At 50.5% G+C, this 69827-nt stretch overlaps 4 protein-coding genes across 4 annotated transcripts; 1 reads left to right on the top strand and 3 right to left on the bottom strand.

The window, feature by feature from the left end:
• Positions 1–16112: 16112 nt before the first annotated feature.
• Positions 16113–16463, bottom strand: LOC118851384 (prefoldin subunit 1-like). The gene has a single exon (XM_036760823.1). It carries the CDS (start codon positions 16461–16463, stop codon positions 16113–16115), a length of 351 nt encoding a protein of 116 aa, XP_036616718.1.
• Positions 16464–27833: 11370 nt separating this feature from the next.
• RPS19BP1 (ribosomal protein S19 binding protein 1) lies at positions 27834–29921 on the top strand. The gene is made up of 4 exons (XM_036758725.1): positions 27834–27910; positions 28050–28151; positions 28975–29072; positions 29435–29921. The coding sequence occupies exons 1-4, from the start codon at positions 27859–27861 to the stop codon at positions 29579–29581; spliced, it is 399 nt and encodes a 132-aa protein (XP_036614620.1). The 5' UTR covers positions 27834–27858; the 3' UTR covers positions 29582–29921.
• A 3917-nt stretch (positions 29922–33838) lies between these two features.
• Positions 33839–35989, bottom strand: ATF4 (activating transcription factor 4). The gene is made up of 3 exons (XM_036761940.1): positions 35765–35989; positions 34858–35175; positions 33839–34757 (listed from the first exon to the last, which is right to left on the bottom strand). The coding sequence occupies exons 2-3, from the start codon at positions 35081–35083 to the stop codon at positions 33943–33945; spliced, it is 1041 nt and encodes a 346-aa protein (XP_036617835.1). The 5' UTR covers positions 35084–35175; positions 35765–35989; the 3' UTR covers positions 33839–33942.
• Positions 35990–41721: 5732 nt separating this feature from the next.
• On the bottom strand, positions 41722–54726 carry MIEF1 (mitochondrial elongation factor 1). The gene is made up of 5 exons (XM_036761466.1): positions 54086–54726; positions 46109–46265; positions 45395–45572; positions 44970–45232; positions 41722–44372 (listed from the first exon to the last, which is right to left on the bottom strand). Exons 2-5 carry the CDS (start codon positions 46256–46258, stop codon positions 43566–43568), a joined length of 1398 nt encoding a protein of 465 aa, XP_036617361.1. The 5' UTR covers positions 46259–46265; positions 54086–54726; the 3' UTR covers positions 41722–43565.
• Positions 54727–69827: the final 15101 nt, after the last annotated feature.

The following is a 69827-nucleotide window of genomic DNA, read 5'->3' as shown; positions in this document are numbered from 1 at the left end:
CGGTTTCTGCTACTGGAATAATATAGAGATGATGAGGGCTTGAACTGAGGCAGGGGAGAGGGAGGGAGAGAGGGGATAGAGGGGGAGAGAAGGAGGAGAGAAGAGAGAGGAGAGAGGGGGGAGAGAGGGGATAGAGGGAAAGAGGGGGAGGGGGAGAGAAGGAGGAGAGAAGAGAGAGGAGAGAGGGGGGAGAGAGGGGAGAGAGGGGGGAGGGAGGAGAGAGAAAGAGAGAGGAGGGAAGAGAGAGGAGAAAGAGAGAGGGAGAGAGAGACAGAAAGAGAGAGTGGAAGGAGAGAGAGAAAAAGGGAGGGATGGAGAGAGGAGAAAGGGAGGAGACAGAGATAGAAGAGAGGGGGGAGAAGGAGAGGGAGGGAGAGAGAGAGAAAGAGAGAGGGGGGAAGGGAGAGGAGAAAGAGAGAGGGAGAGAGAGAGGAGAGGAGAGAGAAAGAGAGGAGAGGGAGGGGGGAGAGAGAGAGAGAGACAGAGAGAGAGAGAGAGACACAGAGAGAGAGAGAGACACACAGAGAGAGAGAGAGACACACAGAGAGAGAGAGGAGGGAGAAAGGGTGGAGAGAGAAGAGAGAGAAAGAGTGAAGGAGGGAGAGAGACAGAAAGAGAGAGTGGAAGGAGAGAGAGAAAAAAGGGAGGGATGGAGAGAGGAGGGAGGAAAAAGAGAAGAGAGAGAGAGGGAGAGGAAGAGAGAGGGAGGGAGGGAGAGGAAGAGGGAGGGAGGGAGGGAGGGAAAGAGAGAGAGAGAGAGAGAGAGAGAGAGAGAGAGAGAGAGAATGCAAATGTGTGATTTGAACCTAACTTTAGCTCCAGAGTGGGATGACTCACTCTTCTGGGGGGAGCAGCTGAAGCAGTTCCAGGTTTCTGTTTATATACCTAGATGAGCTAAATATACAGACTGAAAGGTTCGTCTGTTCTGGTCCAACAGCTCTTTAGTGCCTTTTCTCCCTCCTGTCCTCAGCACCCCCTGGGACATAGAAGCCCCAGGCACCTATCTCCCACTCCTCCCTAGGCCTCACACTTTGGGCCCCCACCCCACACTGGCACAAAGCTGATGGTGGCTACAGGTCCCCCATCCAGCAGTCCATCAGCTCTGCCAAAGGCTGAGCAGGCAGGTGGGAGGCCTCGAGGCCCATCCACAGCCCAACAGGACCTTGGAGAGCACTGAGTGAGCCTCACCCCCCTCACAGACTATGAAAGAGTGGCCTAAGCTTATGTAGCCCTTCAGTGGCTGATCCTCTGATCCTTTGGCCAAGTGTTCTTCACAAATACAATAAGGATTTAGTGAGTGTCGCCTGTGAACAGAGCTGCACACTTCACTATGCAGGGAGTGCCCAGGACCGATCACAACCACTCTTGCCTGTGCCCCTCCTGGAAGCAAAACCAGAGACTCCCAGAAGGTCAGAGCAGAGAAGGCTCTTAGAACATGGAACATAGAACAGAGAATGTCAAAGCTGGGAGGGGCTAGAACATGGAACGTAGAACATCGGAGCTGGGAATGCCAGTAAGGACTGCCCTACACAACTTCATTTACAGACGAGAAAATTGAGGTTGGGGAAATGACAGGTTCAAGGTCACAGAGGATGCCAGCGACAGGGCTAATGCTTCGTACAAAGCCAATAATTAATGCTCATTGAATTAATGAAAGCCAGCGATAGAACCCAAGTGTCCCATTTAAACCAAGAATACTCCCAGCACACGCACGCACACACACACACGCACACACGGCCAGGCAGGACGTGACAGGGGCAAGGATCCCCAGAGTGGAGGCTTGGGGGCCCCAGATTCCCCACACCGGAGGCCTTGAGGAGGGAGGCAGGGAGGCAGGGGCCAGCAGGCCCTCCCTGGGCACAGAGCATGAAGAAGCTGCTGTGGAATGGCGCTCAGCCCAGCTCAACAGCTCGCTCTGGTGATCACAACGTGGGATGTCTCAAAGAGAACTCAAGAATGCGGGAGAAGAATGCGGGCAGGGGACCACGAGCAAGACCGAGAGGATGCATGGGAGTGCGCCGCCGGGCCTCAATTCCCCAAGCCTTCCCACCGCGCCCCTCCCCCGATGCCACAGCCCCATGATCGTCTCCCTCATCTGGAGCCCCCCGCCTCTGTCTGGGCCACACATTGGGCATTCAATCACCAGCTCCCCGGGACAGATTGTTAGGCAGCTGCTCTTGTGTGGCAGCCTGGCCTCCCCCAGAAGGCTGAGTGAGAGCATCCTGAGGGGGTCAACCCCATTCCTTGGGGTGTAGAGAACTGGGCCTGTGCTTTTTGGGGAGAGAAGCCTGGCTTCAGTGCCAAGCACAAGGCTATACTGGGAGATGCCCAGGGTCTTTAGGGGGTATTTAATAAATCCCCAAATGAAACTGATTTCCTTCCTCCGCACTGGGGTCACTGGTTCCCTTTGGAGAAAGGGAGGATGACCTAACAGACTGCAGGGAATATCCAACCTCTCCTCACTTACATCATACTCCAGCCCTGATGGTCCTTAGAGGACAAGCGGGATTGGGGGCGGGACCTTTGTGTTGCTAAGCAACTACAGCCTCCTACTGGGTCTCTGAGTCTGAAGAAATTCCCTTCCACTCTCTTCTGAAACCCCATACCCCAGGAAAGCTCCAGGGGAGTCCTGGGCATTGGATCTCAGAGAGGAGAACCCATGTGGCGGGTTAAAAGAGTCCTAGCATTTCAGAACAGGGAGAGCCCTGAGTGATCTAGCTAGAACATCAGAGCTGGAAGAAACCCTAGAACATAGAACCTTGGAAGGTCAGAGCTGAGAGAAACCCTAGAATAGAGACCCTTGGAAGGTCAGAGCCAGGAGAAACCTTGGAATGTAAAATATCAGAGCTGGGAGGGATCCCAGAACATGGAATGTGAAAGGGACCATGGAGATCATCTAGTCCAGCGTTTCCAATTTACTGATGAAGAAACTGAGGTTAGAAAGGGGTGACTTCACCAGGCAGCCAAGGAGTTAAGGGGGGGCTCTCCCATGGGGGCAGCACCTTCCCTCAAGCCATCAGTTATGAGAAAAGAATAGAAGAGTCACTTGGGATGCAAAGTGAACCAGAGAACCCCCAACCTGGCTCTCTCCTTGCAGCCTCAAGAGGAAATCTAAGAAGCTCAGGAAGGGCTCGGACTCCGCCCTCTGACACTCCACCTGTAAGCAGGAAGAGCCGTTGTTCTGTGGAAACAATGAATTATTCCTAATTTAATTACATCTTTAATTCATTCCGGTCTCTGCGGAGTTGAAGACATCATCTGAGTGAGCCTCAGTGTTTCATGGGGAAGGAGAGCGGGAAGAAGAGATGTCTTTATATCCCATTTCCCAGAAGGGAGCGAAACCAATTATGTCAACCCACACAGCCTGGGGGAGTGAGCCAGGCTCTCTCCCTTTCCCCCTCCCACTACCTGCCTGATGGAGAGGAAGGGACGTAACCCCACCACGAGGTCGGTGGGGCTTGGAAGCAAAGGAGCTGGACCTCTGTGTTCCCATATAGAAAATGGGGGTGATGATGATAATACCCATCCTGCCAACTTTGCAGGTAGTTGTAGGGATCAAATTAGATCATGAATAGAAGTCACTTGGCAAAATTTAAAATGGCATATACGATCTGAAATCTGGAGCTGAATGGGATCCCACATTTTTACTGAGTGAAACTGAGGCCCAGGGAAAAGACATGCCCAAGGTCACACAGGAGTCTAGACTGTGAGCTAAAGGGAAGAAGCCCCCTAGTCCAACTTCTTCATTTTACAGAGGAGGAAACTGAGGCCCAGAGACAGGCTGTGACTTGACCAAGGTCACATAGAGTTGGAAGGGACCCCAGAGATCACCCAGTCCAGCACTCACCTTACACAAGCAACTCAACACACATTCATTAGACTCTTACTGAGTCAGGGATCGTGCCGAACTCTGGGATCACAAATACAAGCAGAAAGAAAGATGGTCTCTGCCCTCAAGAAGCTCATGTTCTAACGGGAGAACAATGCATCAGGAAAAGCCATGAGGCAGGGGAGGGGGTGAAAGTCCAAAGAATCCAGGGCAGGGCCTGGAGAGGATCGAGGAGATAGCAAGCCTGGGCATCCTCCTTAGGAACGAGCCAATTGGGAGAAGCCGAAGGGGGAGAGTAGTCCAGAGTGAGGAAAGCCTGGAAAGGATGGGGCAGCTGAGGAGCTGAGAGGGGCAGGGACCCACCCAAGGTCTGAGAGGGTTTTACTAGCAGAGCTGGGGCAGCTGAACCCTGGCCCTCTGCCTAGTGTCTCCTAAATGTCAGCTGTCATGATTAACACAAAGGCCCTAAACCTGGGAGTCGGGATCATTGCATCCAGGCCAATGCCCAGTAAAGAGCCCTCCATGTTCTGGGTGAGTAAATCAATCGACAAATACATCTTCTGCTCCTGTTGTGTCCTGGGCACAACACTAGGTGCTGGCCACACAAAGGCAGGAACAAAAGTCTCTGCCCTCAAAGAGCTTTTATTTCACTGGGGGAGGGAGAGAGGCAGCAAAGGTAGAAGGAACAACAGATGAGTAGCTGCAAAATATATACAACGTAAATGTGAGATAATTTAGTGGTGAGGGAGCTAGCATGTGGGGGACTCAGAAAAGCTCTCCCATAGGAAGCCATGCTGGAGCTGAACTAAGGATTCTAAGAGTCAAAGGGGAGGAGGGATTGCACAACAGGTGGCAGGCACAGAGGCTAATCTGTGCGAAGACTGGGAGATGGGAGATGGCGTGTTGTGTAAATGCTGAATTGAACTTCATTTGACTCAGAGCTGAAAGAAACCCCCAGTTCCCATCTGGTCCAACCTGCCCTCATTGGACAGATTGAATGAGGATGCTTATGGTGTCCTGTACACATCAAAGCACTGTAAATGTTAGCTATTATCATCGTCATATTTACTGAAGAGGAAACTGAGGCCCAAGATAACCTGGATGGGATTGGACTTCTCCCAGGAAAGGGACTGGAGACTCTTCCATGGAAGGATGGCTGTGTCAGGGCCCTGGGGATATTTAGCCTGAAGAGTTGATAATTTAGGAGGGAGGTGAGGAAGAGGGGCTGAGGCTTGTCCTGCCTGTCCTCAGGGGCAGAATGAGGAGGGGAGAGAGGGGAGGGCGCATTTCAGCTCTGTTTAAGGGAGAAAGGGAAAAAAACTTCCTTACAATGAAAGTAGCTCAAAACTGGAATGAGTCAAACTGTGAGGCAGCGGGTCTTTCATCACCAGAGGGCTTCAAACAAAAGCTGTAGCCACTTTTCAGGCATCTGTCCCAGTACAGGTTGGGCCAGGTGGCCTCTGAGATTCCTTCCAATCTGTAGGCACTGCGGTCCAGTGGAACGAGCTCCTCAGGTTGCCTCTAAAGCTTATTATCCACATGACCTGGACAAATCACCGTGTTCTTGGGCCTCAGTTTCCTCATCTGTAAAATGAGGCTAGACCAGCTGCCCACGAGGTCCCTCCTGGCTCTGGCTCTATCTGTGACATTTGAGATGCTGTGCTTTGATTTATCCATTTGAGAGGGTTGGTCCTTGGTCTATACCACCCTCCACCCCCCACCCACTCTGACATTCTAAGACCCTGGCTGGACCAGATGACCTTCTGAGGCCCTTCCCAGCTTTATAATCCTGACAAGGGAGGGAGCAGAGGATTCTGGGAATCTATATCAGCAGCTGGGGAGGGTGCACACCCTGCCAAGCCCAGAATTCTGGCCACTACCATCCATGGATGGACACCTCCGAGGCCTGCCAGGAAGCCCCTGGAGATGACAGGTTCCCTGCCCCCCTGGGGGCAGATCCACCGATTCCTGCTCCTCCCCCTTCCCCTCCTGAACCGCGCCCTTCCCCCCCCCCCAGACCTGGAGGCCCTATTTCTGTGGACCTGGACATGAGAGGGCTGGGGAAGGGGAAGGCAGCCAACCCAGCCCTGGTTCTGGCTACATCCAGGTTCCCTTTCATCCTGTTCTTTCCACAGCCTGCCTGCGGGACTCTCTCCCTGGAACAGGACCAACGAGGACTTGAATACAGATCAGGGGAGGTAGGAATCCCCAAGGCCACAAGAGGGTGAGGGGACTGGGCACCTGGTATTGGTATTCTGGTGTTATGGGGTACTATGGGGAAATTATGAGAAATCGTTCAGGCTGGGACTCCAAAATACTGCCCCCAAGCCCCAGGCCAGATATGGGACCTTGGGCAAATCTCTTCCCATTTTCAAGCCTCAGTTTCCTCATCTGTAAAACAGTAGTGATTTACTGGTCCCAATAAGGATGGTCATGAGAAAAGCTCTTTTAAAATCTTTAGGCATCATAAAAACACCAGCTCTTGGTTTTATTGCCCCCGGGCCCAGATACCTTCCTGAACAGAATGTCATGCAGAGCATTTGGAGAGTCTTACTGTAGAGTAGAAAGAGCCACGAGTTTGGAATCTGAGAACCAGGGTTGGAATCCTAGGGTTGGAATCCCAGGGTTGGAAGCCTCTCACTCCCTGTATACAACTCTCTCCTCTCTGGTCTCAATTCCTTCATCTGACAACTCCGTCCAGGAAAAGAATTCACAACCAAACAAGGGATAGAAATGATCATAAAAGATGAAACAGTGCCAGTTACATAAAATTAAAAAGCTTTGGCACAAATCGAAGTAACTGTAACTAGAATATGAGAATAAACGATTCACTAATATTTGAATTTGTTTTGTTTGACTATGATTATTTGTCACAAGGGAGGTTTTTTTTTTAATTTGGGGAAGGAGGAGAGAGTGAGTGAGAGAGATGTCCAAAAAAGGGGGCTATTGAAGCCTTTTTTAAAAAAACATAGAGAAGGGAAGATTTAGAGGGAGACACGGACAAGCAAGACAGCTTTAAAACTAACATGTTTTGTATAATTTGTACTAAACTGCTTGCTTTCTCAATGAGAAGGGGTAAGCAAGAGAGGGAAAGAGAGAATTTGGAACTCAAAAAACTTTTAAAATGAATGTTAAAAATTGTTTTTACATGTAACTGGAGAAAAAATAAAATTTTAAATTAAAAAACTAAGATGTTTAATGATGCGTTGTTATTTTTAAGAGCAAGATATTTATAATAGAGATTTAAGGTTTTATATTCAGTCCTTTTATTCCGTTTTCCTTCATCTGGAGGACTATTTATGCTACATTTGTCAGGTTCAGAATGAACTTTTTTAAAAAGAAAAACTGCTGATTGGGGAAAAAGTGTTCACATCAGTAACTTCTGATGATTACCGGCTATTCAGGATATACAGGAAATAGAGTATGTCCATCAACAGGCATTCTGTAAGCCCCTACTAGCCGCTGTCCAAGAGACAAGTGGCCAACAGAAGGGAACCAGAGATGCCCCAAAGAAGAAATGTAAAGGATCCACATTAAGGAATGAATGTTGCGCATCATTAATGATAAAAGAAATGCACGTGAAGCTGATTCTGAGCTGTCACCTCAGGACTGGAGTGGCAAAGACAGCAGACAGCCATGGTCAGCGGGGACGGCGATGGGGAAATGGGTCCAACTGTTCTCAAGAGGAGCTTAGAACCACACAAGAAAGATCACTAAATGGCTGACAACCTTTGACCCAGAGTTCAGGGCACTTGACTTAGGCAAATCACTTGATTTCTCCGGGCCATGATTTCTCCATATGTAAAATGAGAGGGTTAACTAAATGCTCCTAAGGTCCCCCCCACCTCCATCGTTCTTTAATCCGAGGTCCCTTCTATTTACTTAATGATCTAGCCACACTGATTTGGTTGCTGTTCCTCATATAGGACACTTCATTTCTCCATGTCTGGTCTCCTGGAATCCCTGGAATCCTTCAAAACTCTGCCCCCTCCTTTTATATGAAGCTTTTCCTGATCCCCCAGCTACGACTGCCCCACCCCACCAACTACCTCATGGAAGCTTCTTGAGGACGGGACCATCATTTTTGTCTCTATTCCCAGCGCCTAGCCTGACATACAGTAGGTTCCTAATAAATGCTTTTTAAAAAAAAAATTCTCTGATCAACAGGAACCCAGCTGAGTGAGGCTCCAGTTTTCAGCTGGAGCTAATAAGCTTAGAAAAGAAGGTTAGAATCTCCACACTCCTTTCCCAGAGATAAGCTGACACAAGGGATTGCTGAAGGTGAGAGGAACAGAGCTCTGCTGAAAGCCTTCCCTCCAAGAGTCACTCAACAAGCATTTATTAAGTGCTTACTGTAGAGCATCCCATTTCCCACCTCCACAGCTTTGCCTTGGCTGTCCTCCATGACTTGGTCCAGCGAAAGCAGACCTCCCTTCTCCTGGCAGAGACAAAGACTACAGAGGTGGAATGTCACAGGGAGTTACCATTGGATTTTGCTCAGATTTTTCTGTTACAAGGGAGAGTCCAATGAGGAGAGAGGGCAGATACTGGGAAATGATTCCGAGCCCAAGTCCCTCCCTTTGTGGGTGAGGCTCACTCCTGGAGCTGAAAGTCACCCTTCTGGCCTCCAGCTTCTCCCAATTCCTTACCAGTCTTTATGCTTAAAAGCTCTCCCTAGTATCATAGTTATTTGTGCCTCCCCTCCCCCAACTCCCCCAATGCTTTCAGAGCGTAAGCTCCCGGAAAGCCAAGGCTGGGTCCACCTGGGAGTGGGGCCAAGTGGCCAGAGCCCTGCAGAGTCTGGAGACCAGGGAGCTGGCAGGGTGACCTTGGGCATGAGACTGGGGAGACCTGGAGGCACCTTGGAGGAAGAAATCAACCTCTCCATTTCACAAATAAGGAAACAGTCCCTGACTGAGGGTGGATTCGATCTCGAGTCTTCCTGACTCCAAACCCAAAGTTCTGCTCACTCTGCTGCGCCGCCTTTCTGAGCCTTCGTTTCCCCCAATGTAAAAGGAAAGAACTGCACTAGGTGACCTCTAGGGTCCTCTCCAGCCCAAGAGCCTGCAGTCCTAGGGTTCTCCAGGGAGCCCAGGCTTTGTGTGGAGGAAGGGCTCCGTGACTGAAGAGAGCTGAATTACAGCAGAAAGAGCTCTCCCTGGCTCTGGAATCTGATCCCTCCTCTGCCCCCGATTTGTCCATAAGCCAACCCCTTCACCTCCCCTGGCCTCAGTTTCCCTATCTGTAAATGAGGGTGTTGGCCTAGGTGGCCTCTGCGGTCACATCAGAGCTATGATCCCATGAATTGGAACAGATTGGGAATCACCCTATTTTTCCTGCTCATGCTGGACCTCCCCTCCGGGCAAGGCCAAGGCCCTTCTTCACGACCTGCTGGTCTCTGCAGGTTTTTCAGGGGCACAAGCCCACCTCGGAAGCCTCCAGGGGCAAGCAGACGGCAGCAGGTGGGTGTGAGACGGCCAAGGATCCGGCCGGAATCAGCCAGATCCAAATCAGACGGCACAGCCCTGGGTAATTACCAGCCCCCACCTCCCCAAACCTCCTCTTCTGCAGCAGTCACCGGGCTGGGCCACTGCTCAGCCCACTGAGATCAGCCACACTGAGCCAGAGGGCCCGTCCTCTCAGCAGGAGCCAGGGGAGAGGAAGCGAGCCCTCTCTAAGCCTCGGCACACAAACATCCTCTCCTCTCATTAAGTGTTGTTACAAACATTTTCTCTTTGATCCTCACAACAACCCTGGGAGGTGGGTGCTATTATTAGCCTCATTTTACAGATAAGGAAACTGAGGCAGGCTTGCCCAGGGTCACCCAGCTGGTCAGTGTGATGAGTAAGCCAGATCTGAACTCGGGTCTTCCTGACTCCAGGCCCAGTCTTGATACACTGCACCACCCCACTGCCACCCGGAGAGAGCAGGGAGAAGGCTGACTCCAGGCATGGCTTCGGTTTCCTCATTCGTAAAGTGGAGAGGTTGGACATGAACTCTAAGGTCACACAGCCTGCCTCCAAGGCTGGGAATGCCTCACAAATGACAGTTGTTCCTGGTGTTTGGCACACAACAGCTAAGGACCAGGGTCCCAGAGAAGGTGGTGGGTTGCCCAGAGCCACATGGGAACTTTGTTACAGGGCCGGGATTCCAACCCAGTCCTGCTGACCCTGAGGAGAAAAGGGCCTGAGCTATCCAAGCCACGTGGAGAAGCCAGGTCCCTTGAGCGGAAAACCCCTCCAGATAAAGGCCATTGCTTCTACCCACTTGAGACTGATACTGCTGCTTCCCTTCCCACCCATCTCCCCAGCCCCTCTCCTTCTTCCTCGTTCCCCTCCCGTCTGCTCCCACCTGAACAAACGATTGGCTTGTTCTCAAAAGTCAAGGCAAGGACTGTTGGCCCCTCCACATCCTCCCCCCAAGACTCACCCACTGCTAGACTCCCTCGCTCTCACTAAGGGGCAGATACAGAGAACCCGGGCCACAACCCCAGCACTAGAATCAGGTGGAGAAGCCCTCAGCAATCAGCTAGACCCACCTCTTCATTTTACAGGTGAGGAAGCTGAGGTTCAGAGAAGTCAAATGGCCTGCCCAAGGTCACCCAGCTTCTCTAGCTCCACATCCAGGATGCTTTCTAGGCCACTGAACCCTGGGCTGCCCTCCAGCACCTACAAAGATGAGTCTTCCAGCCTCTACTTGGATGCCTCCCAAAGTGGGGAGCTCACTACCTCATGCCGCCCTCTATGGACACCTCTGGGCATTTTTTGAGGTTTTTTTTTCCCTAATACTGAGTTGGAATGCACCTCCTAAAACTTCTCTCCACTGCTCCCAGTTTCTTCTCTGGAGTCACACAGAATGAGTCCACGTTGGGCCTTCACATCAGTGAAGAGAACCATCCAGTGCCCTGAAGTCTACTGCAAATCCTTTATAAACAAGTCACCAGTGCCAGCCCAGACCTCAGGGGGCCCTCCCTGGTTATACATCCCTACCTGCTCCTTCAGGCTCACTGAACCTTGAGACCAAAGGAGGCTGGGGTTGGGGAGAGGGGGGCTAAAATCATCTGCATCCTTCCTCCCCAACCACCGCCAACATCTGGGACCGATGAGGAAGCTGGTGAAGCTGAAAGCCTCTGGCCCCAGCCCCAAGCTGGTGAAATTTAACCAGGCAGTCAGATGGAGGGAAGGGGGAAGGGAGAGAGAAGAGAGAGGGGTTGAGTCCAGCCAGCCACTCTGGGGGCAGCAGAATGAAACTCAATTGGACGCCTTGGCGGGAGCTGAATTAGCTGTGACAGGCCTGGGCTCTCCGCACCTGGGATGCGCCGCTGACTGTCCGGGAGAGACAATGAGTCCTGACTACCTGTCAGATCCAGCCAGGGACCTGTCAGTGCTGGAGAGGGGGCCCCAGGTGCTCCACCCAGAGCAAGCAATGGAGTCAAGGGCAGCATCGCCCAGAGCTGGACAAAATAAGGAAGGGAGGAGGGGAGAAGGGCACCAGAGATCCATGGGGGCCAGCATCAGCTGAGCCGGGAGAGAGGAGAAGGCTGACCTGGCAGAAGGACAGAGACACACACACACACACACACACACACACACACACACACACACAGCTGACGACCCTCCAAGCTAAGCCCAGCAGCCCACTCACTGAGCAAGGTTCTCCTCTCTCCAAAGACCTTAGCCTCAAGCCAGCACCCTCCTACCCCTCACTCACACTCTGACCCCCCAGCTAGGACTGCCAAGAGATACCAACACAAAGCAGCTGGTAGAGTGAACACTTTGACTTTAGAATCAGAAAATTAGAGTTCAAACTCTGGCCTTGCCACTGGGAAAGCTTGAAAAAATGACTCAGCCTCTCTGGGCTTATGTCCTCACCCATAAAAAGGGGATCACTCACTCGATGCTAGCCACCTCTCTGGATTATTATTGTGAAGGTCAAAGAGAAAAGAGCTGAAATGCTTCAGAAATGACTTCCATGAATGACTGTTCTACAATGCAAGCAGGTGAGAACTTTGTGACAAGATACTGAGCTGGCAGGCTGATTCTCCCACAGCTCTAGGAAACCCAAGAGGGAGGAAACAGACTCCTACCTGAAAGGGGGGATTTGACCTTTGAAGCTGGGATTGAAAAATAGTCAAAATGCTGCATCCTCTGATGTCTAACACTTCCTGATTTTTAATAAGTTTTCTTTTAGCTCTGAATCACTATCCTACATTCTAATTACACAGCTTGTTTCTGCTTCCCAAGGGCAGGGCCTCTGCCTCAAGTCCCATCTGACTTAGGGTTAGAAAATCCTGGTAGCCACTGCTTTGTGCCCAAATCTTTTCAACAAGATAAGAGCTGCATGGGCCAGAGCCCTCGGCCCTCTTTTTCATAATTCCAAGATTATCATTGATCCCTGATGTAAATGAATGAGAAGGGGAGCAAGGGGGGCCAGCTCCATCTCAATTACCACAATCCTTTCCTTCAAATTCCTGCCATTACTTTGTATATGTGGCTCTCTCTCTGTGCCAAGCACTGTGCTGGGAACACAGAGACCAAAATGAAGCACTCTCTGCCCTCAAGAAGTCTACACTTTATTGGTTGGATCCTATCCAAGAGAATAGAATCCTAGAGCTAGACCTTGGAGGCACCTCCGAGGCTGTCTCGTCCAACCCCTCATTTGCAGAAGTCGGCCCAGGAAAGGGGAGGTCATACAAGAAGGGAGCATCAGCTAAGGATCTGACCCCGGTTCCCTTCATTATAGAACCGCTGCCCTGTTCACTCTACCAGGCTGGACCTGGAGGGTCATTCAAAAAGGAATCCAGGAAAGTTCTGCCAAAGAACTGGCACCAAACCATACCCTAGAAGAAGGTAAAGGTCCTGAGAAACAGAGAGGAGGATCTATGTTGCCTATGAGTAATGAGACTATTTGAGGCAGTGAGGGCTAATAGATAGAGAGAAAGAGAGCTATGTAGGAAGATCTGAGTTCAAATCCTGCCTCAAATACATCCTGCTGTATGACCCTGGGAAAGTCATTTCACATCTCAATGCTCTAGGTAATCCTCCAAGAATAATAAATTGCAGAGAAGGGGCTGACCTGCATCAGTGGAGGGCATTTCCTCTCCCAAGAGTGTCCTACACCAATGAAACCACAGGTTCAGTGCTTATTGATGTCCCACAATATTTATTTATGTATGTATGTGCTGTTTCCCCAATAGAATGTAAGCTCCTTGAGGACAGGAACTGTTTCATTTTTTCATCTTTGTATCTCCACTGTCTGGAACATAGAAGGTGCTTAATAAATGCTTGGTGATGGATTGAGTCAGGACGCCAGTGTGTCCTCCGCACCTTCTCACCCCATCTGCCAAACTGAAGCTGTCCTCTCCTTTCTCAGATGTCTAGATGTCTTGCCTGGACCTCCCATTTGTCTCACTTCATTCCTTGAGTTAAATTAAATCCATCCATGTATCTGTCCTGTCTGCTCCACAGGGGCCTGCAGCTCTTGGACTGAAGGGCCTAGTGAGTTATTCAGGACGAGCCCCTCTCTCTAGCCTCCTTTCTCTTCAGGGATCGTGCCCCAAGATCCTTTTCTTTCTCATTCACCCTCCCTTTCTACTGGCCCCTTCCCTGACATCTACAAATGAACCCTCTTCTCCCCATCCTCAAAAAGATAAAAATAATTGTGTAAGCTCCTATGACCCCTGGTATCCCTTCAAGCATTCACTGCCATGTCCCTAGAAGGCATTGTCTGCTCCTCATCTCTGCTTCTGCACTGCCCACTCACTTCTCCTCTCCACCTGCCATCTGAGCCGCCCCCCCCCCCCCCAACTGAAAGTATTCTGCCCAAAGGCACCATCATTTTCTAACTGCCTGATCCAATGGAGGCACTTGCCCTGGCTTTGTCTTCCTTGACCCCTTGGCAGCTTTGGATGCTGCCAACTCCTGCCTCTTCTGGACTCTCTCCCTCTGGTCTCCCTATTCCTCCCCAGCCCCCTCTCCTTTGCTGGACCATGATCCATCTCACCCCCTAGCCAGGGGCGGGTAACCTCTAAGACTCTTCTGAACCTTTCTTCTCTCTTGTAGCACTCAGAATTTCAATTATCACCCCTCGTTGCTATCACCTCCCCACTCTCTGTACATCATCACCCTCATCTCTCTGAAACTCCAGTCCGGTTTGGACTTCCAGCTGCCTGGTGGACAGCTCCACCTGGCTGGCCCATCAGCACTTCAAACACAACCGGCCAAAAAGGACTCTCTTCTTCCTCTCGTCCTCTCTTCCTCTCTTCCTCTCTCTCTCTCTCTCTCTCTCTCTCTCTCTCTCTCTCTCTCTCTCTCTCTCTCTCTCTCTCTCTCTCCCTCCCTCCCCTCCCCTCTCTCTCCTCTCTTCCTCCCCCCTCCCTCTCCCCCAATCCATCTTCCACAGAGCTGCTAAGATGTTCCTCCAGATGAGCAGGTCTGACCATATTACACCCCTGCTCCACAGCCTGGGGCTCCCATACCTGCTGCTCAGCCTGTCCACATCCAGCCCCTGACCTGCCCTTCCAGTCTCACTGGACTTCATCCTCTTTCATGCTCTGTATGTTTCGTCAAGCTTTTGCTTGACCTTGGCATTCCATCCCCCATCTGCTTACAGTTGTATAAAGTGTCCCCAATGCTCAAAACACAATCACCCATTCATTCAGTCACTAAGCGCTTATTAAGCACCTACTGTATGCCAACACTGGAGACACAAGTGAAAAAATGAAATGTGGCTGCTTTTAAGGGAAGAGAAAGAATAAGAGAGGCCCCGGGCAGTTAATGTCTGGAATCAGAACAGGCAGAGAAAGGATAAGAATCCTAAAGGCAGGAACAAACCCAGATCCCTTGCCTCTAGTATTCTTTGCACTGTGCTAGGCTGACAGACAGAAGGGCAGGAACAGTGATGGCCAGAGGCAATCAGGAAGGCTTCACGGAGGAGGCAATGCAGCCCCAGGTGAAGGTCGAGAAGCCTGGCTTGGAATCCTGCTTTGGGCACTCATGAGGAAACCATGAGCAAGGAAGGAAGGGAGGGAGGGAGGAAGGACACAAGACCCAACAGACTTGGGCTCAAATCTAACTTCTGCATTTCTTAGTTATATGACTCTGGGCCAATTGCTGCTCCTCCCTCTCCCAGAAAATAGGGTTAATAATTCCAGTCTCTGTCTTCCTCAGAGGACTGATGTGATGAGTCAGTTGAGATCATGGACATAAAAGAAGTCTGAACCACAGAGAGAAGGGAGAGGGGAGAAGGGGGAGGGGAGAGAAGATGGCAGAGGAAGAAAACACCCCAGGAGGAAAAAGCAGGCAAGCCAAGGGGAATTTCTGCATCTCTGTGCTCCTGTGTAGTGTAATGGAATGGAAAGTGTGCTGGATCTGCCGTCAGGACAACAGAGTGAAGGGCCTCCATCCATTATTATTATAGGGAATCCTTAATTCCTTCCCCTTCCTCTGTAAAGCACACCCTAATAAAGACCCAAAATTCACTTCTCAGCGCCTTTATCTGCTAACGTCTCACCAGACAGAAGCAGCTCCATGTGCAGAGAGAACACCGCCCGACTACAATTTTCTTTAAGAAGCTGGCTCAATCTGCAAGGGGGCTACCAGCTCATTGTAATATTCTACAGGACAGAATCCGCAAACCTCCAAAGTAGATGGGTCAGCTGGTCTAGGGTTTTCTTAACCTGGCATCTATAAACTTTTGTTTTTTTTTTCATTGTTAATCATTTATATTTTATTATCTATATTATTAACATTATTATTAATAATAGTTATGATAAAACATAATATAATTATAGTTATATATATCTTCCCAAAATATGCTATGTATAACAAATTATAATAAATATGATAATTATTAATAAATCTAAGTTAACATTAATAATATAGTAACAATTTAGTTCTGTTTGTTTCCATATGCTCTTACAAACACCTGGGAATTTATCTGGTATTTGTTACTAGGCAAATTTACAACTTGAAGTTACATGATATACCAAAAATATAAGTAAGAATTTGTTTTTCAATCTTAAACATTTCATCACTAGTAACTGCACATCACAAAATAGGAGAGACATTTCAATTAGTCCTTCAAGGATTCCCATATAGTTTTATAGATATAGGTTGGCTATGTATACTTTATGAGGAAAAAAGTTCTAAAATTAAGAAAAATTAAGAATGGCAAAGGCTTCATTAAAAAATAAAAAGGCCAAATTAAAAATAAAACATAACTTTATGCTATCAATGCGAGTTCAAATGAAACCCAGGTACAATTTTATTTTGTGAAATCTTGATCAAACAACTTGACTACTTGGTTGGTACATCTGGACACAGTAACTTTGCAGAGGTGGGCGGATAGATTCCAGTTCCTTAATTTTTTCTTTTGCTATCTTCTGTTTCTCTAACAGCTGGTTATGAATTACTTCCTTGGACTGAAGAATAAATATTCTCTCTACACCTTCATACATGTGAGTCTCATCTACCAAAGTCATAATTTCTGTATCTGTAAGATGTGCATGCTTTTTTGTTCTATTTAGCTGTTCGATCTGTATATCTGCAAGCTTCACCTTCTGCTGAGTATCAATAACTTTGGCTTGTAGTTCTGTGAAAGCCTTTTTCAACTCCAGGTCCATGGGGGCAGCCATCTTGGTTCGAACCAAACTTTTGTTTTTTAATGTTTTCTGTTTAATATTTTCATATTTAAATTTCATATTTAACAAAGGTATTGTTTCCTTTGCAAACCTATGTATTTTATTTTCTGTGTTTAGAAATGTGGTTCTCAGAAAGGGTCCACAGCCTTCCCCTGATGGCTGAAGGAATCAAGGACACAACAAAGAGTAAGAGCCTCTTTCCTAATCTAACCTCTGACCTTTGGCCATGACCCCCACTTTAGCTTCCTCTCCAAATGAGTATCCAGCCAGTGCTTGAATGCCCCCACGGATGAAGAGCTCACTGCCTTGGGAAGCAGCTCTTTTGGTTGTCAAACCACTAATTATTAGGTCTTTCTCCCTGATATCACAGCAAAGTCTAGGAATATTACTGTGGGACCGACATGATAAACATAGAGAAGCCTGGGAAGACCTACATGAACTGATACAAAGGGAAGGCAGCACTAACAGGAGCACAGCGTCTGCAATGACAGCAATGATGCAAAGAGAAAGAACTACAAAATGAATCAACTGTGAATGCTGCAAAATTACCAAGAACAACACTGGCTCCCAAGAGGAGACATAGGAAGGCACTCAGACCCCAGATCATGGCAGAGATGGGAGGTTCACAGGGGTGGGATGCTACACAGACTTTCAGAACCTTCCAATGTGTCGATATATTTTGCTGGGTTTTTTCCTTTTTTTTCTTTTACTTTTGTTGTCTGTAAAATATTTGTTATATAGGATGGCTCCCTCACAGGGAAACAGGGATAGGGGAATACTAGGAGAAATTTTGGTCATATTAAAAAAAAAAACAATAAAAACTTATTTTAAAAAAGAGGGTTGGGGGCGGAGCCAAGATGGCAGCTGGAAAGCAAGGGTGAGCTTCCCCCCAGGTTCCTCCAGACACCTGTAAAAAATGGCTCTGAACAAATTCTAGAACTGCAGAACCCATGAAATAGCAAAGGGAAGCAGGGCTCTAGCCCAGGACAGCCTGGATGGTCGTGGGTAAGGTCTATCACACAGAACTGGGAGCGGAGAGAAGCAGAGCCCAGCGTGAGCCACGCCTGCACCAACCAGACCAGGAGCCAGGCGGAACAGGCCCTAGCACCCTGAATCAGTGAGCTGTGGCAGTTACCAGACTTCTCAACCCACAAACACCAAAGACAACAGAGAAGGTTAGTGGGAAAAGCTGCTGGGACAGAGTGAAAGGAGTTCCCAGTGTGGCCACTACCCTGGGGGGCAGCAGAGGTGATGCAGCTCTAAGGCTGCTTACAGAGCTACAACTGCAGTTGCTTCTAGCCCCAGGCCCACCTGGTGGGAGGAATTAAGTGGCGGATCAGAGTGGGAGTGCAGAGCCTGCTTAGATCTGAATCCGGTCCAGGTTGGTGGTTCTTGGGGGAGGAGGAGTGCTGGTGTGGTGGAGTTTGCTGTGTAGAAGTAGCTCTGAAAACAACAGCGCAGCCCCTCAAGCTTGGGACAAAATACTCTATACTCTACAAGCAGTCATACCCTGGCAAAAAAATCAAGGGTCAAGTAAGTTGGCTGGGAACAGGGCCAGGCAGTGAAAATGCACTCAGATTCAGTCTCAGACTTTGGGATCTTTCTTTGGTGACAAAGAAGACCAAAATTTACAGCCAGAAGAAGTCAACAAAGTCAAAGAGCCTACACCAAAAGCCTCCAAGAAAAACATGAACTGGTCTCAAGCCATGGAAGAGCTCAAAAAGGATTTGGAAAAGCAAGTTAGAGAAGTAGAGGAAAAATTGGGAAGGGAAATGAGAGTGATGTGAGAAAACCATGAAAAACAAGTCAATGACTTGCTAAAGGAGACCCCAAAAAATACTGAAGAAAACAACACCTTAAAAAATAGACTAACTCAAATGGCAAAAGAGCTCCAAAAAGCCAATGAGGAGAAGAATGCCTTGAAAGGCAGAATTACCCAAATGGAAAAAGAGGTCCAAAAGACCACTGAAGAAAATACTACCTTAAAAATTAGATGGGGCAAGTGGAAGATAGTGACTTTATGATAAATCAAGATATTATAAAACAGAACCAAAGGAATGAAAAAATGGAATACAATGTGAAATATCTCATTGGAAAAACCACTGACCTGGAAAATAGATCCAGGAGAGATAATTTAAAAATTATTGGACTACCTGAAAGCCATGATCAAAAAAAGAGCCTAGGTATCATCTTTGAAGAAATTATCAAGGAGAACTGCCCTGATAGTCTAGAGCCAGAGGGTAAAATAGAAATTGAAAGAATCCACTGATCACCTCCTAAAAAAGATCCCAAAAAGAAAACTCCTAGTAATATTGTCTCCAAATTCCAGAGCTCCCAGATCAAGGAGAAAATACTGTAAGCAGCCAGAAAGAAACAATTTGACTATTGTGGAAACACAATCAGGATAACACAAGATCTAGCAGCTTCTATGTTAAGGGATCGAAGGGCTTGGGCTTCTGGAGGTCAATGGAGTTAGGATTAAAACCAAGAATCACCTACCCAGCAAAACTGAGTATCATGCTCCAAGGTAAAATATGGATTTTCAATAAAATAGAGGACTTTCAAGCTTTCTCAGTGAAAAGACCAGAGCTGAATAGAAAATTTGACTTTCAAACACAAGAATCAAGAGAAGCATGAAAAGGTAAACAAGAAAGAGAAATCAAGGGACTTACTAAAGTTGAACTGTTTTGTTTACATTCCTACATGGAAAGATGATGAGTATGATTCATGAGACCTTGGTATTAGGGTAGCTGAAGGGAATATACATATACATACATACATACATACATACATATATATATATATATATATATATATGTATAAACAGAGGGCGCACAGGGTGAGTTGAATATGAAGGGATGATATCTAAAAAAAAATCAAATTAAGGGATGAAAGGATGAGAGAGGAATATATTGAGAGAGGGAGAAAGGGAGAGATAGAATGGGGTGAATTATCTCACATAAAAGTGGCGAGAAAAAGCAGTTCTGTAGGAAGGAAAGAGGGGCCAGGTGAGGGGGAATGAGTGAATCTTGCTCTCGTCAGATTTGATCTGAGGAGGGAATAACATACACACTCAATTACCCCACAGGAAAGAAGGAGGAAGGAGATAGGAGAGGGCAGACAATAGAAGGGAGGGCAGATGGGGGGGGGGGGAGGTAATCAAAAACAAACACTTTCAAAGGGGGACAGGGTCAAGGGAGAGAATTGAGTGAAAGGGGATAGGATGGGAAGGAGCAAAATATAGTTGGTCTTTCACCACAAGAGTATTGTGGAAGGGTTTTACATAATGATATACATGTGGCCTGTGTTGAATTGCTTGCCTTCTTGGGGAGGGTGGGTGGGGAGGGAGGAGGGGAGAGAGTTTGGAATTCAAAGTTTTAAAAACAGATGTTAAAATAAAAGTTTTTGCATGCAACTGGGAAATAAGATATACAGGCAATGGGGCATGGAAATTTATCTTGCCCTACAGGAAAGTGGGGGAGGGGGATGGTGGGGAAGTGGGGTGGTGGAGGGGAGGGCTGACTGGGGAATGGGGCAACCAGAATGTATGCCATCTTGGAGTGGGAGGGAGGGTGGAAATGGGGAGAAAATTTGTAATTCAAACTCTTGTAAAAATCAATGCTGAAAACTAAAAATATTAAATAAATTAAATAAATTTTAAAGAAAAGAGGGGCAGCTAGGTGGCATGGTGAGTAGAGCACCAGGCCCTGGAGTCAGGAGGACCTGAGTTCAAATCTCACCTCAGACACTTGACACACTTACTAGCTGTGTGACCCTGGGCAAGTCACTTAACCCCAATTGCCCTACCTACCCCCCTCCAAAAAAAAAAAAAAAGAACATAAATGTTGTAAAAAAAAAAAAAGTATAAGGGGCAAGCATAGCTCCAGGGAAGAAATATGAAAAGACACTTCTCCCTTCCACCTTAATGGAGATGAGGGTCTACAGGTAAGGAACATTTCATGTCCTATTGAGTTTGTTTGTTTGTATGTTTGCTGCATTGATTGGTTTTGCTGATTTTTTTTCTCTTTTTCTTTCCTTTTATATTATTTTTAATTCTTTGCTATATTTGGCTCTCTCAGATAGAAGTGGGGAGGGATGACTAGATGGGAAAGGGAATCATCATCTGCTGCTATAGAAATGCTTTGTCCTTCCCTCTCTGTGCACTGGGCACTAAGTTTCTTTTACAAATGTGATCTCATTTCACCCTGACAGTAGTCCTCCAAGGGAGGTGCAGTTATGATCCCCATTTTATAGTTGAGGAAACAGAAGCAGACAGGGATTAAGTGACTTGCCCAGGGTCACACCTCCAACAAATATATCAGGCCAAATTTCAACTCGAGTCTTCCTGACTCCAGGCCCAGCGCTCTGTCCACCGCACTGCCAGATGATAGAATATATGTACTCTTATATGATATAATCCTATAACTGTGACTGATATGAGAGTATAATTATGTGCCATATGATATATCTAGGTCACGCAAAAGCAAGACGTCATGGACATGTGCATATACATATAGACATACAAATACACATATACATACATTACATACATACACACTAATATGCATTACACACACATACACATACATGCATATTACATGTACACACAATATGCATTACATATACACATGCACATGTATACATATGCATATGCATATACATATGCATGTGTATGTACATGTTCATTTACATGTACAGATGCATAGATGCATATACATACATATACACATGTGTGCATATGCATGTACATGTACATAAAACTTCAGTGAAATCTGCTTCCCTGTAACACCCAGCTAGTTCTGCCCTCTGAAGTCACATAAAAGATGGCCACCCTGGACCCCGGGTCAGCCCATCAGACATGTGATATCTTCCTAAAGGCTTCCTCGTGTCTTGGAATGGCCCTGGGCTCCTGGAGGCTGTGCCCAGAGAGCCCAGGATGTGGCAGCTCCCACCAAAGGACAAGGCCTTTGCACAGAGCTCTGGGGTTTTGGCTTCCTGTCTGCCCCTTCACAGACCAGCGAGGTTCACTGACCACAGGATGAAGAATTGTTGACCCACAGCCATCACTAGGAGTTCCAGGACAAATGGACATGGGGAGGGGATTCAGATTTCAGGACAAGGTTTCATTGGGGGAGGGACCCCAGGACACCACCCCATGGGAAGGAGACAAGAGATCCCAAAGGCCACAAGGCCATTCTTTGGGGGAAGTAAGAGGAGTGGGAGAGACCTCGGACATCAACTCTTCCAACCAGTTTTTGTCCAGATAAAGTCCAGCTGTGTATCCGTCGGCCATCGGGCATCATGGGAAGAGCCCCACCACATCCATGAGTCCATCCAATCATTTAATTAATGCCTCCTGTAGCAGAAATAATAATAAGGAACCTTCCACTGGGTATTTTTTTAACCTAGGTCGATGCATTCTCTCCTGTAAGCAGATCAGCGGCGGCTCCCCGGTGCCTGATGGCCTTCGGAGGCCTCCTGGGGCACAGAGCAGTTTAATGATTGCCCAAGGTCACACAGCCAGTATTTGTCAAAATTAGGATTATCATCACAATACCAACAGCAGCTAGTGTGTGTGCTGAGAGCTTTACCAATATTATCTCAAGTGATCCTCACAATAACCCTGGGAGGGAGGGAGGAGCTGTCATTGAAACCGAGGCAGGCAGCTGTTAAGTGACTTGCCCAGGGTCACACAGCTAGTCTGGGTCTGAGGCTGGATTTGAACTCGGGTCTTTCTGATTTCAGGTGCCTCACTCCACAGCACAACCCAGCTGCTTTGAACCCAGGGCCTCCAGGCCAGCACCCTTTCCACTGTCTCTGTCTCTGTCTCTTCTCTACTTCCCTCCTTCCTAATCCCTACATCAGACGGCCTAGGTTCAATGCCAGGCCCTGTCCTTGGTGCTGAAAGATGAAAACAACCACGCTTCTGACCCCTGAGGGGCTTACCATCTAACAGGAATGCATAAACAGTCTGGGTCAATTAACCAACAGCTAGTGATTAATCACCGACTGCGTGTCAGATACCGTTCAATGCGAGCAGCTCCACATCCCCCCCCCACCCCTCTTAAGAGCGGTGACTTCCGTGCCGAGGCCATCCCTCCCCCAAGTCAGGCGGCAATCCCTCTGCCTATAAGTACAGCGTTGATCGGGGCATACATAGATCTCTGCCTGAAATCTCGGCCTTGGAGAGAACGGAGTACAACTCCCTGCCTTTACAGATGGGGAAACTGAGGCCCGGAGAGGAGAACTCCAAGGTCACACAATGAGCCAGTGGGAAAGCTGGGCTAAGAACCCGAATCTCCTGGCCTTTATCCCTGTCCTCACCATGTCCCTCAATCTATAGAGCCCTGCTTTTCTGGCCAGCCCTGAGTCACAGTGGGGCCGTGTGACCGGGGCAGGAGTGGGGAGGGGGACAGGGTGACAGTGCCCGCTGCACTGGCCAGAGACCCAGCTCTGAGGCCAGGAGGGAAAGGGGGGAAGTGACGTTGAACCCAGAGGGCTCTGCGAGGGAGTCCAAGAAGAGGCAGGTCTCCCAGCCCCACCCCCACCCCCTACTCCCGTTGCTATGACGATTCGGGCGGGCTGGCAATTCCAGAGTCTAAGCAGAAATTTGCATTTTAATGGAGACACAATTAGAACAGAGATAAAACGGAGCAGCTTTCGCTAAGGGGACCCAGGCTCCATCACGTGTCGGCTCGGATTCTGATGCTCCTCCCACGCTGGTGAGCACCTCCCCAGGGCTGGCAGCAGCATCTCGGGCCACCCCCACCCCTCACCCCTCATCCTGCTCCCCGAGACTCCACAGAGCCTCTACCCCTACACATACACACAAATGCAAGCTGCCCCCCACAGACTCCCCCTCCCATTCACAAACCCCACAGGAGCCCCCTCCTCCCCCACATACCCATATCTCAGCCCACATCCCCACAGAGCCCTTAACCTTTCCCATACCCCCAAAGCACAGCCACATCCCGTAGAGCTGAGGGTGAGCGATAAACAAAACGAACTTGGAATCTTAGCCCAAGGAGGGAAATGCGACCTCCCAGAGATCACTAAGCCTTGGTAGACAGTGACTATCCACGGACAGGCCCACAAGTTCCATGTGGCTGCATGGGAACTTCCCCTTGACCCACAGATGGAAATTCCTCCAGGTTTGGGAAGGGGAGTCTTCGAAAGCTGTCTGGCTGCAAACCTCCCTTTTCTGTTCTAAGGCTCCTTCCAGCTCTCGATCATGGCATCTAGCACTGGGAGAGGCTTAGAGGCCATCGAGCCCAGGGGTTCTTAACCTGGGGTCTACAGATCCCCCCAAAGCCCCAAGGGTAGATTGCAGGGGGTCCATGATCTTGGATGGGGAAAAACAACTCTTCATCTCCACTAACCTGAAAGTGACTTTTAACATTTCCTTCTGTGACGAACGTTTCAAGCAGGGGTCTGCAGGCTTTACCAGGCAGGCAGCAGGAAGGGTGCGGGACACAAGCAAAGCCCCCAGCCAGGCCAATCCCCTCATTAGCCAGTGGGGTAACTGGGGCCCGCACAAGAGCCCAGGCTTCCTTGAGGACACATGTGGTGGTAAAGAGCCAAGCTGGGAATCAGAGCAAGGTTCTCTGACTCCAGACCCCTGTCCTTTCCTGTTTTCCGGTTGTGTGTTCTAAGATCCCTTTCATGCTGGGATTCTCCTGGACAATTCTGAGGGTCAGCAAGACCTAGCGAGAGCTAGAAAGGGCCCCACAGGTCAGCCAGTCCAACTCCCTTATCTGACAGATGAGGACACTGAGGCCCAGGAAAGTTCAGAGGTTTGACACATGGGCAATAACGCCAGAGACAAGGTTTGGACCCAGGTTCTCTGGTTTCAGAGCCAGGGCCCTTTGCACTGCATCAGGACACTTCTTTGAAGGAGCCAGGTAGGAGCCACAGTCTCTGCTCATAGTCCCAGGGGTCAGGAGTCCCTGGGCTCAAAGGTGCCCACAGGCCTGACATTGCCCCCACCAACTCCAGCTCCAAATCTGCGTCTCTCATCCCTCCTGTGTCTCCCCTTCCCCGTTTACTTGTAATGAAAGAAACTTCTTGGCTGATGATTTCCCTGCCTGTGGGGACAGGTGGGATGGTTTAAAGAGGGCTGGAGGAGGTGAGATGAAAAATATTTCCCAATCCATCTCTGTTTATTTGAGAGAGAGAGAGAGAGAGAGAGAGAGAGAGAGAGGAGAGAGACAGATAGAGACAGGGACAGAGAGAGAGACAGAGACAGAGAGACAGAGAAGTGGGAGGGGGGAAGAGAGAGTGGAGGGCAGACAGATACACTGAGACTGGAAATAGTGGAAGAGCCAGTGAGAGCGCCTGTGGAAAGTCTTTTGCAAATGACAAAGTGCTCTACAAATCTATCTGTTATCATTATCAGAATCAGGAAGGATGTCGAGCTCAGGAAGCCCCTTGACAACATCTCCACATCTTCCTTCCTTTTTAAGATCTTAAAAATATATATTTAATGAAAAAAAAAAGTCCTTCAGAGACAAAGAATTCACTACTTCCTAAAGTAGGAGGGGGGAAAGGAGTGAAACGGAGAGAGGGGGAGGGAAGGAAGAAGACAGAGAGAAGATGACCGATGGAGTTTTCTCTCTCGACCCTTCTGAAAACACTTTTAGAATAAAAAGTAATAAATTACTGAAGAAAAGAAAACACACTTCAAAGACCTCAGCTGGCAGGAATGACAAGGAGAGAGAAGGAAAGAGGGCACAGAGTTAAGATTAATAATACTAGAAAAGGGCCCAGAAATAAGCCAGCAGCCACCTGGCAGGGAGGGAGAGGCCACTTCGAGGTTCCTCTTAGGCTTCCTCCACAGAGGCCTGGAAGGAGACAGTGGGAGACAGGGTTGGGCGTTGGCTTCTAGCTGCCTCCAGCACCAGCTGCTCAGCCTCTCCCTTCCTGACACTCCGATCCCCGAGGTGGGAGCTGGAGGGCCTCAGCCTCCCAGAGGAGGACTTGATAAGAAGTGCCCAGACAGGGAGGGGAGAGGGACAGCCGGCTTCTGCCCCCAAAGGGCCCAGGCTGTCAAGCGGACCCCACACCCATCACCGGATCCTCCAGGCCTTCTCTGGATGCCTCCATGGTGCGGGCAGCCTCTCTGGGCCTCAGCTTCCTCCACAATCAATCAGAAAACATTGACTCCTGTTTCCCCAGCTCTTGCCAGGGTACAGGGCGCCCAGGTGAAGGCTTCCCACTCATTTACTCATTTCTGATCACCTCCTCCCCCACCAGGTCCTCTCTCCTTGCTCCTCTCCCATCCCTCTGAACCGTTAGCTGTCAGCAGCCCCCAGGAAGATGATGAGGGAGGGCTAGCCAGACTCCAGTCCCCCTGACCACGGAGACCTGGGGCGAACGGAGAAAACCGGAGGCCAACACATAAAGAGACAGAGAGAGACAGACGCTGAGGAGGAGGAGACAGGAAGGTGACGATGTGGATGTCACGGCCACCATTAATCTATTCACAGAACTCTGACCAGCTGTGTGGTGTTGGGCTCTCTGACCCTCAGTTTCTTCCTCTGTAAAATCGGAGGGCCGGAGTGGATGGCCTGTCAGTCAGAACGAGGAAAAGGCCCAACGTTCCCTGCCCTGGAGGGGCTCACAGACTAACGGGGAGAGGAGACTTAGACAACCAGGTAAACCTGACACACAGGCCCAGTAGATGGAGGGTCATCTCTGACGAGACCAGGAAAGGCAGGAGGGGAGGCCGGAGACTGGGGCTGTTCTTCTGTTGAGCAGGAACTGATGCAGAAGTTGGGGCAGGGGGTGCTGTAACTGCGCTAGAGTGGATGTGGGGAGGGGGGACTTGGAGTCTGCAAAGCCTGAGTTTGAATCTTACCCCAATCACTTACTAGCTGTGAGACACTGGACAAGTCACTTAACCTTCGCCTGCCTCAGTTTCCTGATCCACAAAGTGGGGATCAAATGAGATAATGTACAAAAGTGCTTTGCGAGCCTTGAAGTACATTGCCACGGCGGCGATGATTATTGTTGGGGTCATCTTTACGTTTGGGGCCACCAGAGCTCCCCTGCCCTGCTCCACCTTGGGCTAGATTAAAGCCCCCAATATTCCAGCCCATTGTTCCAGGGCTACTTGGAGCCAGAGGGAAGGGGCCGGGAGGAGAGATGGATGAGAGGCAACTATGGAGGAGGAGGGGGAGGGAGAGGAGGGGGAGGGGAAGAGGGGGAAGTGGGGGAGGGGAGGAAGGGGAGGAGGGGGAAGAGAGGGAGGGGGAGGAGGGGGAAGTGAGGGAGGGGGAGAAGGGGAGGAGGAGAAGGGGGGGGAGGAAGAGCCCCCTGGGGCTGTGCCCACCCCCACCCTGAGGCCTCCTTGTGGGGAGAGGACCAAGGTGGAGACTGCCCAGCCCTAGGAGCCAAGACACTTGGGGCGCAGTCCCGCCTGCGCCGCTTAGTAACTGGGGGCCCTTGGACCAGGCCTGTGCCAGGGCGAAGCCTCCACTCCCTCCCTGGAGAAAGGCCCTGGGCCTCATGCTCCCTAAGTTCCGATCCAACTCCCACGCCCCCTGTTCTGGGCTCCCGCCCACACACACTTCGGGGTCCACTGAGGTTAAGGGGCTCACCCCCTCATCACAACAGCGTCAGTGGCAGGGTGGGGGCCCTAACCACGTGGCCACGCCCCCCCTTGCTTTCTTCCTCTAGTCCCCAGGTGGGTGGTTTCGCCGGGGTTCGCTAAAGCCCGGGTGCCCGCCCGGGAAAGCCTGCCCTACAGCGCCCCCTCGTGGCCGCGGGCTCATCGTCCCCGAAGCCGGGGCTGCGGAGCGCTTTGCGGAGCTCATCTCCAGACCTGGGGGGCGGGGCTAGCGCCACGCCCGTCACCCGGATGGCGGCACCACCTCCTACGGGAAGCCCTGGAGTGCTCGTGCCCCGCCCCCTCTACCTAGAGCAGCCCCTGCACACGCCCTGAGGGGGAGCGGGCGGGGGGGGGGGGGTGGTGGGGGGGTTCAGGAAAGACTGGGCGTCGTGACAGCTGCCATGGAAGCGCTGGCCCCCGCCCCCACCCTGTGCAAAGGGAGCCCGACCTCTGCCACCTATTGGCTGTGTGACCCTGGGCACGTAACTTCCCCTGGGGTCGCTCCCAGCTCTGGGTCCATGATTTTGTGGCCGCTCTCTCAGTTACGTGGAGCCATTGGCCCCCACTCTCCCCCTTCCGGTTTGAGCTCCTCATTTGGGCGGTTCCCAGTCCACAGGTCTCAGCCCTGACAGCCTTGACAGTCAAGAAGCACGGCCGGCTGCGCATGCGTCCTAAAGCCTCCCCGGAACTTTTCCGTTCTGGGCTCCTGGTTCCGGCCGGACGCTTTGGGAAAGGGCTCCGACCGGAAGTGCCTGGGCGGGCCACGGGGGTGGAGACGGCATGTCGGCGTCGCTCCTGCGCAAGGGCCTGGAGCTCCTTGGGGAGCCGGCTGGTGAGGCCTGGGCCGGGCTGGGGGGTGGGCGGAGGGCGCTGGGAGGCCACGGTTCGCCCGTCAGGGGAATGGCCCGGGAGGGACGAGACCCCCCCCCCCCCCCCCCGGCCCGACCCTGACGGTATCTCCCTGCCCCCAGCTTCCGGGCCCGGCCGAGGCCCCCAGAATCGGACCCCGAGGAAGCGGTCATCCCGGAAAAACCAAGCCACGGTCAAGGGGAAGGTCACCAAGTCGGCCCTGGGTGAGGAGGGACAGGAGAATGGGGGCGGGGGGGGGGGGGCGGCATCCTCTCCACAGTCCTGTCACACAAATCTCCCTTCTCTGAGTCTTTGCACCGGCCAGGAATGCCCTCCTTCCTCACCTCCGCTTCCCAGAATCCCTTGCACGGAGAGCATTGCGCCCGGCTTGTAGTTAAGGCTTCGTAAAGACGTGCCCTGAACTCCACGTGAAACCTCCCCCTCCTCCCTTTGCCTTGACAACCGGCACTTATTAAGCGCTTGCTGTGTACCAGGCCCTAGAAAGGAGGGGGCGGTGGCCACCCTCGCCCACTTTAAGCCACTTCCACCGGTTTGTTGACCCCAGAGCAGGGGTCTGCAGAAGGGGCGTGGCCCCAGGGGCCGGGGCTGGGATGAGGTAACAGTTTGGCTGGAGTCAGATGAGGCTGTGCATGGGTCAACAAACAAAAGTTTGTTTAGTGTCAGGCCCTGGGGTCACAAAGACCAACATAAAACGCAATCCCAGCCTCCAGGAGCCCAGTTTCACTGGGGCTGGGGGGCCTCCAAGCAGGGAGGGGTCCGTTCCCCTTCCCAGGCATGGGGTCTTAGGTGCCCCAGGTAGAGTCCTCTGGCCGCTCGGGGGAGGGCTACCTTGGGCCAGCAACTCCGTGCCTCAGTTTCTCCATCTACACAAGAAGGGGGTCCTCCTCTGAGAAGAGAGGCAGGAAGCCAGGGGGCTTTGGCCCGGGGCCTGGCCAAGGTCACCCAGGTCTTGGACCTCCTCCTGCAGCCCCCTTTGCACTGTTCCTAGTGATTCCTGGTAACAGCCCATCCTTTGCCTCCCCCCAGAGGAGTTCCAGAAGCGGCAGAGTCAGGACCACCTGCAGGAGAACCTGAGATTGATGAAACAGAAGCGAGTGACTGCAGACCCGAAGGTCACCACGAAGGTCAGGGCTCCGGCCTCTGTTTGTCCGCTGGGGTCTCTATGGACTTCGGGGCGTATGGGGGGAGGGGCACCTCTGAGCTGGGCAGGGAGTGGACGGTACCACTGTCACAAAGTCCAAGGCCGGGAAGCTTGCCTTCCACCCCCCACCCCAAAGGAGCCTGTTTTGCCAGCACTTGTTAGACTGTCCTAGGCGGGATTCCTCTGGGTGGGCCTGAGGTTCTAGGCCTCCACAGTCCCAAGGTCTGGAACACCTTGTGTATGTAAGCAGTGCAGGCCCAGCAGGGGCCCTTTGGAGAGGACGGGTGTCCTTCCCAGCCTCGCCTCCTAGGGGCTCCCCGTGACTTCTGACCCTGCCTCCCACAGATCCTTCTCCAAAACCGAGGCAGGAAAGCCAGGGACCGGCCAGCCCCCAAGCCAGAGAAGGAGAAACCCCAGGGCACGGTGTTCACCGAGGAGGACTTCCGCAAGTTCCAGGAGGAGTATTTCGGGGGTCCTGTGGAGCCCAAGTGATAGAGAAGAAAGAGGCCTGGGTCTGAACTGGGCACAGGAAGAGTTCACGAGGCAGCAGGAGACAAGGCTCCCTTTTCAGCACAGGAGGGTGACTGAGACAGCCTGATGGACGTTCAGAGACAGAAGGAGGCCGTGCTTCCCACCTGCTCACCACTGGAGCTTTGGGAGCCCCCTCTTCATCCTCACCCACACACGTGGGGACTACTACATGGGCTGCTGTTTGACACTCAGCCGCCAGGTGGCGCTTCTGCTGCTCCCCAAGCTGGGGGTGGGGAAGGGGTGGTCCCTGGGGGCTAGAGGTTTGACACAGAACCTTTTATAAATAAAAATGAAAACTCCCGCCCTGTCTTGGAATTGAGGTGAGCCTCAGTCTCAGTCTGGGACTCCCCTTCCAACGCTGTTCGTGCCCTCAAGTGACAATAACAGAACCCAAAGAGGGGTGGGGGTCTTGCAACCCTGGATGGTTGTCTGTTTATCAGGTAGTCCCGGGCTCCTGAGCTGTTAGAACCGGGAGGAACCTTGGAGCTCCATGCAAGTGAGGAAGCTGAGGCTGGGGGGCGGGGGGAGGAATTGACCTGGGGTCATGAAGCTGGTTAATGATGGGCCTGGGACTGATGCCTCAGTGACTCTCCTACTTCCTTACTCCAAAACCTAGAACTCATGACTCATTTCCCTCTCCTGTCAAATCCTAGCACCAGTTACCAAAGGGAGAAGTGTGAGCTCTTCTCTCACAGCTGGTCCTCGGTTCAAAAAGCACCCAGTATGTGCCAGGAGCAGCACCTAGTACAGGGATCTGCCCCAGGGAAGTTGCCGTTTTATTGGGGGAAAACATCATAGTCACACAATAGTCATTTGAGCCTCAGAAAAATGGACTAATCTTGCACTTCCTTCCTCGAAGGGCTGATGGGGCAAACCCTGGGGTTGGAGGGTGGGTTACTAGTACCAGGACAAAGGAAGGGAGACCCACAAGATGGGGCAGGGCAGGGCTGGGTCAAAGGCCAGGAAGGACACTTTGCTACCTCCACTTGCCATCTGATGGGCAGCAATGTGTATTTCCAGAATGGATGTTCATTCTTAATAACTCGTGAAGGAAGCCAACTCTAAAGACCAGGAGAGCCAAGAGGAGTCTTAAAGTCATCTCCAGCTCCCTCACTTCACACAAGGAAGCGGCAGGTGGGAGGTGGGCAGTGGCAGAGAATCAGAATGTCTGGTCCTGCTGATTCCAGAGCCTCCCTGGAGCTGATCGAAATCCTTGGGCACAAATCCTTACCCTCCCATGTACTGTGGGGTGAGTCCTCTGCCAGTAGGGGTCACTGCCCACAGAATTGGGATCCTCACATGGAAGGGGGGCCCAAAGCACCAATCCCAGCTAGTTTTCTCCAGCCTCCATCAAAGATGGTGACACGAGCAGGGATCCAAAGGCCCTGCCCCATTTCCACTTGGGGGTAGCTGTAATCATCAGGAAATGCCTTATGTGTCTCCTCCAATGGGGAGAACAGGGATTACCTACCTGACTTCCATTTGTGCTTGGCACCTAGTAAGCGCTTAATAAACACTTTACCTTCATCCCATTCCCAGCGTGAAGCTGAAATCATCAGCATCCCTGAAATGTTCTCCCTCTGCCCCTTGTTCTGTCCTTACCCCCTCCCCATGACAGCTATTGAGAGGAACTAAATTTCTTCCCCACCTGAATGCTATGGCATAATCTCTAGTCTTGTCTGAGTGCTGTGGTATAGCCTCCAGTCTCGTGGCCCTTCTGGTGGCACTCATTTGGGTCTTTCCACTCATCCAAACACCCTCCCTTCTAGGTGGTAGGACTGGGTTTAGAATTTCACAAGTGTCCTGAGAAGTGGTCTGTATCCGTTTTGCTAAACATTTTATGTTCTCTTTTGGTCTTTGTTACTGGAGGTGGCTCTTTGGGCAGGGGATGGCCTACACCTTCACTGGGAAATGAAAGTAATGTTAAAAAAATGAATACAAATTTAAAATATTTCAAAATAAATAAATGTCCCCATGGCAGAGTCCCAGCTAACTGTAACCTACTTTCTGAGCCTCAGGGGTCCTTCTGAGAGGCTTGGCTAGAGAAAGCTTTGCCCCAAGCTATTCAGGGAACACAAGCTTAACTTATCCAAGTTTCCTGGGGGATGTCTTCCCTGAGGGGCTGCTTCTGGGAACTGTCAGGGCTCCTCAGGCCAAGGATGCACTTTCCCCAACCACTGAAAAGCACAGAAAGAAAGCTCTCACTGTGGCTTGGATCCAATACAGAGAAACTGGAATCCAAAGAAATGGTTCCTCATTTCCTAGGTTTTGGAGCCTGTCTGATACTTGCTTAGCCCTTTGGTCCTCAGAGAACCAGAAAAAAACCTTAGGCCCAAGTCAAAATCTGCTGCCTCCTGTTAATTTCCTGGAACATGGAATCTCAGGTTTGGAAAGGAGTTCCAAGACCATCTGGACCATATCCAAAAAGGAATTCTCTCCACCACAGACACAGGGGACGTGGAAGCAGGAAGGGCAGTCGCTATTCCCCAAGATAACCCATTCCATTTTTGGACAACTTACTGAGAAGCGTTTTCTGACGTCCAGCCTCAATTTGCCTTCTGATTCTGATCTGATGAGTCTAATCCTTCTTCCACACTTGCGATGACAGCTGCCCCCCACCCAAGTCTTCTCCAGGCTCTACACAACCATGTCACATGGCTAGTTCATTAAGCTCGCAACCCCCTAAAACCTCATCTTTTTTTTAACTATCAGAACCATGCCTCCTTCATCTTATATTTGTGAAGTCGGTTTCTGGACATGAGAAAGATTTTATATTTGTCCCTATTATATTTTCTTATTAAATCCAACCCAACGTTCCAGCCTATTGAATTATTTTTGGTGGGGTGGGAGGACCCCTGTGGTTGGCTCTCCCTCCAGCTTTGTGTTGCCAGCACATCTAATATGCATGGTATTGTGTGTTCGAGGCTTTGATAGAAATGTTAAATGGCAAGAGCCTAGAGAGCACAGTTCTCTGAGAGGCCTCCCCCTGTGACCAGGCCCTGATTCTTTCCTAACTTGGGACCACTAATCTAGCTGTTCAGTCAGTTCCAAACCTACTGAATTTTATAATCTATGCCCACATGCCTCTGTCTAATCAAAGGTTTTGCTAAAATCTCTTAACTTCCCATAGAGCATTCCCCATCATCTGCCCCGTCTGGCGACCCAGGCCAAAAAGGAAGGAAATAGCTATAGAAAGCAGTTAAATATTCCCAGGCCCAAATGTGCCTCCTGGGAACTTGCACTCACTGCTCCTTTGGTCCTGGGGGGCCAAACACCGAAATTCTCATGCTCTTCCTTTTTTTGGAGGTGGAGGGGGACAACTAGGAAGGATGTTTGCCCCATCCCCCCTTCCTCCCTGCTGACTTTCATCCTAAGCTCCTGTGGTTCCACTGAGACTGAAGCACTGAGGGCTGGTGTTTGCCACCATTCCCACCTTGGGTATCATTCTTTTCCATCTGTCTCCACCCATCAGTTATCTTCCCATCCACCTTCAACAGCAGGCCCAGTTGTTTGATGCACTATTTCATTAGAGTACTTTCAGCCTCATCTTCTCAAGCCTCATTTCTGAGCTTTAATACTAGGGCCAGTACCTCTTAGATGACAGCGATCACAGGCTCCTCAAAACCACCCACATCCACCTATCAGAGGTGCTCGGCTAGGAGGGTAAGAGTTCATAGTCCAGAATGGATTGCCAGAGACAAGGTCCCTGTTATAGAGGTCTTAAGGAAGCTGAACAGAAAGCTGAGATTCCAACTGGTTTCAGAACTATGGATCCTCTTCCAGTGCTGGGGTTGGCATAATTTCAGGTTCCTACAACTCAGGTTAAGGCTCAAAGTAACTTGCCCAGTCACCACACTAAGTTTATGACCAGGGAAGTTTGTTACTCTCTCCTCACCCATAACGTGGTCATTTTTGGTCAAGATATGTGACATTTCTTGTTTTTCTTAGCCTCTGTATTTTGGGTACCACAACCCCCGTGTCATTTCCACAGCCCTGAGGCTCGATTTCTCCATAATTGTTCAAAGTCCATCATTTGTCCCCAACTTTAAACTGATTTTGTGCATCTCTTGTGTTGCTTCCCTCCCCACCTCTATTACAGGAATTAGAACCCTTTCTTCCAGCCTAACCCACCCCCCACAGAAAATTTGTCCTCACACAAACAGGTTTTCAGTATCCAACCTGATAGCAGGCCAAGGACTAGGCACTTTGACAAAAACACACTGGAACCAAGTTACACTTTTACTACAAAATAATTTATTTAACAAGACAGCACAAGACTCCTATGTACACACACAAACAAAACATCCGACTACCCAACAGACTCAGGGACTTTTCCTCTTTTCCTTGGCCTTCCGGACCTCTTCTATCAAGTCCTTCAAATACTGAATCTCTTTGCTCAGGGCATCTGCCTTCTCCTTCAAAGCCTCGTTCTTTTGTTCTAGCTCTCTGCACTCCCCAGACAAGGCCTCCTGTTCTGCCCGCTTTTTCTGCCTGTAACGAGTGGCAGCAGTTTTGTTCTGCTCCATTTTCTTCAGCTTCTTATCTACCTTTTTCTCTTTCTTGTCCTCAACGGGACGGTCATAAGGTTTGGGGCGGGCAGAGAGCGACCCGGGGTCTGAAGAGAGCTGGCTCTCAGTCAGAGAAGCCATGGAAGTGGAGGGGCTGTGCTGTGGAGAGCCCAGGTAGGACTCGGGACTCGTGCAGATCCCAATCCCGCTATCATTATCTGAGGGGGCTTCTTCCTCTTTGATGTCCTTGGGCATCACCCCATAAAGAGCTTCTGGTTTTCTGTCTCCTTCCAAGACATCCACTTCACTACCTAGGTCTAAACTGAAAGAGTGGTCTGGCGTGGAGGTCAGGGCCCTTAGAGAAAAGGGGAAAGACTGATGGGAGGTGAGGGGGGCGACATGATCAGGTTCAAGTAGAGTTTCGGGGAACTGGCCAATTGGATTTACTGTTGAAGGGAACTCTTTGCTGCTAGTGGCCAAGGGGTCGAACAGATCACACGAGTCTTCCAACGTGGCGATGAGCTCAGAGCAGGTGGATTCCAGGTCGTCCATGCCCAGCAAGGCATCGAAATCAAACTCCTTCAGATCCATCTTCTCCACCATCCAATCCATGCCCGAGAAGGCATCCTCTGCAAGACAACGGGCGGGTGAGCCCAGCGGGAGGCGGGGTCTCCCCTCCCCGAGACCCAGCCCGGAAGCCGCCTCAGCCCCTCCCCCCTCGCCTCTCACCCTTGCCGTAGTCGGGGGCGTTGACCAGACTGTCCACAGCCAGCCAATCGGAAGAGCCTGCCTTGGCCTTGTCGCTGGAGAGCCCCTGCGGCTTGAAGGGCTTGGCCTCCTCCAGGTAGTCATCTAAGGGGCTCAGACCCTCCTCAGCCCCCAAACCCGACGGGTTGAAGGGGGACAGCAAGTCCCCCCACAACATGTCGCTGCTCAGGAAGCTCATCTCCGTCATGTCGCGGGGCTTTCGTCAGTTGGAGGAATGCAGAGTCGCGGGTGTCTTTGTCGTGGCTGACAGCAATGCTGCTGCTAGATGCCTTGAAAAACCTGGAAGAGCCCCCCCCCCCCCGGGCACGTGAGACCCCCGGCAGGGACCCCTCCCACCCCCCATTCCCCTCCCCCTCCCCCAGGGCGCTTCCAGGAAGTCAGGGCGCATGCGGAAGGCGCCTCTTCCGCCTCCTGCCCATATATGGCCAGCGGCGTCGCCCCGCCCCCACCCCGCCCCGCGGGAGGCCCGAAGGGGGTGACTCACACCCCGCGCCGCGGCCCCTCCGCGTCCCCCCGCCCCCCGACGCGGAAGCGTCCGCCATCTTTCCTCCCACCGGGGACTCTTGTCTGCCACGTTGGGGGTGGGCGGCACGCCCGGCCGACTGGCCCCTCCCTCCAGGGGAGGAAACCCCACTTTCCTCATTTTCCCACCAAGGGTGGGGGGAGCCGGTACAGAAACTTAGATCCGTACCCTTGGGTGGGGGGGCACTCCGCGCTTTCCCCGAAAAGGGATTTTAAAGCACCACGAGGGCAGAAATAAGCTGTTATATTGTTCACTTACAAATACGCCTAAAGGACGACTAAATGCCCCCTCCCCCCCGCCGCAGTCCCTGGGCCTCGCCCCTCCCTCCGCCCATCCCCCACTCACGCCATGGCTTCGCCGCTCGAGTTTGCCGCTGCAGAGCCCGGAGCTGCTGCCGCCGCCGCTGCAAGGGCCGATGCTGCCGCAGGCACTGCCGCCTCTAGAACGCCATGGCGGGCGTCGGAGCTAGCCGAGCTAGGGCAGGAGAGGGTGGCGAGCACAACAGCACCACACTACTCTCTGATTAGACGGGCGTGAAAATGGCGGCGGCGTCCGGCTCCAACCTCTTATACTCCGCGCGATCGGTGACGCGTTTCCCTTCACCAGCATAGGTATCCTTCCGCCGGTGTCACGTGATGTCCCCTCCCGGGCGTTTGACGCTATACTTCTCTCTGTCCTCTTCTTGCTCCAGCTCCGGCTACGATTCTCGGCTGCCAAAGAAAAGGATGAGACGGATGCCTTTAAAAACCTCCCGAAAGCCGGCGGAATGGCAGGAACTACTTTTACAACCACCCCACCCCCCTGCTCGCGGAAGGACCTAAGACGCGGGTCGCATCACTCCCAAATCCGGACACGGGGGCGGGGCGGGGCGGGGCTGAGGAGGCAGAGCGTGAAAACCTTTCTTTTATGCGGGGATGGTTTGCGTCTAGACGGAGTCCCGAGGAAACTCGGAAATCGCGCGAGACTTGACGAACGGAGGCGGGGAGTGTGCTAGGGCACAGCGCTGATTGGCCCAAGATGGATGACTCACGCCTAGCTCGAGCTCCTATTGGCCCAGAGCCGGACGACAGCCGGGTTTGGAAGGTTTGGAAGGAGGTGGCGGGCGCGGGATGGTGATCGCGCCTGGCGGGCAGTGGCGTCGGGGATGACTCCGGCGGGTGGTCGATGGCAGCACTCGCCCCCTCCCACCCCGGTGCCGTCGCGTCCTGGCTAGTTCTGGGTTCTGGCCCCACCCAGCAGCTACTCGATCCCGGGGCCGCTTCGAAACCTGGTTGCCCGTCCCCCACCCCCTTCTCCTTCCGAAGCCCCGCCCTCTCTGGAGACTGGCGGCGGAGGCCCAGAGAGGGCAAGCGTCTGCCGGAGGTCGCCTAGCATTGCGGCATCTCAGAACTAGAGGGGACCCCCACCTCCCTCCTGCAGCCCGGGGGCAAGGACTCAGAGCTAAGAAGGGCACCGAGAGCCACCTGGCCCAGCTCCCGAACTTATTACAGGGGAGGAAACTGAGGCCCTGGCACGTGACCTGCACGCTACGCCGTCAAAGGTGGCTGCTCTTTGAGCCTTGGTTCTCTAGCTCCGTATCTGGCGAGTGCTCCTTCCCCCGTAGCTGCAGCGGTGAGGAGCTCACTACCTGCCGAGACAGCCCCTTCTAGTTTGGGGCGCCCCTCCTTGGGGGTGGCGGGGCGGGGGAGAGCCTTGTCCCCTTAATGGACTCAGCGGGACGTCCACCCATCAGGTGCTCTTCCAACTCTGATAGGGAAGGTGCATTGATCACTTTGGGTGAAATTGAAGAGAGATCAATATCAACGTGTACGCCCACTGGGTTCCAAAAAACCAGCTTCTCACGGAAGCTCAAGTGGGGAGGCTCAAAAACGTCCCCGGGGGATGGTGACACCCCCCACCCCCACCCCAGTTATTGATTCCAAGACCAAAAAAAGCTAATTGGCTCCCGGGGGGCATATGAGTTAAGTGTGCAGAGAGGGAGGGGCGGTCTGGGGGCGGGGTGGGATAGTGCCCCAGGAGGAGAAGAGCAAGGTTAGAGGGTAGGAGGACGTGGGTCTTCTTGTCTTGTTTTAGGGGGTGTCCCTTAGAACGAAACATTAATGGGAAGTGGGGGGAAGAAGCTTCAGGGAGGGAGATTGAGATTTCCCCAAAACCTCCCGCCCCAAAGCAGAAACCGATTCGATTAAACACCACGGAGCAGCTCCGGGGATAGAAACAAAGACAAAAACCGGGGCCTTCAAGCGCCAGAGGGGCTTAAGGGGTAGCTTGGATTAGATGGCCAAGGATGGACTCTTGCAACTCTCGAATCGTGATCCTGGAATTGTTAGAACGTCTTGAGCCGAGAGATCTGCTTCCCTGCCATGCAGCCTCTACTCGTGGCTCCTAGTTCCACCCTCTGGGACCAGAGCAAATTTGACCTCTCTTCCACTGACAGCCCATCAGGTCCTCTCCTTTTTCCTCCCCGCCCCCGCCCAATCCCTGTCCCCACCTCTTCTTCAGGCTAAACACTCCCTGGTCCTACCAACTGATCTCTGTTTGGCATGTTATCCTGGCCACTCTCTTCTGCATGTAATCCAGTTTGCCAAATGCTCTTTAAAAAAAAAAAATGGATGCCCCAGGTGTAGCTGGTAGAATGAAAGACGGCAGGCAGGACTGTCCCCTCCCTGGTCCTTCACATGACGCCTCTCTTCATGAATGCCATCATTTTCAGAGAGCTTTTTTAAAGGCAGCCGCATCTTACTGTTGACTCATGCTCCCAAAAAGGCCCAGATTGTTTGCACAGCGACCATCTAGGCATGCCTGCCATCCCTCCTGTCCTTGTGCAGTGGTCTAAATGTGGGCCTTTTAATCCCTGTTCACTACGATTCACTACATTTGGCCCATCATCCAAAGCTGTTGAGGTCTTCAGAGAGGCATGTCAGCTCATTGTTATCTTTGCCATCTGCAAACAGCCAGCTCACAGATAAAAATAATCAGCCTAGGGCCTTAAAAGGGCTCCGGGATGCTCCCTTACCAAGCTAGAATCAGCCACCCACTTCGAATCCCCCAATTATAGTCTCGCCTTTATCTCTCTCCATCTAGTCCACGAGGCCAGTACCAACAACTGTCAAATACTTTGCTGGAAACTAGAGAAGTGGTGCCTGCATTCCAAGACCCATCTCTTCAGTAAGTCTCAAACTTTGCCAGAAACATGTCAAGTTCACTTGCCCAGAGTGTGCAGACTCTACCCTCTTCCCCTTTTGGAACAAATTAAGAAACCAGAGGCTGAGGGAGTAGACAGGATTTACCCAAGGCCAGAAGTGGTCCAGGGGGGTGAGAACCTACTCTAGATTTCCATTTCTGCTCTGCTGTTTGCTACCTATGACCTGGAGCCATTGCTTCATTCCTTGGGGGCATGTTTCCCCCTCTGAAAAATGGGCCTTAGGTGATCTCTCAGGTGTCGTTGCCCCCCCATCCTAAAACCCTATGAACCCAGGTTCAGATACCATTTCTTCTACCAGTAAGAGGCAGCCTGGAGTCAGTGCCAGGAGGTGGGTTCAGATCCCACCACTGTGCCCCTGGCAAGTCACCTTCCTCTGGATGATCAAATGACCTCTGAGGCCCTGCCAGCCCTGAATCCTGGAGAATCGCTTCATCTTCTCTGGGTCTGTTTGTTCCTGCCAAATGAGGTGGGCCCTGATGACTGCAAATCCCATAAGCTAACAGTCACTTTCCCTCCCTGGGCCAATTTCTTCATCTGTAAAATATGGGGGTTGAACTAGGTGACTTCAAAATTCCCCTTTGGCTCAAAAAGCCCATGAGCCATCCTGGCCTGTTTCCTAGACCTGCTAATAACTTGGTACATGACCCTACCCCCTTACAATATAATACAACAGCTGACTGTACCTGCCCTCACCTGAGACTGAAAAGAATTAAGGGGAACAAACCATGCCAGAATCCCCTTAATTAGATCTTTATTGAGATTCCATGGATATGTCAAGCCCTGAACTAAAGGGTTAGAGTGGAGAGAGAGAGGAGTGAAGACACTGCTCACCCCTTGTATAGTTAAGGGACATGGGTTCAAATCCTACCTTTTGTTTCCCAAGTGACAGTGACTGGATATAAAATGGGGAGGTTGGGGCTCCATGACCTCAAAGATCTCTCCCAGCTCTGAATCTTAAGAACAAACTTCCATCTTGGAAACCATGTACCAGAGGGTAAAGTAAAATGGCTCCAGGTACAAATCCTGGCTTTACCAAATGCCCCTGTGCATGTGACATCAACTAGTCAGTCTCTGGGCCCCCATTTCCTTCTATGTAAAATAAGGACATTGGACTAAAAGTGCCTTCTTGTGCCTAAATGGCCTGCAGTGCTCTCTGCAAATCTGGACTCAAGCTGGAGTCAGCTCATTCAGACTGAAAATGGCACGCCAGGGTGGGAGTAGATGGAAGGGGCAACAGCCATGGATTGCTGCATGCACTTTCTGGGTTTCTTCAGTGTATTCATCAGCTTTTCCTGGCAAACAGCAATCCGTATCCCCAGTTAGGAAGCAAGTGGGTATCTTGGGCATCCTCTGGTCTTGTTGCGAACCTGGAGTCCAGGGATGTTTTAAAGTGTTCTGATGTTTCAACATACTTGATTTCCTTTGTGGGTCTATGGGTTTTACTTGGGGCACTTCAGAGCATGATTCTAAGACCTCCATGCATAGGAGGTGCTCCAAGCCAAATCCAAAGGACCGTTCCATTTTAACATTAATCCCTTGTGAGAGAATCTGAGAGAGTGAGTGAGTGAGTGTGTGTGTGTGTGTGTGTTTTGGTGGGGGATGGGTGAATGAAATCAACATGAAGAACAACCATTCAGTGTGCAGACACACACAGCCTGAAACATGAAAAACCATGCCTACTTCAGGAACAGGAGCCACAGAAAGTATATGAGTCCTAGTGGAAAAATGATCACTGAGGATGGCCAAGTAAAGGGGTTCTCTCCTTGTCGCCAACTCAGTTTTTAAGCTCCAAAGGGAAAGAATGGGGACACCGAAGTCACCTGCCTAGTCCTGAAGGCCTCAGTGGAGTATCTCAAACACCTCCTGGGTGAAAGGCGAGACCCTCAGATGGTAGGCCACAGAGGAACCTGTGCCACTCTTACCAGCAGCCTCCAGACATGGCAGTCCATTGAGAAAATAGGTTTGATCTACACCAACACAAAAGCCAAAGCTGGTGCGAAGGATTTGTTTTTATTTTATGTTCCCACTCTTTCATAGGTCAATTCCCTTAGTCTTGTTTTAGGGGAAGAGATAAGACAAGAAGCAGGTTGTGCTGGGCAGCCTGCCCAGCAGGACTGAGAACCTACCCAGACACCTCCCCCCTACACACACATCCACCCAGGTCACCTGTCAACCAGCCCAGACGTGTTTGTGGATCAAGAACACTGCATACACTGCACTCGACAGAGCAAAAGGCAGTTTGTAAGCTTGGTCTAAAGCCCTGCAGGTCACAGGGCAAACCAGATTCCAGAAACGGGACCAAGGAGACAATCCCACCACTCTGGGGACTGCTGTCCTCATGCTCCGCTCAGTTGCCATCACTAGGCCCTTTGAGGGCTGCATCCCCATGGCAGAGCAGTGGTGGGCGCGCCTGCTACACGCTGGGAAGCCTGGCACATCCTGCTCCCAGCCATGGCTCCCAGGCCAGTTTTAGGGCAGGGTTCTCTACCTTCAGTCCTCCTTCCCGGATGCCCACTGGACCCATTGGCTCCCTTGCCAGGACCCACTCCATCTTTGCAAGCAGCAATAGAAGCATCAAAGGAAGCAAAAAGAACCAGGCCAGGGGATTGGTGGATAAGGACCATCCCTTCTACTTCTTTCCTTTAATGATAAAAATGCCCCAAGCAAACATAGGGGTTAGGGGAAAATACCCACTGTTACCTTCAATTTATTTCTGGGGGTTGGGGACAAGGAAGAACCCCAAAACCTCAGTCTGATTTGGTTTCTGAGATATGAAGTCAGGCCAAATGAACTTGGAGAGGGGCTTGTGCCAGGAAAGAAATTTCCTACATCAGCTGTTACTTACATAAAACCCATGTGGGGACTCACTTACTGAAGGGAAGGCAGCACCTCGCCTTTCCCCCAACACTGGAGTTCTGCTACCTGCCCCCTTCATCAGCCAAGAGCTTCATGTCCAACAGAACCATTATCCGGGGCCATACTTCTTTTTGATCCCCTGACATCCCCTCATTGTATGGCAAGATCAGCCTGTCTGAATCCGAAGATATATTGGGATAATTCTTCCTAATTCAATGAAGAGGTTCACATTCACACACTTTTCTCCTCTTGAGAAACGTATTTACTTCATCAGAGACCCTGGGACCCAGTCTTACTGGTTTGTTTTGCTTTTTAAGCTCTGTATTTAATACTGAAGTGCTAATGATATACATCTGGTTTGGAGAAGCAGGCTAGAGGGAAACCTTAACCAGGTGGATCTCTCCAGTGTCCCAGAGGAAGGTGTGTTCTCATCCTCCCCATCCCTCAGGAGCAATCAGAATGCCATACAGACACACAATCTCTCCAACCCCTCCCTCCAAAAAGGAAAAGCACCCATCCTCAAGAGGAAATAGAGGGTAAGAGGTGGGGATTCTCAGAAGGGGCCCCTAGAACTTCACTTCCTAGAGCATGACAAATACACAAATTCAGGAGGAAACTGAGGACCTAGTCTCATGTGGACCATTTTACCATTAAAGTACAAGGTAAAGATGGCTACCAAGCTGCACAAGAATCTCACTGAGTGGGGAGGTAGAGAAAGCGAAGCAAAACACTCCGATTTGGCAGTGGGAATACAAAATACTGGGTAAACAGGCCAGAGGTAGGGCCAGCAATAGCCCCTTACCATAAACAGAAAAAGAAACAGAAAACAGTAAGACAGGACAGTATGTATTAAACTCCCCACCCCCCCCCACCCCCGCTCCCAGAATGACTTTACATTGCAATAAATAGTGCATTTGTAGCAGCAGGCAGCAAGGGGGGGAGAGTCTTTTCCCCTTCCCCCATCATCTGGCCCCCCAAGGTCCTCCTTTTTCCCCCAGGTGCTATCTGACAGGTATACAGGACAAAGGGAAGGCATATGCGTGTTCTGGCAGCCTCTGAAGCCTCAAAGAGGCAGGCCTGGCCCCTGCTGAGACAAAATGCTAAGAAAGGGACACAGAGCTAACATGAAGCCAAGAGGGGTTCTCTGGGTGCCCCGTTAAGGCACCAGCAGCAAGCAGTCTGGCCTCCCACCAGCCACCCGCTACATCGTTGGCCACAGCTAGAATGCTATAGATAGCAAGGCCAGGAAGATGTGGCCAGCCCAGTGACGTGACGCCCGAGCTGCCTACGACCCTCCTTCCAACCTCTTCCGAAGCCCTCTTGGTCAAGGTCAACTCCAGAGAAGTGATAAGGTTGCCCTGGACAGCAACGGAGGAGATCATTACCACAGGCCACCAAGGCAGCAAGCTCAATCTGTACCTCAAGGCTCCTCTCCTGCCCACTTGCTCCACCCTCTCTGGGACCCTGGAACCCAATTTCCAGAGCCATCCCTTCCCATGAGAGAGGTGATAGGAGGGGCAGGTCCACCTCCAACCCTGCTGGCCTTCTGCCTCTGCAGCCAGGAGGATAGCTCCTGGGCAAGCCCCAACACCCACCCCACAGACCCCAGGTACTCCCTGGCCATGCAGAATGCATTTCATCAACATTCACTTAATCAAACAGTATTTTGATCAAGCTGATGTGTTCCAGGGAAAGGAACCAGAGGGACAAAGAGGCAACGATAAGACACACACAAGGTTAAAAGCAGGGCCAGGTTGGGCAGCTGAAGGGGTGAACTGGACACAAGTCACCAAGTAACTTAGCAGCTTGGTCCATCCCCGTCCCCCCCACCCGATGCACTTTAGGGAAGTTGGCCTCACTGGAGGAACAGTGAAAAAAACTGGGGGCACAGTGCTTGGTGAGAGAGAAAAAAAAGGAGAGGAGGGCAAGAAAAGGCCATTCTAGCTGGCAGGTAGCGACCCAGGCGATGACCAGCAAGACTGGAGGCACCAAGGAGCCCAACGAGGGACCGCCTCACAGAGCCTGGAGGGTGTTTCTGACCACCTCCGAGGCCTGATCACCTAACACCCATCACGGCTTTCCCCTCCATTACGTCTGCAGCAGGACCTCTGGCTCAGACAATGAGCAATAAAGGGTGTACCCCAATTCATCTATTTCTCCAGGGGTAAGCTCTGAAAATAGGTTCACTTTGGGGTTCAGGGCACTAGGCAGGACTCCAGCCTCCAAGTAGCCAATCAAGGCCCTGAGCGCCTGCAGAAAGCGGTCAGCAAGCATGTCCTGAGACCAGTCAGTCTCCTCTTGGGCCAAGTGGAGAATGACATTGGTAAGCTGACTGGCAGTGAGGTGGCCCAAGGCTGGGCTAGACTTGCATATAGCCTTGAGGATCTTGAGGCACAGCGCTCGACAGCCCCCATCGCCCTGGTCTAGCGCCCGGAGGCGGGCAGTCTCTGCAGGCCGCAGGCTCAGCCTCCACAGGTTATCATACTGGGCCAGCCGGTGGGGCCTGGCCACAAGGACCGTGTCCCCGAGGGTCACTGAAGGTAGAAAGTCAATGACGAGGCGCCGGTTTTGCTCATACTGCACTTCCAGCGTCAAGGCCTCAGGGGGTGGAGCTGGGCGGATCACGCAGTCCAAGAGGGACCCAATGGCTGGCCAGTTAATGGAGCCTGCCACAACCTTCTCAAATGTCTCTGCCACAGCCTTGGGCGAGAGGTAACCGCCAACAACACAGCGGTCCCAGTAACTGCTGCCCCGGGGGAAGTACTCTGGGTTCTCACGACGTACCAGGAAGAAGCCGGGGACATTCATGATGGTGTCCTCCCCAGGGATGCAGGACCACAGGTTCTGCTCCAAGACCAGAGGCACGATGAGCTGAATGTGGTCAGCAGTCACGACCTGTCAAGAGAAGGCACACAGTAAAAAAGGGCATGATGCTGAAACCTCCCCACACACAGAGTCAAAGAAACTTGGCTGCCTCCTGCCCAGACCAGTCTTCATGGCCGCTACCTGCTAAGAGTGGAATGCCTGGTCCCAGAGGGCACTGAGGGGGCACATGAGAGGATGGGAGGGGGCCCTCTGGTCCTGCCCAGTGCTGGCCTTCCTCACCTCACCCTACAAGCCTCCTCACTGGGCCAGTCTTATCTGCACACCAAAGACTCTGTCTGACCCAGATAGAGAGGAACGAGTATCCCTCACCACTCAGCCCTAAATGCAGCCAAGGCCAGCCCACTGTCACACACATGCACACAATATCTACCTCTTACCTCAGTAGCTTCCTCGGGACCTAACCTATGGTCTTACACACAGAAAACTCTCAATAATGGTTTGCTGAACTGATTTAAAAGCCCCAAATAAAAGAGAGTTGGGGGAGGGGGGCATAATGCTGTCCCAGAAGGATTCTCTCCCAAGCCTGAGACATCTTTGGTCTGAATGACCAGGACCATCAGGACAGGCCATGGTCAGAAACTGCTTCCTCAGTGAGAAGACCATTACCTGCAAGTCATCATAAAGGCTGCCACTCAGATACATGTCTCGCAACGGCATGTCAGGCAGCTTGGCTCGGAGGAAGCTCCGCAGCTCGGCACATATGTCCACGGCCGTCTGCTTGGCCCGGGCCTGCTCTCCAGGGGGGATTGCTGCCCGGTTCCGATAATAAGCAAACAGCTTCTCCTGCAGGGACAGGCGGAGCCGTGACTTCTTCAAGTCTACCTGGCTCTTCTTGGTGGCTGGTTTGGGTCTACGGGGGCAGAACCCATCTGCCAAGGAAGGCAAACAAATTCACATTAGAACCCCCGTTAGCACTAGTCCACTTTATCCACCCCTGGGATCCAGCAGGCAACTGCCTCCACGCCAAGGAAGGGTTCTGCAGGATGAGCAGAGTAGGGCGGAGATGGGACCAGAGCACAGCCGACTCTCACCTGCGTCAAAGGCTGAGGGGTCAGTGGGCAGAGTCTGCAGGGACCTGCTCAAACTGGTCTTCATGTCCTGCTGCAGTAACCGTGAGGATCCCATCCAGCTTGGCTCCTCCCAGCTTCTTTTCCCTGAATGGCTCAGGCGGGTGGGGCTGCTGGGGGCACTGATTGCCCGGTCGTACATCTACAATATCCACACCAAATGTGAGGAGAGGAAGGAGGGTAAACAACCAGGGCACTCAGAGCATGCACTATTCCTCACTTGTTTGACATTTAGTTAAATTCCTACTGCGGGCTAAGCACCGTGGCAGAACAAAGTAAAGAGGGATTCCTCACGGTACCTCGTGGTCCTTGCAGTCTAGGGCACCAACATGCCAACGGATACCATAAAACACAACAATATGTGACCACTTATTAGAAAGATTCTGAACAAAGAACCATGGGGGATCCCAGAGAGAAGGCCATCTCTACCTTCCCCAGGAAGGCACCTATAGAAGGGATGCTTTCCCAGGACAGGGAGGAATTCAGCAGGCAAGAATGGAGAGAAATGGTAGGTGTGGAAGGCAGGAGAGCTCAGGACAGTCCCTTTGTTTGTTATCAAGGACAAAGAATGATATGATAGGTTTAGAAAAGCAAAGCAGCTCCAGGCTGTGGAGGGATCTGAATCTCCATAGGGAGGATCCTGAAGTCAGTGCCAACCTCTGACTGGGCCTCACTCACCCGTTTGACAGCCAAGGTGGCAATCCCCAGCATGGCGGCTCCGCCCACGCCCAGCACCAGCCGGGCGTTGGACAGCACAAAATCGATGGCGGTGCCGATGCCGTTGTCATCCTTCTTGCCTTTTCCCTGGCGCTCGCCAGTCCCTGCCATGGCTCCCCTGCGGGTTAAGAGAAGAAGACAACACACATAACTACCAGTAAGTACAAGACCCGCACTCTCTCCTGACATCCCAGGCTGCTGTTTCTGCTCAGGCCTTCCCCACCAACCTTCTGACTTTGTCATGACCAACCCAGAGGGCCAGCTGCCTCCTGCCTGTCCTTAGACTTCTGCACAGACCACATGGGCACTATCCAGTTCCCAGCCAGCCCAAGTCTCTTGCCTCACTCACCCTGTCTCCTCCAGAGGCAGATAACTGGGCCTTATGACAAGGCTGGCAAGGTGAGGGCCGGGGTGAGAATGAGCACATCTGGGATCTTTACGTGAAACTTATCTAATTCCCAGAAGACCCTTTCTTGTCTCCTGAGGTGTAGGCTACCCCATTCCATCAAGCACCTGGCTGTGCGGTTACTTCTGCCTCCAGCATAGGCTGGGCCAATTACACTGGCACAGAAGGCAAGATAAGGTCAAATGTGTAAGAGACATAAAAAAGCCAAAGCATGCCAAAAATCCTCTCTGGGCACTCGCAGCATTCGGGCTTTTGGATTACGAGACATTTGTTCTTGGGGGAAAAGTGTACGGGCGAGAAAGACGATACACAATGCTCTGGTGAGGATAACCATGTGTATATCTGATAATGATCAAAGTAAATTCTTCCACAGAGAGACTTAGCTGGAGTTAACTGGAAAAAGAAACCCATGCCCTGGCAAAAAACAAACTTTATGACATTCAAGTTCAGCCCAGTTCCTGTTCTCAGGTCTCTAGGGGCCTTGGGTTCACCAGGGACAGTCACCAGTCCCATGATCACTACTTGGGCATGACTGGTCAGGATGCTTCCCAAACAAGCCCTCATTCTGAAGTGATGTTGTCTGAGCTCAGGGCAGAATTCTGCTCTCCTTGTGGCTCACACACTCCGTGACTCCCAGCTGTTTGCCAGCCCCAAGGGAAGGCCAATCACTTCTAGACTGTGCAGCACCTGGGAGATTACCATCGGTGCAGACTTTCACACCCATGTTCATGCTCAACAGTCTTCTCCATTCCATGAGAAGGGAAGCTCCTTGAGGGCAGGGATTGTTTTGCTTGTGGGTATATTCCCAGTGCTTAGCCCAGGGCCTGGAACACAGCAGGTACTTATAAATGCCTGTCTACTCTGCTGCCAACACTCTCTTCTCCCATAATATCCCAACATTTGAGGGCGAAGTCAGATGCCGCAGGAGAAGAAAAGGGCCTTTAATCTTCTCTGCCTTCTGCTGAATGTGGCAGGGCTGGACATGAGCCTGGAAGCCTCCCAAGGCACTCTCAAATATGTGCCTTCTTGGCTATAGCCCCGAGGAGCAGGGCCAACTGGGGCTATTTTTACCTTGCAGGTCAGGGGAGAATTTCCATACAGTTACTGGGCCTCTAAGCCCTCCCCACCCATTAGAGCCTGCCTGGACAACTCAAACTCAGCTGAAATGTATGTGACAATACAACTCTACTAGCTTCCAAGTCTGAATTCTCACTGCCTACAAACTATAGGATTTTTTTCCCCCTCAAAAAGAAACTACTTCATTTATGAGATTTGCAACAGAGAGCACCAGAACACTCCTGCTCACTGCCTGGGTCTTATCCTGGAAACTCAGATGCCGTAACTGGGGGGCACTGTCCCCCAACTACAAAGAAACCTAGAGAGAGATTCTCCTGGTCCCATTTCCTGGGGTTGAGGAGGAAAGAATCTCTGATAAGAACAAATCCTCCAGCCTACCCACATCTTGTGACCACTTAGCTTCCTAAGAGTTAGCAACCACGGATTTAGCCTCTGGGTTACATTTCTCCCTCCCTATCTGGGATGAGAGGAGCCTCCTGACACTTGAATTTTAATGCAGGCCTGTGCTTAAAACCCAAAGAAAGCAGGCCAGGCTTGTTAAAGAACTCTTCCTGCTCAGAACACCCCCATAACTTTGGGTTAGATAAGATTGCAAACATCTGGTGACTAGAAGGAGGAAGTTTCACAAGTCCAACTGGAGAGCTGAAAAGTCAAAAATATGATTCACCCTTTCCTAGTTGGGACAAATTTATGCCTAATTATTATGGACTATCTCAAAGAATTACTATGACGCTATAAGGAGGGCCAGGAAGGAAGAAGCCAGGCTGCATGACCTTTGGAACTACCAATGACCTAAAATCTAGATGCGGATCTGGGGAAGCAAGTCGCTGTAATTTCAGGCAAGTTACTTACCTGTTTCTCCAGGTATAAAATGGGACTGTGACTACTAGCCACACAGGGACTGAAACCTGGGAAACACTAAGCTGAAAGGCGCAACAGTAGAGTACTATGAAAACATCCTATTTGTACAGGAATTTCGCTGATGAATAAAAGGTCACATGCCCAGGAGATCCTCAGTAAACTTGGCTGGCCAGACCACAAGTGGACAATAATACTCTCCAACCTATTCAGTCTGGGCTAGAGGCTAGACTTACCCTTCACCCCCTGCTATTACCCAACGTCAGGGAATAGCAGATGGGGGCAGCAGGGAAGCAGAGGGCAGCAATGGGGGGATGGGGAGCACACAGTCCAAACAAAGTATGGTGGAAGCTTATCAAGTCCCCAGGAGGGAGTTATCTTTAAAGCACTTTCTCCCCACCAATCCAGTGAGAGTCAGTACAAGGGTTATTGCCATGTTCAGTCATGGTGTCGGACCTCTTACTAGTAACCCCCTGTGAAGGAGGGAGGGAGATCTGTGATTTCAGCACAGGGCAGAGAGCCCCCTGCTTCTAGGGTAGACCCTGGTACACACCGAGCAGTGACTCCCCGGGAGACTCAGTTTCCCTGAGCTGCCTGTGGGTATGGAGGCCAGGCTTGGTGTAGAGAGCAGAGCGCCAGCCTGAATTTGAGTGCCTCCGGCGCTGTGGCCATGGCAAAGTCATTTCACCTCTCCAACTTGTCCATGAATATGAGTTGGTAGTGACAGAGCCCACATCATCAGTAAAATTCCTTTGGATGATGGCATCCCTCGACAAGATACAGTCAGGAAATAGGACAAACCCTGCCGCACCACTGCACGCCTAGGCTCTGGGCCTCAGGATCTGGTTAGCAGTACATTCAGCACAATCGATCCTACTATGAGAGGGCTTTGCTAGCTAACTCCCTAAGGAATGCTGTGCCCACCGTGGCTCACAAGGCAGCAGATGGATGGGTGGCATTTTCCCCACTTTACTGACACAGAAATGGAACTGAGTGTGTTTAACCTAAAGAGGACACAAGAAATCAGACTAGGCTCCAGTCTTGATCACAAGAGCCAGTCTGTAGCTCTGCTCACGGATGACCTTCACTGCAATAGATGTTAAAATGCCCTGGGCATCAGGGAGCCAGCACCCAGGGAACTACTTCCTTCCCAACCCTCAGGAAGTAGACACTCAGAGGTTGTCTGACTTGCCCAAGACCTCATACACAGCTAATAAAGTGGCCAAATCAGGCCGTGACTCTAGGTTCTTTCCACTGGGCCATGCTACCTCTGTGTTCTGTTCCGGGCACTGAAAAGACTCTTCCAGAGATTAACCAGTTGCTACTGTAACTCTGAAAGGCACTTCTCCCCCCACCCCCAGATAGGTCGGAGGTCACCAAGTGTGTTCTGATCTATGTATGTGCTGTGACCCTGAGCTTACTTTTATGTGGTTTTACAAAACACCACCCTCCATTTTATAGATTGATGAAGCTGAGGCCAGAAGAGAGAATGGATGCCCGGGGGTTGCCTTGTCACAGCCAAGCGATAGATGCCAAGTGCCCAAGTCCAAAGCCAGGCCTCTCTCCACTTCCCCCTCTCCCGCCCCTGTTTGCTTTCTATAAATTCTTCTCATCCTGGGCCTTGGGGTGTTCTTACCAGAGTTAATCTCGCTTCATTCCTTTCATAGGGAATTTGTCCTTTAAGGTGGATCTGTCACTGGGATACTGACATTTCTCTTTCCACTGAATCGCTTTGGGACTTAAGCAGTATCAGCCGTTCAGAGTATTTTCCCCCTGTATCTTCACTTTGACCCCTTTTGATTTCAGCTGATTTTTTTAAAATCTCTTTGGTTTTCTTTGTTGTTTTCTGATCGCCATTAGAGAAGCCTGCCTCCCTTTAGGCCTTAAGTTCCTGACTCGACCACAAAGCTGGGAAAGTACAAAGGGCTTTCTTTCCTTCAACCTCTAGGAGGTGAAGAGCTTGGGAATTATTAACCGGAAGTAGAGACAAGATAGTACAGTCAGCCAAGATGACTCTGCTCCTAAGAGACACAAAACTGGACTTGGTACCAACTCTCCACACCAAACACTAGGTAGGACCCTGGCAGGCCACGTCTTCATCCTTCTGGTCCTCATGGCTGCTGCCATGGCTGGCTGGTGACTCTGGGCCACTTTGTCCTCCTGACCCCCCCTTACTGTCCGACCACTCTGTAGTTTCCTTGGCTGGTCCATCACGCCCCCCAACTGTGGGTGTTTCCCAAAGCTCTATGCTGGCCACCTGCTCTCTCTACACTCATCTTCTATGTGGATGACTCCCAAATCCACATCCAACCCCAGCCTGCCCGAGCATCAGGCCCCACATCACCAATTACCTATGAAACATCTCAAACTCACTGTCTCCGAGCTACCTCAAAATCACACACTGATACCACAAAGCTCCAAAACCTCCATCTGTCAAAGGCACCATCATCTGTCTTTAAATCCAGATCTGACCACGTCACTCCCATGCTTTCCTCTTGCTTCTAGCACTGAATACAAACTCCTGTTTGGTTTTTAAAACTTTCTGCATCCTGGCCCCATTTCTGTTTTGTCTGTGCCGTGTAGAGGCTGGCCACTCCCTCACCTTTTATAGAAACCCTCCAGCCCCCAACAGCAATCTCCTCCTTCTCAAACCACCTAGTATTTCGCCATTTTATTTACTTCCACATATGTATAGATGGGTAATGTTAACTGTCCCACTGTCTTTGAACATAGTTTTGTTTTTGTGTCCCAGAGGACCAATCACAAAAGCTTGAGCACATGGCCAGAGCTTAACAAATGCTTGGAGATGGATTTCTTAGCGCAGGAAGGAGGCACACAATCAGACTGCCACTTCCCAGTCTCCTAGGCTGGATCCTCATCCAGATCTACCCTCTAACCCAGTGTCCCCAAGGCTTCTGCCCTGGGGCCTCTTCTCTTCTCCCACTCTTCCACTACTCCATGTGGGGAATCATCTCATCAGCTTTCTGGGATTTAATCACCCATCTATCTTGCCCCAATCTCTCTGATGACCTCCAATTTCACATCTCCCAATGCCTTTCAGACTTCTTAAAACCATCCCCACCCTCATCTTCCCTGACCCTCAGACTCACAGCCTCAGAACCATCCCAGACTCCTCACTGTCTCTCCCAACCCCCATCCCTCCATATCCAAGCAGTTTCCCAGGCCTGTAGAGTTCACCTTTGCAGCATCTCCAGAATCTCCATCACCCTGACAGGGCCCCCACCCTGTTGCAGACCCTCATCCCTTGGGGGGGACAGGGGTTGCCTGACTCCAATCTCTCCCCACTCCGATCCATCCTTCATTCAGCTATTAGAGTGATTTTTCCTAAAGCGAAGATCTGACCATGTCTGTCTCCTCCTCCCCGCCCCCCATTCAATAAACTTGTGGCTCCCTATAACCTCTGGAATCAAACATCGAATCCTGTCCCCGCCCCCATCCCCTCCCCAACTTACTCGTGGTTCCAGTGACACTGGCCTCCTTGCGCCTAACAATACCCTCCAACTCTCCACTCTGAGCATTTTCTCTGGCTGTCCGCCATACCTGGAATCCTCTCCCTCCTCATCCCTGCCCTCTGCCTTCCCTGGCTTCCTTCCAGTACCAACTAAAATCTCATCTTTTTTTCTTTTTAATGGGAAATCATTCCCAACCCTCTTAATTCTAGGGCCTTCCCTCTTTCCTAATTTTCACATGTAGCTTGTTTATACATCTCTTTCCTTGTTATCTCCCCCATCAGAGCATGAGCTCCTCGGGGCAGGAACTATCTTCTGCCCTTTCTTGTGTTTCCCCAGGACTCAGCACAAAGCAAGTACTTAATAAATGTTTCCTGACTACCAAGCAATGCCAGCCTTTTTTAGGAAAGGTGCTTCATAAAACCTAACAGCCTTATCTAAGTTTGAGTTGCTCCTGTTATCATCACTACTATGATTCTAAGAGGCATGTGTACTAAATACTGATCTTTAGCTGACCACATGCCTAATCTGTTTTGTCACCGATTAAATGGATGTAATAACACCAAGTCATAATAACAGCTCACCCTTACACAGGCTTGAATGTTTAAAGAGATATTTACACAAATTATCCCACTTATTTTCATTAAGTGTACCTACCTCACAGGTTTGTTAAAAGGAAAATAGCCTGGAAATTTTAAAATGCCAGAGAGACAGAAGAGCTATCAGATGCCATTTACTCACCTACGTGCTCATGCTGATGGGACGCTCATGATGGAACTCCAAAAGGCCTTTCCCCCATGTCCCAGTCCCAGGTGTTGGCCCGAGGCATCTGGCCCACCCCAGCCCACCTAGATTACTTATTACTAGCCACTCCTTAATCCCATCCAGTCCTTCCATACAAAAAGTGTCCATCCTGCTCCCATTAAATTGGGCAGATTCTTAGAATCCCACTAACTTCTACTTGCAACACAATAAACCTGGTCTAGGACTGAAAGAAGGCTGAAGTGGCTGAATTCTTGAGGCAGTCCCCTGCCCTGTACCCTTGCATTTCGGGGTTCCCAGCACCCCTAGATCACAACAATCCAAGAGGCAAAGGAAATGCAAGGTTTAGGTAAATGAGTGTTGTAGGGCAGAAAAATCTCTGGATGCGAGGTCAAGCTGAATTTGAATCCTGGATTCCGGGACCAGCTGAGTGACCTCGGAACAAATGACTCCTATTTCTGCAAAACCTGAAGGTCTACAAAGCTCCCAGTGAGGGAGGCTGCACAAGTACCATCCCCTCCATTCCAAGCAAACAAGTTCTGGAGGTAAAGTGACTGGTCCACCGGCCACCGAACGAGCAAAGCCCAGGGGCAGCGACTCCAAATCTGGCTTGCTCCCCCCTGAACCACAGCTGTGGTCCCTGTTCATTTAACTTCTAAGCCCTCAGCAGCTTCACTTGTCAACTGATGGCGGTCCTGGGGCAGCCCCAGCTACGCAGAAACCGATTCACAAATTCTAAGCGGCTCGAATTGGGGTCCTGCGGGGCCGTGTGACCTCGGGCCAGTCGTTTCCCCCGGGGCTCTCAGTTCACAGCTGGGGTCCAGCAGCCCCACCCCCCCAGGCATACCTGGACACCACTACGTCTTCGGGGAAGTAGGTGCAACGTTCTGGAAGAACTGCTTTAAACAGATCGCCTCACCGGCGCAGCCAGTTTCCGGGTGAGCACCAAACCCCCCGGCCCTGATTGGATCCGGGTGGGAGAGTCCCGGGGCCGACCCTCAAAAAAGGCGGAGACTAAGTGTGCGCAGTAGAAGGGCGGGCGGCTCGGAGGGTCAAGGGCGAACCCGGGTACTCCAGATTCGGGGGCAGTGCTGGCCGGACCCCACCCCGCGGGGGCCCATTACCATCCCGGGGGCGGGCAGGGGCCCAGGAATCACAGTCCGCCCCCCTTAGGCCATTGTTCTGGGCTGGGGGGTCACGGAACGCAGCCTCGGCTTTCTCTGCCGGGTCCGCCGGGACCAAGAACACAGCAAGGGCTTCATCAGTGCTTTCCCCCCCACCTCCCTCCCTCGTCGTTAACAAGCGCTCGGCGCACACAGCAGGCGCCTAATCCGCCTTCGCTCCCCCTGGCCCGGCCGGACCCACCTGGAGCTCCTCAGCGCATCGTGGCCGGCCGGGCCTCAGACCAGGCGGCCTCGCTCGCCGCGCAGGAAGACCCGGCCCTTTTCCAGCTGCCTCCGCACGGCGTCCGGGCCGGCCCCGGGCGGCAGCGGGCGGCGGAACTCTCGGCGCACGGCCGCCACGTAGAAGTCGCGGTCGGTAAGGCGCAGCCCGTGGGCCCGGCGCAGCAGGGCCCGGTACAGACCCAGCACCGCGCTGCGGCCGGGCTCGGCCATGAGGGTCCGGGGGGTGGCGGAGCCGCGCCTCGGCGAGCCGTCAGCGAGCTGCCCGCGCCGGGCCGGCACCGGAGGTGGAGACGGGGCCGGCGCCGGGAACGCCGCCTCACACAGCCGCCGCCGCCGCCTACTTCATGCCGCGGTCACCGGGCAACATGGCTGCTTCACTTCCGGGGCACGACCTCTGTAGAGGAAGAGGGGGAACGGGTAGAGGAAGAGGGGGAACGGGCAGAGGACGGAGGAAAGGCCCTAGGAGGAGGGACTTCCTGTAAGGGCGGGCGAGATTCTCTCGCGAGATTCCCTCCTCGCTCCTTCACAACTTCCCTTTACCTCTAAGCCCCGCCCCGAACGGAGTCGTTTGTGGGCGGTGCCACATCTCCCTCTTAATCCTCTCTGTACTCAAACTGCTCTCCATGCCCCGCCGTGTCAGTGACGTCAGGAACATGGGCGGGGCTACATCACCTTAGCTCAGCCCTTCCCTCTATGCCCCGCTCTGAGAGGTGACGTTTACGAGGTGGGAGGGGCCACAGTACGAAAGCCTTCTCGTACCCTTATGCTTGCCTTCTTTCAACCCTCAACCCTACAAGCCCCGCCCCTTAGCGAGTCGTCCGTAGGAATGGGGTGTGGCTACGCTTCCCTCGCTCCACCCTCCCATTCCCTCAAAACCCCTCCCCTAGCCGTGACGTCAGAGGGATGGGGCAGCACCTCCCTAGCCCAACCCTGCCATTCCCGTAGGCCCACGCCCCTTATGGTGACGTCATGTATCCCTTTCTTCCCCCACTCCTGGCAAAGGGCGCATTGCTCAGTAGGGGCCACACCTGTGGGGAAAGTGAGGCAGGAGCGAGCTGTGCTCCCAGCCTGATTGGTCCTCAAGGCCCGCCCCACCCTGTAACTACATTCATCCTAGGGTCCTCAGTCTGGAGCTGGAAGGGGCCTCGGAGGCCATGGAGCCCGACCCCTTAATTTTACATAGAGGGAAACTGAGGACTATATGACTTGTCCAGGGTCACACAGGAAGTGACAGAGCTGGGATTCGAACCCAGGTCTCCTACCCTCCTCCTACCAGGAGGTGTCTGATTCTACCAGTGGCCGGCTCGGTGTCTGGAGGGAGCTGAGTTCAAATGCGAACTGTGCTACAGCCCCTAATCTCGCTGCCTGCTCTGACCTGTTGACCTGATAGCCCCCTGTATCTGTATCTGTAGCCCTGGAGATTTTTCTGGTGAGAAGTGGGTAAAGCAAACATCGCTCAACCTATTTTACAGATGAAGAAACTGAGGCCCAGAGGAGCACCAGGACCCACCAGGATGGGTGCTGCATTTGGAGTCCGGGACCTGGCTCCACTCCTCTCTGGGTGACTAAGGAATTGCAGATTCAGACCTGCAAGGGGAGGGAAAGATCATCCTAGCGGAGAGAGCACCTATGTATCCTCACAGCAGGTGTGAGTGACAGACTGAGGATTTGAACCCACATCCTGCGACTAAATTCAGCTCTTTCCCGCTACTGCAGCTCTAGTCCTAACCTAAATTCTGGGTCCTGGGACAGGGATCATAACCAGAAGACAGACATAGAGAGAAGAGCTCTGGATTTCAAGCCTAAAGGAAGGGCAGGAGCAATTATTAAGCTCCTAATATGTACATTCTCTCGTGTACTCTCACAACAACCCTGGAAGGCAGCCGCACTATGATCCCCATTTTACAACTGAGGAAATTGAGGCATTCAGGGGTTAAGAGACTTGCCCAGGGTCAATCAGCTGATACATCTGAGGCCAGCTCTGAGCTCAGGGCTTTGCCCAGGGCCACACAGCCAGGATCAGTCAGAGGCAGGCTCTGAGGTGGCCCCCTGTTCAGCTTTGCATACAATAGGTGCTTAGTAAGACTGATTGCTTGATTGGATTAGAGCTAAGCAGAGTTGGAGCTGACAGCGTTTAGTGGGCACCTACAGCTCAGGGTGACCATGTGTTCTGTAGATTGTCTCCCATTGCATCCTGGGCCATCTCCAGTCATCCTGACGAATATCTGGTCTCTGGTCCCAGGTGGCTCTGGAGGAGAAAGTGAGGCTGGTGACCTTGCACAGCCCTCCCTCCCTCAAATCAGAGGCAACTGCAAGTCATGTCATTTCCCAGATGTCATGGTCCTCTTCGAGAACGAAGGACAAACACATAACAAGGTTGTAAAGGGAATCCTCAAGCTAGGAAGGGATAGAGCAGGTGGCCTAGGCCATCCCTTCTCACCCTAGGGTTCTGCAATTCTATGGCCCCTGCTGCTCTCCCCCTCCCCCAGGACTCCTGCCCCCTCCTTCCTTTCCAGCTCTCCCTCCCCTTTCCCAAGCCAGTAATCCTCACCCCAGGGAGCGATGATCCCGTTTCTCCCCTGACACTGAAGGTGGAGGCGCACCATTCGGTCTGACAGCCATGGGTTCAAGGCCTCCCCATCCCCCAGTGAGGCCAACAAGATGTGTGAGGACCCAGCCCTCCTGGGCTCAGCCTCTAATCTTGGTGCACCATTGATGGGCAAGCGTAGACAGCCAGCTACAAACCCCCTTTTCAGCTCCTCTGTCTAGCCTACCTTTCCCTCTCTTGTTCACAAAGATCCTGTGAAGCATCATCCAACGGGGCATTGGGGCACACAAAGCTAGACCTGGAGTCAGGAAGGGGACCAGCTTTGAATCTAAGTCCCCTTGACATTGGTCAGCTGGCTATCTGAGCCCCAGTTCCCTCATCTGTAAAGTGGGGAAAAGTAATAACACCTACACTTGGAGTCAGGAAGGAATTGAGGTTCAAATTTTGCCCTTGACACGTACTGGCTATGTGACACTGGGCAAGTCATTTGGCCTGTCAGCCTCAGTTTGCTCACATGTGAAATGGGCACCCACCTTTCACAGTTCTTACAAGGAGCAGAGGTATATAAAAATCTTTCTGAGACTTAAAATGCCATTTAACAATCATGTGCATACATGTGAATATGTACATGCATATGCTTTGTGAAATCATGATATGTTAGGTCCCCCACATTGTCCAGATCTATGAGTCCCTAAGGGAAACAGAAACGAGGTAGTGTGCCATTTTCTGCTTTTAACATCATGGCTCGGCCCCCTGCTTCCTTTACCCTCCCCCGACTTCCTTTGTTAAGTGTTTACATTTCTAAATATTCATCGGGTAACCTCCTCTGAAAATTGACCAGGAATCCATGCCAGGTTGTCCCTTGTTTCCCATTTGAAGATGTGGGCAAAATATGCCCCTTGCCAGGCTTCCTTGGGGACTCCTCCCTCCTCCCAACAGCTGCTTCCATGACCTCAGCCCCATCTCCCCAGATCAGGAATGTCATTTTTCTGGACCTAGACATTTGAACAAAGAGTGGCTTAAATGCTAAATTACTATCACCTCATTTATTTAAAAAAGGTCAATTAAGCAAATATTTCTTAAGTACCTACTATGCACCAGGCACTATACGGGAATACAAAACAGATTGCATTCAGCTGGGGCATGGACATTCCCCACTTGTGCACAGATAACGAATGAATGAAGACACATCTATGGAGTGTTTACTCTGTTCCAAGCATTGTATTAAGTACACACTAGGGATAGAAACACAAGCAACAAGACAATCCCCACCTGCCTTTACTGGGGTGTGTCAGGGACATGGAGGAGGAGGACCCCTAATATGTGCACAGATAGGCAAATGCAATGTATATATGAAATAGTATAATTTTCAGGAGGGAGAGCAGATGAATGACCCCTGGCAGGTTACTTCATCCCAGCCTCAGTTTCTTCATCTGTAAAATGGGGATAAATATAGCATCCATCTCACTGGGTTGTTGTGAGATCCAAGTGAGATTATGCAAACCTTAAAGGACTGTATAAATGCTAGGATTATTATTATTAATATTGCTAATATTTATTTATGATAATATATAATACCGATATTCATTGAGGGGCAGCTAGGTGGTATACTGGATAGAATGCGGAGCCTGGGAGTCAGGAAGACCTGAAATCAAACCCGGCCTCAGATGCTAGCTGTGTGACCTGGACAAGTCACTTAGCCTTGTTTGCCTCAGTTTCCTCCTCTGTAAAATGAGCTGGAGAAGGAAATGACAAACCATTTTAGTGTCTTTGCCAAGAAAACCCTTAGTGGTGTCATGAGGAGTCAGGCACAACTGAAATGATCAAACAATAGAATTATAATTAAAATTAATAATACTATAAATATTATGAATAATAATTACAGTCACCTGGGGGAGGGAATCAGGAAAAGCTAATAGGAGGTAACACGTGAGTTTGGAAGGAAGACAGAGATCCCCGGAGCTCAAAGCCAGGAGGGAGCCAGTCAGTGCCATGCATGGAACCCCCTTTGCAATGGCACCAAGGTGAGGGAGGGACAGTTTCACGGGGGAAGAGCTGGCAGACCAATTCAACTGGGACATTCAGTGCACAAAGAAGGGCAGTGTGAAATAAGACTTGAAAAAATCTGGGAGGCAGATTGCAGAAGCCTTCAATGCACAGCTGAGACCTCAGAACTGTGTATTTTATCCTGGAGGTAGTAGGGAGACATGGAAAGATTTTTAACTGGTGGAGGGGGCGGTATTAACATCGTGTTTTAGAAATATTACTTATTTGGAGCCTTCATTCTCTCTTTTTTGTACAGGAAATGGAGGCAAACTAGAGATTGTAAGTAACCTCCCTGTCTGGCCTGTGAACATTCCAGCATCTGCCCCTGGAGATCCCCATGATACCTTGCTTGTCCTTACTGCTGATGTATGTAGAGTGTACACCAGGAGGAGTGGGATGAGACATCTTGGACTCCTTCTGGTATTTCCTTAAGGAGGTGGGAGATTTCCCCTGACAAGGTTAATTCCTTGTTAAGAAGGCAAGACTGTTGTTCTTAGAATTAAGGATTTCTCTTTGACAACGTATGAACTCCCCTTGCCCTGGATACATCGCAGAGCCGATGATTCCACATGGAGGACAACTGATTTCTATGCCCTTGGACTTGGCCTTTAAAAGGGAGACTAGACAGACAGACAGACAGATAGACGTGGAGAGAACCAGAGAAGGAAAATGAGTCAGTTGGACACAGAGGCTCTGGTGACTCAAAAGATACCCTGGGGCGGGGAGAGGATGCTTATAGCCCTGGTAGTGCCTTCCCAGCCCGAGGAGAGGAGGGAATCCCTGAGCTCCAGTGATGGGAGCAGTGTGGAGCCTCTGTACCCAGCCTCCTGGATGATGCTGGAGGACCCAGAGCTCAAGAACATTGAGGTTGGGAAGGAGCCAAGCCAGACCTTTCCCTTCACTGGGACTATGACCAGAGGGGCCTGTGTAGATCCCCAGAAGTGAGATTCATGGGAAAGGAAGGACTCTCTGACACCCCCTGGATGCCTCCTCTAATACGGAAAAAGGGCACACGTGTGTGTGTGTGTGTGTGTGTGTGTGTGTGTGTGTCTGTGTATCTCTGTATATGTACATGTGTGCCATGGGGTAGCCTGTTATAAATCTGTTAGGCCTGACAGATTTCTGGCAGATAAAGGAGAGTTATCCAACTGTGTGTGAATCTGTTCTGTTATCTGTTGGGTTAAATTAAGTTTGTCCTGCATTTGAAATACTGTCCACTTCAGTACTTTAAAGGAGTGTTTTCCTTTTTGTGTGTGATGCTGTACATGAGGTAAACACCAAGATCCCTTGGGGAACCTCTGGATGGGGACACAAGCCAAAGAAGGAATGATTTTTGAGGAGCCCCCAAGTACTAAACCAGTTTGTGTAAGCTCAGTGCCAATATCTCTTTACCAAAAAAAAAAAGGGTGTTTAAGCCCTTTTTGTTGCCCTTAATACATTTTTATGGGTAAAGCTCTGCTCCTATTGAGGGTCTACTCTGCCATCACTAGCCTGCAAGTTCCCTCCTTTGTGTCCCCTTTCTGTCCCTCCTTTCAAAGAAAGAAAAGAAGACAAAACCTTAACTCATCAGAGGGCTCCCTGTGAAGGTTTCTTTCAAAGCCTCTTTTCTTCCAGATTTGCATCATGTGAGTTATGGAGTCAGAATGTTACACGTGAGAGGGACCTCAGAAGTAACCCTGGTCAATGCCCTACCTAAAGCCCGATTCCCTTCTACGACTGTCTCCTCTACCAGTGTCCATCTAGATCTCCTTCAGACTGCCAGAATCACAGGACACGGCTTTCTTAAATGGCTTTTTTCCATTTTTGGTCAACTCTGACTCCTGGGAAATTTCAGCTCCTATTAGGTTGAATTCTATGTCTTTGGACTTGGCATTTGCCCAAGTCTTGCCTTCTGGGGCCAAGAAAAATACAGCGATCTTTTGTGTACTCAAACATCCTTCAAATATTTGCAGATAAAGATCATGGTCCCCTACTAAGCCTTCCTCTTCTTTCCAGTGGCTTCCTGTGTGTCCTTTGGACATACTCCAGTTTTATAATGTCCTTCCTAAAATGTGTAGCTTAGAATTGGACACAAGGCAGAGGACAGTGGGTTTGTCACTTTGCTTATTCTCTATGCTCTTTCTTTTATTCCAGCCTTTTCTGTACCATATCTTATCTTTGACTCATTCTTAGAGTTTATTCAACATCCAGATCTATCTCACAATAGCTACTTCCCAACCATATCTGACCTCATTCTGTTTTTGTGCAGTTGATTTTTTGAACCCCCAAGTGCAAGACTTTACATTTACCTCTGTGAAACCCTAACTCTGTGAAATCTCATTTTATTAGCTTCTGCCCAATGTTCCAAACTTCCAAGAGTTCTGTGATCCAGTATCCTGGTGATCCTGACCAGCTTTAGGCCATCTGAAAATTTGGCAAAGATGTCCTCTATGCCTTCATTCAAGTCATTGGTAGGAATGTTGAGCAGAATGGGGCCCAAGGCAGAATTCTGGGCCAATATGCTAGAGATCTCTCCCTCCAACCTGACAGTGATTCATTAATCACCCTTCTGTGGGTCAGGTCGTTAAGACAAATTTGCATCTACCTAACTACAAAATCATTCAACTCAGTTCAACGAACATTTATTAAATGTAATGGTAAGGTAATGTGTAGCCAGCCCACATCTCTCTATCTTATCCTCAAAGATATTACAAGAGAGGGATTTTGTGAAATGTTTTTCTGAAATCCAGATATGCTATACCATGGTATTCCTCTGATCTAACCAGGATAGTAACTGACCATGAATGAAAATGAGGTTAGTCTTAATGGACCCCTGCTAGTTCCTAGTGATCATTGCTTTTCATGAAGATGGAATGTTATATGGAGAGCTCAGCAAGATGGTGGGTTTGGCTGAAATCTACTGGACACTTGTAGAGAGGATTGTAGGTTGGAGTCTGACTGTGGACAGCTTTGGGTGCCAGACGGAGGAGTCTGGCTGTCCTCTGCCCTGAGCAGACCACATCTGGCTATTGGACCCTGTTCTGGGCTCTCCATCTTAGAATGGTCACTGATAAACTAGAGAGCCCCAGAGGATGGTAAAAGCCCTCAAGACCATGCTCTTTGGGGATGAGCTGAAGGAAGTGGGTTGAGCCCAGAAGACTTGGAAGAAGGGTACATGGGGGGAACAAGGCAGCTATCTACAAGTGTCTGTAGAGCTGTCTCATGGAAGAAGGATTCAACTTTTTCTGTTTGGTCCCAGATGGATGGAAGGTGAAAAAGGACAGATTTCAGCTCTGCTCCACTGAACATTAGACCAATCCTATGATGGAATCCTATAATAGAACAGGCTGCCTCAGAGGTTGAGGAGTCCCAAGTATGAGCTTCAAGTGAAACTGGACAGAAAGGCTGGAGTGGAGATCTGGTTCAGGTACAGGCCAGGCCTGATGGCCTCAAGGCCCCTCCCAGCTCTAAGATTTCTGGGATTCCAGCACCTCATAGGACCAGATGACAAAAGTTGATGGGGGCCCATGATGACTGTGCAGGAATAAAGAGCCAAGAAGTGAGCATGTTCCATGAAATTTAGATCTTCTGGCTGTCACCAAATTGGCCTGTCCCTCAAGCGTTCCCATCCACTCCTTCCTCCAGGCCCACATCCCACCACTCTGGTCAGACCTCCTATGGTCATCCACGCAGCCATCTGGTGGGCACAGTTCCTGAGGAGGGAAAAGGGGAGGGATGAAAAACATTGGGGAGAAGGGGGTTGGCCAGGGACAGACAGCTCTGAGCCACCTCTCTAAAAAAAGGCGGAACATAAGAAGTGATAAATATGAAGATGACAAAGAAATATGGAAGGATCACTGGCTCACAGATCTAAAGATGGGCCTTAGTGGCCATCAACCTCCTTACTTAACAGATGAAGACACTGAGCCCCAGAGAAGTTAAGTGACTTGCCCAAGGTTACCCCATGCATAGTCCAATAAACCGTGCCACCTCTAACGTGATGAGACCAGAGTAAAGAGACCAGAGTCAGAACAGCAAGATCCCTTCAGATTCACTGCGTTCTCTCTCTCCTCTGTCCAGTGACAGAAATGGACTAGAAGGCCCCTGAGGTCCCTCTCAGCTCTCTTCTAGATAGGAATCTATATGCCAGGATTTCTTCAGTGTGTTCACACCCCTTATTGATATAGATCTCCACTCCTCTGTGCTTTTCTTGGCTTCCTCTTACCTTGTCTTGGCCTCCATATTGATGGCCCTGCAGCCAGCTGGGTGAGAACCATCTTCACGCTTAGCTGGGCCGGGCCCTAGGACAACAGCCATGTAATCTGTCACCAAGTCAATTAGAACTACAACATTAGTAATAGCAACAGAATTGGGGGGAGACTGATGCCAGAGAAAAAAGAGCTCACCAGGCTTTTGCACCATCTGGCCTCTGGCCCATAGGACTGCTCTCCCTCCCCACCCCTGCCTTCCTTTCCTTGTCTTCCTTTATGGCTCAGCTCCATTCGAACCTTCTGCAGGTCTTTCCCATGGCCCCCCAGCTGCTAATGTTTCCCCTCTGAGACTAGCTTCCACCTACTCCATATATATCATGCATGCATCTAGTTATTTACATATGACCTCTCCCATTGGACTGGAGGGTGGGACTGGCTCTTCTTTTCTTTGGGTCCTCCAGCAATTAGCACAGTGCTTACTTAGCACATAGAAGGAACTTGATAAATGCTTGTTGCCTACTGACTGATGGATCAGAAGGGACATGGAAATCCACAGGATGTTTTCTATTATTACATACGCATGTTTGTAACAAGTTATAAATACTTTATGGCATTTGTAGCTCTTATGCAATCATTGTTAATTTGAACATTTATTCTGGTTGATGGTTACTAAGTTTAGAATTTTTTAAAGAGCATCTGGGAAAATGTCCTAGAGTAGGGTTATTCATATTTTAGCTTTTCCTAACCCGGAAAAAGGGCCATCGGGCCCCTACCTAAGTCCAGGAACGGGCCCAGCCACCTTCCAGGCCCCTCAGACCCAAGTCTTAGGAATCTGGGAAAGCTTCAGATCATTCACCTCAACTTGGGGGGGGGGGCTGTTAGGAGTTTAGTCAGACCCAGGAAGTAGCTGTCCCATGGAGCACACTGCCTTCCACAGAATGATCAGGGGCTTCAGGCAGAGCCATTCTGGGAGGAAGGTACTCCATACGTTAAAACCTGGAGCTGTGGAGGCCAGAGGTCTTCATGGTAGAATGCACTATTGCGATAATCACTCCCATTTCTGTAGTGTTTTAAGTCACCACAAACATCCTTCCTTACCACAGCCCTCTGAGAAAGGTCCTGAAAAGGTCAGCGTCTCCATTTGACAGGGAAGAAAGCCGAGCTTTGAAAAGGTTATTTGGCTTCCTCGTTGTTTCTTGGGACTTTGAGCTAAAGGGGACTTTTTTCTTTTTGGCTGATGAGAAAGTGGAGGCTGGGAAAAGTTCAATAATTTGCCCAAGGTTACACAAAGAAGAAGAGACGAAACTGAGATTCAAGCCCAGGCTGTCTGACCCCAGAGCAACACTAGAGGAAAGGAAGGATGTATTAAGAGACTGTGGCTCCAGCTGACTTTGGCTGCATTCCAAAATCCTCTTTGTTTCTGGGATGTTGGGTCTGCCTCGGTTGAGGGGGCTTGACCCAGTGTTCCACATTGGCCTCTCCAGCATCATCCCTGAGATTTCTTTCTATACTTCACTTCCCGCCCTGGACTTGGTACTGGGGGTAGGAGGGAAGACCCAGATCTGTGACCTGATACTAGCTTCCCATGAGATGGGAAGAATGGAAAAATGTTCCCTTCCTCCAGACCCCAGATATGTTCTGGAAAGCTAGTAGGTGTGTTACAAACTGAGAGAGGTAGCCTCATGTAGTGAAGAGATCTAGGAACCAGGACACCTGGTCATGAGTCCCAGAACTCCCAGAACCTGCAGTTGAGCTAGCTGTGTGACCTTAGGCAAATCATTTGTCTTCTCTGGGCTTCGCTTTCACCATGTGGAAAATGAGGGGATTGAACAGTTTCTATTCCAAGTCTTTCCCAGCTCTGACATTGTTCATTCTAAAACACCTCCCAGTTCTAACACTTCATGAGAACAAAAGAAATTCTGATTCTCATTCTCTGCAGACTCCTGCTCCACACAGAAACAGTGTAAGCTATCATACTCCCAAAGGGCATCACAAAGAGGAGAGAAAACTATTTTCAAAGGCTCAGGCAACTAGGGAGAAATCCTGCAAAATTTTATCGGCTATCCATCGGGAAACCCCTCTGCATATGAGTTGTCTGATGGACTTCAAACTAGGCTTTGATAGCAAGGTTTGGGAAAGATGAGTCTGACTTGTGTTTCCAAGGAAACCAACGGAATGAACAGAGCAGTACAGTCCAAAACAGGAAACTGAAAACACTTATCAAAGTAAGAATAAGAGATGGAGAGGCAGAGAAGGAAGAGAGCCAGGGCCCCACCCAGTTGTTAGACACGGAAATTTGCAGATGATGTGGTAATTTACTTAGAAAACCCTAAAGAGGCAATCAAAAATTAATTGAAACAATAAATTGCTCAAAGTTGCAGGACATAAAATAAATTTACATAATTCATCAATATTGCTATATATTTCCAACAAAACTCAGCAGGAAGAGCTAGAAAAACAAATTCCGTTCAAAATAACTACAGAAGTAACAAAATATGAGGAATCGTATCTACCAACATGTACCCAAGAACTATATGAATTCAAAATCTTAAGGAAATTCATATAAAGGAAGAAAAGGTTGAGAATCTCCAGGGTAATAATGAAATATAATGGGGAGTGGATGCCAACAAAACCATCCACTTGGAAATTGAGTCACTACTAGAGGAGACAAGTCTGAGCAAAGAGCTAAGAAGACTGTTGCAACATAGAGATAGCTTGTAACTGCATTAGCAGTGATGACTCTTGGAAACACAGACTGGAAAACAAACTCCTAACTCCCCACTCCCCAGGGAACTCCAGATACAATTACCCAAAAGACCAGAGATAAAGCTGACCTTCTATTAGCTCTGTAGCTGAAAAGGATTTGTGGTAGGACATTCAGTATACTTAAAAGTTGAGAGACTGTCTTAAGATAACAGGAGAAGAAGGAGCATTAAGTCTGATACTTGGAAGGCAGAAAAGTTCAGAAGGCGGATGGGTTGTGTTCTTTCTCCTATACCCTAACTTAGAGCAGCAGCTGGTTTCTCTATTTTCCTACTATATTTGTAGCCACTAGACTGTACAGAGAAAAGAGAGAAAGAATATGATCCCTCCTGTTGGCCTAGAGATTGTTGCTTGTGTCCTTCACAGGTTTAAAATAGCCCAAAGGCATTCGATATAGGATGGGGGCCCACTCACCAATCACCATTGAGTGATCTGGACACTTCTTCCTCTGAGAAAGGTGGTACTGGAGTCAGGAAAACCTGAGTTCAAATTCAGCTTCAGACACTTAAAAGCTGTGGGACCCTGGTCAAGTCACTTGGCACTGTGCTAAGCCTTTGGCACACAAAGGGAGGAGCTCACAGTCTGGTGGGTGGGACAACATGCAAACAACTATGTATAAACAAGATATGTGTAAAGTAAATTGGAAATAATTAAAAGAGGGAAGGCACTAGGCCTAAGAAGGATTGGGAAAGGCTTAATAAATGTTTATTGACTGACTGACCAACCCAACCTCCAAGATGGGAGAGACTTTAGAAAAGAGAATGTCAGAGCTAGAGGGGAACGTAGAATATGGAACGTCCAAGCTGGAATCATTCTTGAGGTACCAAGTATATGTGTGGTAGAAAGAGCAAAGGGCTGGATAGCTAATCTTAAGTCACCTCAGGTGCCTTAACTTCTCTGACTTGTCAAAGGAGGGGGTTGGGAAAGAGTCCCTCCAGCTCCCTCCAGACTCTGAATGATCCACAGACAGGAATCTGCCTGACAAGAGGATCTCAGCCTCTGCTTAGACATGTCCACAGAGGCCCACCTCCCTACCTGCTGATAGAGCGTGCCCTCGGGGAGGCAGGCAGGCAACAAGTATTTCCTGAATACCTCCTGTGTGCCAGGTGCTGTGCGAAGGTCAGGGGTTCCAACATTTGCTGTTCTCAGACTAATGGAGAGGTCAAGATGCAGCTAACCATGCACACTACGTGTGTGTGTGTGTGTGTGTGTGTGTATGTGTGTGTGTGTGTGTGTATGTGTGTGTGGCAGAGAAGTGCCAAGGTAGGGCAGCCACATGAGAAAGGTAGAAGCTGAGAGCTATCCTTCAGTGAAGATTCCAATCAGAGAGGCAGAGGGTAGTCATGGGGTACGGTACCAAGGCTGAGTACCAGGTGCCATGAAGGTGAAGAGGACCAGATTTACCAATGGAATGGATACATGGGGTGATACTGTGTGTGTTAAGGATGACACAGAGACTGGGAACCTTGGTAACCGGGAGGACACTCACAGGCAGGGCAGGTGCCCAAAGGCAGCTATTTTTTATCCCCTTAAAGTTCTAGGGGTATCCCTGAGGGCTTGGGGGTTTATTTTCCAGTGCTATAGTTCATAAGCCCCTACCAGTATGCCCCCCCATTGATCATCAGTGAGGTCAACTGGTCAGCCAGACAGCTGCTAGAAAGGAGTATTTAGTAAAGGGGTATTCTGAGATCAATTGGTATAGTAACCCCTGCCCCAAAGTCTGTGACACACCCTCCCACACAAGTACCTCCAGATTCCAGGCTTAGTGGTGACTCAGAGATCCTGGAAGGCCTTAGTTTGGTGTCCTCAAAATGTTCCCCTTTGGGATGATGGCGCTTTTTCTTCTGGGCTCTTTGTATCTGGTCTGCCCTTAGCTCCCAATTCAGACACTGCCACTTGCTGTTCCAGGAGCATTGCTAGAAAGCCAATGGGAAGATGGGAAGTCCCAAATCCTCTAGACCCTTCAAAGTGCAGGGGATCCTCCTCCAGCCAAGGAGAGGGAGAGTCCTGACACAAGTTCCAATCTTTGCCTGTTCCTCAAGAGTTTCTTTCTGAGAGATTTGCTACAACGTTCTGGCCCAGTTTTCAACTGCCCTAAATATCTGCTTCCAACTACCTCCATGGCTTTTGTGTAGGCTCCAGAAGGCATCGCCAAGTCCCTCAGCCAATCCAAATCCATGTTCACCCCCAGTGAATAATTCTGTGTTCTCACCTGATGAATGCATCTGGTCTAAGCTTGGAAATGCAATCCCACCTGATAAATATATCAGGGTTAAGTGATAGATAGAGTAGGACTGGACCCAATTTCATTGTTGAGAGAACTCCCAAGTAAGGAAACTCTCTCTTCCCCTGGAGATCAGCACTTGCCTAGAATACCAAAAGGATAAGTGACTTGGCCAAGGTCACGCAACCAATACATGGTAGAGCCTGGACTTGAACCCAGGTCTTTCTGGATCCAAAGCTAGCTCTTTATCCCCTAGGCCGTGATGCTCTGAAATTCTAGAGAGTCTTTCATACGCTGTTTTATTATGAAAAATAAAAATATGCACATTAACCAGCAGAGGGCACTGGTGCCTCATTCTTGATAGCAGCTGGGCTGAGATGACCTAGAGAGATGGGGTGGCCATTTTCCCCTGGCAGAGACAGGTAGGGGACCTGAGAGAGACAGGAGGAGAGGATGCTAAATGGAAGGGAGCCAGAAGGAGCTTCCCTGTGCCTAGTATTTTCAAAATCCTAATGAAAATCAAGCTGTGGGCACCAGGCAGGATCAAAGACCCCATCCTGCCCATTTCTGCACTGGGAGTCCATTTTGAACACAGAGTCTTGGTGACCTCAAGTGCAGGGGTGTGCTGGAGACATTGCTCAGGAAAGGGGATTGGCCAGTTTTCAGGGTGAGCATTTACACCTCAGAAGTCAGCAAAGACCACAGATTAGGACTTGATTTATTGTTCGGTGATTTCTAGACTTGAGGAAGTGTTGGAGAATACGTTCCTTAATAATGCAGATTAAACTAAAAAGTGGTCATGCCTGCACGCCCACCCCCAGAGATCTGGTCGTTAAACATTTACCAACAGAGCACAGCCTCAAAGGGAACTAAGCTAGGCAGACTAAATAATGAAATCCATTTAACAATAGCTTATAAGCACATAGAGCTTTAGCATTCCGGAGCATTTCAAATCCAGTATTTAATCCGGTTCTCATAATTTACAGATGAGAAAAGAGACCCAGAAAACAGGACAGCAAAAGGCAGTGTCTGAACTGAGAGATGCTGGCAGTATTTAAGGAATGCCCGTTGTCTGCCTGCCTCCCTGAGGGCCAGCTCCATCGGCAGGTAGGGAGGTGGGCCTCTCTGGACATGTCTAAGCAGAGGCCAAGACCCTCTTGTTGGGGGTGCTGTAGAGCAGATTCCTATTCATGGATCACTGAATTCAGAGTCTGGAGAGAGCTTTAGAGAGATTCTCTCCTTTGACAAGTCAGAGATGTTAAGGCATTTGCCTAAGGTCACACAGGCTGTTACCTACTGTCCCAGGCTCCCACCTTCCCCCTAGTAAAGCTACTCTGCCACTTCTGAAGCTGAACTCTAGCTTTTCAGGAAGACAGTTCTGTATTGGGGACCAATTCCCAAATCCAGCCACTGGGTCCCCTGGTCAACTGTCAGGGAGAGGAGTAGTATCTACCAACTCCCTGTAGGGAGCATTCCTGCTTGTGCACATGTGAATAGATTCCCATGGGTGTTAGCTATACAGATAGGTCTGCACAAGTTTGCAGCAACTTGTGGTGGTAGAAGACCAGCTAGAATCTGGAGCTGGGAGACCCAGCTGATACGTCCTGGCTACGTGACCCCAGCAAGTTGAAAGTTCTTTGGGTCTCAATTTTCTCTTCTGCCCAGAAAATGGGTCAACTGTGAGATTGGGGTTGGGGAAGGGGAGAGGTAGACAGAGACATTGGATGGGGCCAGATGGACAACATCCAGCAGGCCAGCTCCTTCAGGGACAGCTCTTTCAGGTGTCCAAATTGCTTTCCTCATCACAGCCTTCCAGGGATGGCAGGGCAACTCTTATCCTTCCCATTGAACAGACGGGAACACTGAGCCTCAAGAGTAGCTGGTCAGGGGGCCCTCACTGCCTCCCTTGGAGTGGTTTCTTTTTTTCTCA

Source organism: Trichosurus vulpecula, chromosome 5 (genome assembly GCF_011100635.1).
Source record: "Trichosurus vulpecula isolate mTriVul1 chromosome 5, mTriVul1.pri, whole genome shotgun sequence".
Taxonomy (NCBI): Eukaryota; Metazoa; Chordata; class Mammalia; order Diprotodontia; family Phalangeridae; genus Trichosurus; species Trichosurus vulpecula.
Note: the sequence above shows the minus strand (reverse complement) of the source record. Positions and strands in the feature narration are given on the sequence as shown.

Bases quoted from the DNA above. Each gene is read 5' to 3' on its own strand.
- LOC118851384 (XM_036760823.1), bottom strand. From the start codon at position 16,463: ATGGCTGCCCCCATGGACCTGGAGTTGAAAAAGGCTTTCACAGAACTA.
- RPS19BP1 (XM_036758725.1), top strand. From the start codon at position 27,859: ATGTCGGCGTCGCTCCTGCGCAAGGGCCTGGAGCTCCTTGGGGAGCCG. The intron at 27,911-28,049 runs GTGAGGCCTGGG...CCCTGCCCCCAG, and splicing joins GCTCCTTGGGGAGCCGGCTG to CTTCCGGGCCCGGCCGAGGC. The intron at 29,073-29,434 runs GTCAGGGCTCCG...TGCCTCCCACAG, and splicing joins ACCCGAAGGTCACCACGAAG to ATCCTTCTCCAAAACCGAGG.
- ATF4 (XM_036761940.1), bottom strand. From the start codon at position 35,083: ATGACGGAGATGAGCTTCCTGAGCAGCGACATGTTGTGGGGGGACTTG. The intron at 34,758-34,857 runs GTGAGAGGCGAG...GTTGTCTTGCAG, and splicing joins CGCCCCCGACTACGGCAAGG to AGGATGCCTTCTCGGGCATG.
- MIEF1 (XM_036761466.1), bottom strand. From the start codon at position 46,258: ATGGCAGGGACTGGCGAGCGCCAGGGAAAAGGCAAGAAGGATGACAAC. The intron at 45,573-46,108 runs GTGAGTGAGGCC...TGGATATTGTAG, and splicing joins CCACCTTGGCTGTCAAACGG to ATGTACGACCGGGCAATCAG. The intron at 44,373-44,969 runs GTAATGGTCTTC...TTCTCTTGACAG, and splicing joins GCCTTTATGATGACTTGCAG to GTCGTGACTGCTGACCACAT.